We start from the raw sequence: 72,089 nt of genomic DNA, 5'->3' as shown, positions 1-72,089 counted from the left end.
CAATATCTGCACACATTAATAATAACTAGCATTTATAGAGAGTATATTATGTTCCGGTACTTGAGAAATATTATTCTATTTGATGCTCACACCAACCCTGGGAGAGAGATGCTGCTATTATCCTCAGTTTAGATTTGAGGAAACTGATGCAAACAGAACTGAAGTGATTTGCCATAGGTCTAGGTCTTGACTCTGGCCCCAGCACTCTGTCTACTGTGCTGTCTAGCCTATAAATCTATTTCTCTATATCTCTACCTGGAGCTATCTATAGATCCATATAGCTCTATAGGGGTCTCTGCCTCTTATCTTATATCTCCATAGTGATATGTGAATATCTAAAGGATATAAAGATCTCTCTAGAGATATAAATGTGAATATATAGATAGGCATAAAGATATAGATATGGACTAATAAGTAGAGCTCATATGATGATATTTCTAGTCATTTAGATATAGATCAATAGATGAATAAAGATATAGGTATCTATAGATAGAAAGATATAGATGTGGACTGATAGAACTCATAGGAAGATATCTCTAAACATTTAGATATAGATGATATATATAGATATAGATATTTAGAGATATAGATCTATAGGTAGACATAGAAATAGATGTCTAGCTACAGATCAATAGTTATAAAAATATAGATTATACCTAGCAGTCTATATCTATATTTTTCTATGTCTATATATAAACCCATATCTATATGTCTAGAGATATCTACATATGAGTTATACTATCAGTCCATAGCTAAATCTTTATGGAAATGTATAGATTCATATCTATATCTCTAGACAGAGATTTATATCTCTTAGATATCTTTATCTAAGTGGTACAGGAGATAGAGTGCTGGGCCTGGAATCAAGAAGACCCGAGTTCAAATCTGCTCTCAAACACTTATTAGCTATAGATAAAGATATAGATATCATCTCCAAAAAATAAATAGGGAGAACACTAGTAGCTAGAATGTAGGAGTGAATAGGCAACTGAAAAGGGCAGGAATCCGGAAAAGTTTCATGTAGAAAGTAGTACATTATTATGATTTTACAAATAATTATTATGGTAAATATATTATTATTATTTTATGATTTAAAAATCATAGAATATTTGAACTAGAAGACACACATTAAAGATCATTTGATACAACCTTTTTTTTAATAAAGAAGGAAACTGAGGAACAAGTAAAGGAAATGACTTGCCCAAGTCATACTGTGAAATTAGTGTTATAGAGATTTCAGGGGAACATAATATAATAGAAATAAATTCCAAAGAATTGCTAGTTTTCAGACTATAATGTTTTTATAATTAAAACAAAAACCAAATATCAAAAAGTACTTTTAAAATCAATTAGATAACACATTAACATTTGCATATAATCAGTTAAGTCTTTCTCTTATGTGGTTCATAAAGAGCCTTCTCAATAACCTTTCTATGGGTCTTTGTTGAATCTCTGGGTCATGTCTCGTCCTTGATATTAAATAACAAGAACAAAAATTAATGTTTTCTCTCATCTTCTCAGATTGATCTATTACAGATGTTGATGATAAGACTGCCTGAATCCCAGGAGAGCTTTGCCCTCCTTGCTGTTTCTGCTGCTTCCTTCCTTCTGGTTGTGGTGTTTGCTGCCTTTGTACTGAAGAAAAAGAACTAGTCTTTTCTGTGGTGGTGTCTTTTCCATAAAATGTGAAGAGTAGAGTCTGTTTGCCTCCCTCGGTGGCACAGTCCCTTGGAAGCCATGCAATCCAAGAAAAGTCTACATTCAAGAACCCTAAATGAAGAATATGTCCTAAACATTGAGCCTTGATTTTGTTTGTGATGGCATAATTTAACTGGTGGTGAGGATGAGGCAGAGTGGTGTGAGTTCTCTGTGTTGTTCAGTAGATTAGATTTGTTAGAAATATTAAGCGGTTAAACTTTTTAAAAGTTAAGCACTTGCCAGTGAAAAGAAATTCTATATAAAATTTTGATTTGAAAAACACAATTAAGAAGAGAAGATTCTACTAGATAGAATTCCTAAAGTTTGGGTCTGCATTTGGAAAATGGAAAATGAATATGAACCTCTTAAAGCAAATCATAGACTGAATAAAATAATTTTGTTTAAGCAATATTGGTATTATCTGTATTTTCTGAAACAGCATGTGAATACTGAGATATCCGTCAGTTGTTGGAAGGGAATGTTTTCAATCACCACTGTGGTCTTGTGGGAAAATATTTGTAGTCTGGTAGATGAAAAGTCTGGAGGTCTTGGTGTTAGTCTCTCTACTTTGACACTAAATGATTGAGTGACCTCAGGCACACTTTGAGAATGTTTCATCAAATTTTAAATATGGGGGTTGAACTGCTCTAGTGTTTGTCAAAACCAAGTCAAGTAAAATTGACTTTTATTGTGTCAACCATATCTAGAAATGTACATGGATATGTATAACTAATGACACAAAAGTAGGCAAAAAAGCAAAATAACCCAAAGCAAGTAAAACAAAATTGTCCCTACTCTCTGTACTCTTAAGGAGTTCACTATCTAATGGAGAAAATTTGCAAAAAACCTTGCACAAACAAGATATTTGCAAATAAGCTGAAGTTCATTCCAGAATTTAGGCACTAAGATTAAGGAGGATTGAGAGATGCTGGGATTTTAAATAGGATTTGAAGGATGCCAGGAGAAAGAAATTAGGCTTGGGAGAAAATTCTAGGCATGGGGGACAGGATAATGCTCTAGATTGGGAATAAGTAGTTTAGGTGTCAGGAATAGAAAGGTCAGTTTTACTCTCACAATGACCACCCTAGTCCCCACTGCCTAAAAGTGACCCCAATTCTTTTTAAACATTTACCATCAGAGTATGTTATACAAAGGAATATCTGCTTCAATGGTATAGTATTCCTTTTAACATCTGTAGGGTAAAATCCCTCCTTATACCACCTCAGTACTTGGAAATGGGTAGGGGATTATGCTCCCAGTTGAACCCAATTCCTATATAGCATAGTCTCACCAAATTCCAAGTTCAAAGAACCCCTTGGGCTTGCATCTTGACAAACTTCCCTTAATGGAGGTGTAACACATACCACTAACATTATTGGATTGCCACTGTCTTCTGGTGTTATTATCGTTCCTGATGGTTCTGTTTTTTTTTTTACCAATCTCAAGTAGTATGAGGCTTCAATTGAACCAGCAGTCTCTAGAGGATGTTCTTCTTCTTTAAAGAAAAATAATTTTTTTTCATTTTTTTCCAATTTCATGTAAAGATAGTTTTCAACACTCATATCTTTTTTCTACAATAGTCACATTGTAAAAGTAAACCTAAAACCTTCCTATTACCTAAAAAGAGAAACATTCAAGAAAAATATAATGACAAAAAAGTATACTTCAATCTGTAATCAGACACCATCAACTCAGTCTTTGGAATGGAAAGTATTCTTTATCATAAGTCCTTCATTGTTTTCTTGAGTCACAGAATTGCTGAGAAAAGGTAGATCTTTCACAGCTTATCATCCTGCAATATTGCTGTTACTCTCTATAAGGTACATTCCCCATTGCATCTGCTCAGGGTAAGTTTTTTACTGAGAGCATCCTGCTCATCTTTTCCCATGACAGAAAAGCATTTCATCTCAATCACATACATAATTTGTTCAGTCATTTGCCAAACCTGAGCATGCCCTTACACACGCCAGCTCCCCACCATCAGAAAAGAACTGCTTTAAATATATATATATATATATATATATATATATATATATATATATATATATATATGCATACAGAGAGGGGGAGAAAGAGAGAGAGAGAGAGAGAGGGAGAGAGAGAGAGAGAGAGAGAGAGAGAGAGAGAGAGAGAGAACAATAGTGAGCAATATTAATTTGTTTCTTCCTCTATTTCTTCTCTTCTGGAATATAGACCTAGGAATAGCAATGCTAGATCAAAGGGAAGGCATAGTGTTATTTCCCTTTGGGAATATTTACAAATTGCTCTACAGAATTGTTGAATCATTTCACAACTCCTCTAAAAGTACATCAATATATCAATACTTCCTTTCCAACATTTGTCATTTTCTCCTTCTCTTCTATTAGCCAATCCAGTAGGTATAAGGTAGTCCCACAGAATTATTCCAACCCACATTTCTCCTATCAATAGTGAGGTCGGACTTCTTTTTAATGATTTAAATAGATTGCATTGATAACATCTGAAAAACTGTTTATATCTTGGTCCTTTATCAATTGAAGAATGGTTCTTATTTTTTTATACATTTGACTAGTTATCCATCACTGAGAAATGAGGTCTTTATCAGAGGTCTTTATCAGGTCTTTATTTTGTTTCAATATTTTTTCCCACAGTTACTATTGCTAAATGTATTTCCCTCCATCCTATTCCGCCAACCCCTATTTATTCTACTCTCTTCTCTTTCTCTCTTTCTCTCTTTCTCTCTGTCTCTCTGTCTCTGTCTCTCTCTCTCTCTCTCTCTCTCTCTCTCTCTCTCTCTCTCTCTCTCTCTCTCTCTCTCTCTCCTTTTACCATGTCCTTCCTCAAAAGTATTTTGCATCTGATTATTCCCTCTCACAATCTTTTCTCCCTTCTATCACCCACCCCCATTCCATCTTCCCCCCTTCCACTACACTGCAGAAAATTTTTTTTCTCTTTTATGTGAAATAATTTGCACAATTCTACCTCTATCCTTTCCTTTCACTCAATACATTCCTCTTTTGTCTATTAACTCCATCTTTTTTAATACAGTATACTTCAATTCAACTCCCACCTGTGCCTTGTCTATATATGCTTCTTTTAACTTCCCAAATTGATGAGAAAGTTCATATGGATTATCAATATCATCTTCCCATGCAGGAATATAAGCAGTTCAACATCATTAAGTCCCTTATGATTTGCATTTTCTGTTTATCTTTTTATACTTCATTTGAGTCTTGTATGTGAAGATCAAATTTTCTGTTAAGCTCTGGTCATTTCATCAGCAAAGTCTGAAAGTGCCCTATTTCTTTGAATATCCATCTTTTCCCCTGAAAGAGTAAGTTCAGTTTTGCAGGGGAGTGAATTCTTTGTTGTAATTCAAACTTTTTTTGCCTTATCATATTCAAAGTCTTATGATCTCTTAAAGTAGAAGCTGTTAAATCTTGTGTTATCCTGACTTTAGTTCCACAACATTTGAATTGTTTCTTTATGACTGCTTGCAATATTTTCTCCTTGACTTGGGAACTCTGAAATTTAACTATAAATGTTCCTGGCAGTTTTCATTTTTGTATCTCTTTCAGGTGGATTCTTTCAATTTCTATTTTAACCACTCTGCTTATAGAATAGCAGAAAAAATTTTTTCTTAATATCTTGAAAAATGATGTCCAGGGTCTATATTTTTTTGATCATGGCTTTCAGGTAGTCCAATGACTTTTAAATTATCTCTCTTGAATCTGTTTCCAGGTCAATTTTTTTCCCAATGAGAGTTTTTACATCTTCTTCTAATTTTTCATTCTTTTGATTTGGTTTGATTGATTCTTCATTCCTCACAATCATCAGCTTCCCTTTGCTCCATTATACATTGTAAAAAATTATTTTCTTCAGTGAGCCTTTGAATCTCCATTTCCTTTTGATCAAGTCTCCCAATTCCTCATTGCCTTTTTGTAGCACTTTTCCCATTTGGCCTAGTTTGGTTTTTAAGATGTTATTTTCTTCAGTATTTATTGGTATCTCCTTCACCAAGACACTGATTTGGTTTTCATGATTTTCCCACATTGCTCTCATTTCTCTTTCCAATTTTTCCTCTACCTCCCTTACTTGATTTTCAAAGTCTTTTTTGAGCTCTTCCATGGTCTGAGACCAATTCATTTTTTTTTCTTGGAGACTTTGGATGCAAAAGCTTGGATTTCATTATCTTCTTCTGAGTGTGTATTTTGATCTTTCATATGACCAAAATAATTGTTTGTAGTCAGATGTTTTTCTTCTATTGTTTCCTCATTTCCACAGACTATGACTTGATTTTTAACACTTTGTTAAGGTAGGACTTTGCTTCCAGGTGGAGGATGTGCTGTCCCAAGCCTTTGAGAGTTTTTGTAACTGTTTTCAGAAATACTCGTTTTCAATTCTTCTATGACCTTCTATGACCTTCTATGACTGCCCTCCTGGCCTCTGCTCTGATCTATGGACAACCAAAAGCATTCCTCTCTGCCCTGGAACTATGAGGAGGGGCCCCTGTTCCTCTCTGGCAGTAAGCTCTACTGTACTTGTGCCCCTTTTCCTGGGATTGGGGCCCCAGTCTGTGACTCAGATCTGAGGATGGAAAAAATAACAGAGCCCTGTAATCTCCTTCTGACCCCCTTACTCTCTGAGGGCTGAGTTCTTGATGGCTCCAGAGGTCTGCTCCTGATCCCCTGGGGTTGGATCTGTGCTTCTGAGGCATGTTCTAGACTGTGCTCCCCTCTTACCCCTGTGCCTCAAAGATTTCCTGCTGACCTTCCAAGTTGTCCTTGGCAATCCCTAGTCTGAGGGGTCTGCTGCCATAGACCCAGGAGCCCTGTGGTCTGTTCCTGGGTGATTGGAGCTGGTTTAATCTGTTGCAGCCAGGCTGCAAGTCTTTTCCAACCTTGGTACAACACATTCTTCCCATGGATCTGCCAAGTTTCCTTGAACTGGTAAATTGATTCACTCAGTCTTCTTGTGGGTTCTTCCACTTCTGAATTTGGTTATAATCATTATTTAAAGGATTCCGAGTGACTTGGGAGAGAGCTCCAGTAAGTCTATATTTCACCATCTTGACTCTGCCTTCGCTTTTCTTTTCTGTTGCTTAGAAAAGATGCACTAATACCAATTGACTCAAAACTGTACTTTCAAATAATCAGAGCTGACAAAAAAAATCTCTCCTTGCCACTCCAATCCATTCTATTCTAAGAATTAGTGAATGTTACTATGATATCCAATGTACAACCAGGTGGCATGCTGGCTAGAGCTCTTGGCTTGGAACCAAGAAAACTCATCTTCATGAATTCAAATATGGTCTCAAATACTAATTAACTGTGTGACCCTGGCACAGTCACTTTATTCTGTTTGCCTCACTTTCCTCATCTGTGAAATGAGCTGAAGAATGAAATAGCAAACCATTCCAATATCTTTTCCAATAAAACCCCAAATGGGATGTGGGAAATCTGGGACACTAATACATTGTTGGTGGAGCTGTGAACTCATCCAAACTTTCTGGAGAGTAATTTGAGATTATGCCCAAAGGGCAACAAAATGTGCATACCCTTTGATCCATCAATACCACTACTGGGTCTATACCTTAAAGAGATGATGAAAAAGGGTAAAAACATCATTTGTACAAAAATATTCATAGCAGCCCTGTTTGTGGTGGCAAAGAATTAGAAATCAAGTAAAAATCCTTCAATTAGGGAATAGTTTAACACACTGTGGTATATATAACATGCAACCAATGTAAAGACTAACATAATGCCTTCTGTTGGGGGGGGAGCAAGAATGCAGGAAAAATTGTAAAACTTAAATTAAATAAAATCTTTCTACAAAAAATAAAAAAAGAAAGATCAATCCTAAAAAAATCTTTAAAACAATAAAAAAAAGAAAACCCCAAATGTGATTCAGAAGAGTGAGACAAACCAAGTAAACCACAGCATGCCAACATACAGTACTGAAATTTGTGGAACAAATATCTCTATTCCTTCTGGACATTTGTATTTTTTTGCAAGGCAAATGAGGTTGCGTGGCTTGCCCAAGGCCACACAGCTAGGTAATTATTAAGTGTCTGAGGTTGGATTTGAACTCAGGTACTCCTGACTCCAGGACCGGTGCCCTGTCCATTTTGTCACCTAGCTGCCCCTTGGAGACTTGTATTTTTAAAGAGATAAAGTTTAGGGGTAGATAACCACATCAGCTAAAACATGAAGAGAATTTAATTAAAATTCATTGGAAATTATTGTCTTATGACATCAACAAAAGCAGGATGAGGATGGTAAAAAGAATATTGCCTTGGAAATCAAAAATCTGAAATGTAGTATAGTATGGGCCAACATGCTACTGACGCCAAGTCATTTGTTCTCTTGGGTTCTCAGTTCTTCATCATAGTACTAGTTTTCTAAGGTTTTCTCCACCATTAGCATATTATGAATGTGTTCTGGAGATGCTAACCACAGCCATATTTAGAGCATAGAACTATTCTAGGATATAAAACCTTCCCCAAGTCCCTTTCTAAAGGAATCTATCTGGTTGCTAAGGTTTATGTAGAAATGGTGCAGAGAATTTATTAGTCATTCTATAATCATGAAAGCCTATGGAAATCTCAGGAATGCTAGGTGGTACAGACTGTCTGGCCTGAAATCAGAAAGACTCACCTTCCTGAGTTCAATTTTGGCCTCAGGAATTTACTTGCTGGGTGACCCTGGGAAAATCACTTTACTCTGTCTGCCACAATTCCCTTGTCTTTAAAATGAGCTGTTTAAGAAAATGGCAAATCATTCCAGTGTCTTTGCCAAGAAAACCCCAAATAGGACCATGGCAAACTCTTGGAAATTTAAATTCATTTACCTTTTTCTATGTTCCATTTTCACAGAAGATAAATTTAGAAGCCACCTTGTCCAGTCTTCTGAATTTACATATGAGGAAATTGAGATCCATTAATTTGGTCAAATTCACACAAGTAGCAATTGGCCGAGATGGTATTTGAATGTAGATACTCTAACCTAATACTCTTTCTACTGAATCTTATGACTTTTCATTTTTAAAATAGGGGGACTTGGATTAGATGACCTCAAAAATCTCCTCTATTTCTAATTCTATAGTCCTGTGATCTTGTAAAATAGTCCCTTTCATCACTAAACAAAAAAAAATACAATGCTTTAGAATCCATTATCTTATTTGATCTTCACAATAACTCTATTGGTCAATGAAAAATTAAAATGTATATAGAATAATTATATGTGTATACACACACACACTGTCTACATATGTATATGTGCACCTAATGGCATCCATCTATGGGAGGGGGAAGAAAAAAGAATTTATACCATAATTTTATTATATATTTAATACCAAATGCATTCATTTTTTTTGCCATGTTACATTGTGGAAGTGCTTGTTTTGTTCTGTGAATTAAGAATAAAATAAATTGGAAAAGAATTACTTAGAATTACTTAGCAGAGGAGAATGCTGGTGCTCAGAGAGTTGAGTTACTTATTCATGATCACACAGTTCAATCATGTAATCTCAGATAGATGAACTCCTTCCATTTGATTACTCCTCCTCCCAACTACCCTGGGAGAAATTTTTTTTTTAAAATAAGCCAAAGTCCTAAATGGACATAAATGAAAATTGAAGAGAGATATGAGTGAGCTTCCTTAAACAGGGTGGTAACAGGGGAGAGATTGTAACAATTTTTTTTTGTTCCCAGGGAAGAGAGGAAAAAAAAATTACCAGTGAAATTTCTGACTTCCTTGGATAGTTGTAGCTGTCATCTTTCAAACTGTTGTGAAACCATGGTGTAAAAGGTCCAACACTTCCCCACCTGTCTCCCCTTCTGTCCTATGTGGTTTTTCATTCATTCCATTTTCCTCTGGCTCTTAAACTACTTAGAATCACGGGGAGACCAATTACCAGGTCTTTGTAGTATTGATTTATCCATGATACTTGTCCTGAATTCCACCGGCTTGTGTGTCCTCATAGCAGTTTCCAACTTCACAGAACTGATATACAAGTCCTGAGACCCCATTTCTGAAAGGCTGCCAATTGCTGCTTTGAACAACCCTGACCTCACCATGCTTTCTGAGACTGGATAAGGATTCATAACCCTTCTGCAATGCCCCCCCCCCCCCGCCAAATCAATAGAAAACATTTAAAATATCCATGTGTATTCCAGCTCTTAGTAACGTAGTTTTTACTTCTTTCTCCTATCATGCCTTTTCCTTCCTACTGGAAAGGAAAACAAAAACAAAAGCAAAACTCACTTGATTCAACTATCCCTGCTAGCCTCATTCTCCTCTCTCATCTTTTTTACAGTTAGACTCCATAAGAAAGCTTCTTTTAACTAGTGTCTCCACTTCTGGGGCAACAAGGTGTTACAGTGGATAGAGTTAAATTCCTGATTTCCAATCTGGTCTCAGTTACTTATTAGCTGTATAACCCTGAACAAGTGACTTAAACCTTTTTGCTTTCATTTCCTCATCTATAAAATGAGCTGGAGAAAAAAATAGCAAATTATATCACTATCTTAGTTAAGAAAGCCCCAAAGGCAAACCTATCAGTTTGGCTAAGATGAGAAAAAGGGAAGATCAATGTTGGAGAGGTTGTGGGAGGATTGAGACATTGATGCATTGTTGGTGGAGTTGTGAATGGATCCAACCTTTCTGGAGAGCAATATGGTACTAAGCAATAAAACTGTTCATACCCTTTGACCCAGCAATTCCAATTCTAGGTCTATATCCAGAAGAAATCATAAAAAATGGGAAAGTCCCACATGTTCCAAAATATTCACAACAGCTCTTTTTATAGTGGCAACAAATTGGAAATTGAGGGGACACCCATCAATTGGGGAATGGTCTAATGTGAATACCATGGAGTACTATTGTTCTATAAGAAACAATAAATGGTCAGACTCTTGAGAAGCATGGAATGACTTATAGGATCTGATGCTAAGTGAAGGGAGCAGAACCAAGAGAACAACATACACATAAACAACAACGTTGTTAGATGAATAATCTTGATGGAAGCAGCTCCTCTCAGCAGTTCAAAGAGCTAGGACAACTATATTTGACTGGCTACAGACAATGCTATCTCCATCCAGAGGAAGTAAAACAAAATGAAACAAAACAAATAACCTCTTCGGAATCTGATGAACATTTTACAAAAATTATCTCTTATGTGTCTCCTTCCCTTATTCCTAATTTTTCATATGGAAAATGACTAATCTGTAAACCTGTTTATCAAAAAAAAAAAAGAAAACTCCAAATGAACTCATGAAGAATAGAATGTGATTGAAAATGACTGAATAACAACATCTACTTCCTTCTCTTTCAGAGTCTCTACAGTATGGTTTCTAACTTCATCATTCAACTGAAATTACTCTTAATTGCTAAATCAATTGTTTCCTCTCAATGTTCATCTTGATCTTTATGCAATTCCTCTGACAACATCAGTAACCCTCTTCAGCTGAATACTATCTCCTCTTTAGGTTTTCATGCAACACTCTCCTGGTTTTCCTACCTGTCTAACTTCTTCTCATCTGAGTTAAGACATGATACTAAATTTCTATTGTGCTGCCTCATTGTGGGTATGAAGGTGAAATAGGGCTTACAAAGACTGATGTTAATAGAAGGTAAGCTCTCGCATTTCTTAACATCTAGAATGGCTTTGAGAATGCCTCGGGGGCAGATTCCATGCAAGGATCAGTCCCATCAACCTCATAGAAACTCTACCAATATATTCAGAGAACAACAGCATCACTTTTGGAGATTATCCAGTTCAACCTGTACCTGACCAAGAAACTCCTCTCAAATCTCTCCAATAAGTATATATGTCTTTGTTTAAAGACCTCCAGTTAGGGGAAACATTTTGATGTTGACTCATTCTACTTTCTAATTTTCTACTATATATTTCCTTATATAAATCAAAATCTGATTCCCTGAAACTTTTATTCCTTTGTTCCAATTTTGTCTCTTCCTTCCTTCCTTCCTTCCTTCCTTCCTTCCTTCCTTCCTTCCTTCCTTCCTTCCTTCCTTCCTTCCTTCCTTCCTTCCTTCCTTCCTTCTTTCCTTCCTTCCTTCCTTCCTTCCTTCCTTCTTTCTTTTCCTACTTTTTTTCCCTTTTTCCTGCCTCCCCTCCTTTCCTCTTTGAGTCTTCATCCTTCCTTTCTTCCACCTGTCTCCTTTGTAGTGTAAGTTTCTCTGAGAATGTTATCCAATTGACTGAAATGACCTTGTCCTCCATCAAAATCTGGAGATTGTTTGGTTTTTATTGATTTTTTAAACATGAGTTGTATCCAGTCAAGGTTTCTTCATTCATTCTGTACTTTCTGAATGAAGCTCCCTTTTAAAAAATAGCATCTTCCTGATTTGTCCTCTCCTTTCTACCTCTATATACTTTAGCTCTGGTCTTCCAAATCCCCTGACTAGAATATAGTTCATGAAATTGAGCTGCTGATCATAATGAGAGCATCAGGTTTCTCAGATCCATCCAGGATCTGAGACTATTTGCCCACTTGTAAAATGGAGATAATGATATTTATAATACCCACCGCATACAGTTGTGAGTAAAGTACTTTGAAAATGGTAAACATCATATAAATGTGTTTTATTATTCTTATCTTTACTCTTCCCCACCCTTGAATTCCATTTATTCTTTTCCACTTTTCATAGCAGTACTGAAGTCTGAGGCCTTTCAGAAATGAATTCTCTCTGGGCCACAATTACCAAAAAAACTGGCTTTGTTCCATAGAAAGATGAAACTAAAAATGAAAGTGCACACCTATATTCCAAAAGTCAACTTTGTTCACTTAAAAATATTATCACCTACTAAGAAGGTGACAAATATTTGGTCAGTAACATTCCTCAGAAGCTAAAGCTCTAAATGGGTGATCTTGTGGTATCTTTAGGGCTTGGCAAAATTTAAAAGGAAAAAAGGCAGTGGTTCAGGAGTGTCCTGAAATAATTAAGATGTTAAGAAATTTGTAAAGGCACAAGGTCTTAAGATTCTGAAAACATGAGGAAGATTGAAAATCCTCCTTAATCTAGTTAGGGGAAAATGTATTGTGAAACAGTCTCGAGATGCATTAAGAAAAGCAAATAATTAAGGATCACTGATAAGGACTAACACTCCTCATGTAGAACTGTGATAGTAGAAAGAGTTCTTGAATTGAAGTCAAAGGACCTGATTTCTAACTCTTAGCTTCTGCCATTTATTAGCTGTGCAACTCCAAGTTGGACAAATCATTTTAGCAATCTATGTCTAAATTTTTTCCTCTGGACTCTGTGGATGGTGATTGATATTAAAACTGAATAACATTTCTCATTAGATTGCTTAATAATTGCTTAATAATAATTATTATTGTTCCACTGATTTGTATTCTGAAGAGTCTACCAAGCTGAGTCACAACCCTCGGAAGATAAAAGATACATTGCAATAGTTTTTGTTCTTTTTTGTATGGTGAGGGAGTCTTAAATGTATTAGGTGTAGGTGCTTAGCAGGATATTACTGGGAGTGTAATGAAAGTTCCCTGTTGTTTGAGAGTTAGAAAACCTGGACTCCAGCACAGTCTCTATTTGAGATGTTTAAAAAGCAATTTAGTAGTTGGGACTGTAATTTCTCTTGGTAAAATCAGAGTATGAATATATATATATATATATATATATATATATATATATATATATATAATGTATGTATATATGTATGTGTCTTATCTACTGTTAACAGGTTGTGTATGAAGTGCCAGTGAAAGACATTGAAATCATAATGCTGGCTCTTAGTGACATATTTGAATATTCAACTGATCATAGTTTTAAGGAAAGCTAATGGTGATAAAAGGCTAAGATAATAGGGAATGAACACCAGCATGGAAGACAACCTTACAAAAAGTACTGAGAACAGGAGATAGAATGTCATTTATAAAGAAATGCAAATAGGACAATTTTACTGGAGCATAGTGTGTGTGAAGGGAAGTAATGTGTGATAAACTAGACAGGTAGTCTGGAGCCAAAGGAATTTGAATAGCAAAGACAGAAAACCTTATATTTTATCTTAAAGGGATTGAGTCATTCAAACAGCTATCAAATGCCTTTTGATTGATCTTCAACTTCATGTCTTCAAAGACTTATGCTTTCTGTAAGTTCCAGTCACTCACTCTCATTGGAAGAATATTTGTTTCAAAAAGAGACTATTGTCCTGAAGTTGTTAATTGAACTTATTGACCCTTCTCTTCTTATTCATTTCTATACTCATCATATTGTCCATTATTTCAAAGAAATATATATGTATTTGTATGTGTATGCATATATATATATATATATATATATATATATATATATATACACACACACATATATAATTGTGTCATCTCCAAACCCATCTGCCCCTCTTATTCAATTCTGTATCCATTCCATTGCCCACTTATAGTGTCCCTTCTGGAAAGAAACATGTGCATTTGTGTATGTGTTTGTGTGTATGCGTTAAAAGAGGAAGTCTATGGATCATTCATTCACCTTTATAATGTGGTCTGGAGAATAGGCATGCTGCATTTTCTAGTGTTTTCCATAGTAGATAGCTATGCCAAACTCTTTTGTAGGGTTATGAATCTTACTGAGGAGGCTCTTTGATGTTTTGGGACTTGATCATTTAATAAATCAACACTAAGTGTGCAAACTATAGAAATGTTAGCAAGTCCAGATATATTTAAAATTGAAAAAGATATGCTAAAATAAAGAACGTATTAAAGGGTGATAAAGATATCTACATAGTCTGCAACAAGGTGTCCAAGTGGATGGCACTAGGGGCCTGGAGTCATGAAGATTTGAGTTCAAATAAAGTTTTAGATAATTACTATATAATCCTGGGCAAGTCACCTAAACTCTCAGTTTCCTAACTGGAAATAATAGAGCACCTTACTCCTAGGTTGTTATAAAGGTCAAAATGAGGTAATATTTATAAAGCTCTCAGCAGTGTCTGACTAATTGTTGAGGCTTAAAATATTCTTATTTTCTTCTTTCCTTCTTTTAAAATTATACTGAATGGTACAGTTAGTGTACATTCTTAATTTATTTTTTCTTTATGGCTTGAAAGAATTGTCTATTAGAACCTTGACAATCATCAATAAAATAGGAACATTTCCAAATAAAAAGGACAGAAAATAGGATTGTACATGTTAACATGGAGCTTATTTTTTTAAGTATATATATATATATATATATATATATTAAATTTGAGATGGAACTAAATGTATCACCCTAAATGTTTAGATCCCCTTCTGAACATCCTTCTCCTTTCTGTATTTTTAAATGTTCCATTGATTATCACTTTTATTTTATCACTATTACTATCTCCATTCCCCTCCCACAGTTCTTCCAAAGAAAAACCCAACCTGATAGTTGATCATGATAATGGTGTTTTCAAGGGTTTGAAAAACACTTTGCACATGTTTTTTCATTTGATCCTCACAACAGCCCTGTAAAAGTATTATACCCATCATACAGATGAAAAAAATTGAGGCTGAAGAGTGAATTGGCATGCTCAGTGTCACTCAGTTAATGTTTCTGAGGTAGGATTTGAATTTGGAACTTTCCTGATTCCAACACTATCACTAGCAAGATAAATTTGCATTGAATTTTTTCCCCTGAAAACACCTGTCTCATTCTGCACCAGTAACCCATCACCTTCCCATTAAGAGATAGAAAGCAAGATTCAGCTGTTTTCTGGAGTTCTGATTGGTTCTTGTTATCATCACAGTTCCCTGAAGACCCTATTGATCACTGTATCATCATAGTTCTTAAGTCATTTAAAATTGTTTTATTTTCAATGTTGTAATAATTTCTAACATTATTTTACTTGTTCTGACCACTTTCTCCTGGATCACATATGTGCATTCAAGTATTTCAAGATTTCTTTGAAGCCTTGTTTTTTTGGTTTTTTCTTTCTTATTTTTCTTTTTGAGACAGTCTTTTCCCCTTGCTCATGTGGGAAGTGAAGTGTCCACTATCTCGCTGGTCTCACTGGCATTAAAGCTTTGATCTTTATTTCTGACCTGGGTCAGTTCTCTCTTCCTTACACAACTTGGTCCCCTCCCACCCAGGAGGGCTTGCTATATTGGTCTTAAACTTAATACAGACACATTAGCTTTGGCTCTATCTTGCTCAGAGCTACTGAGTTCAAGATTTATCAGCCTAAGCCTCTTCAGTGACAGGGATTATAACTGAGGGTTACCACACCCAGTGTTCAATCATTTATTAATAGAATAGTCATATCCCATACACTATGCCATATTGTATTTATCCATTCTGCAAATGATTTCTCCCCACTTTGTTTCCAGTAATTTGATAGGAAGGAAGTGCTTCTGCAAAGAGTTGAATATATTTATACACTTAGCATTTCTGAATAAAAGAGTATGCAGAGTTTAGTCTTTTTTTTAGCATAGCTATGAAATGTTTTTTAGAATGGACCAATTCAGTAGTATTATAGTTTGCCTGTCTTTCCATAATCTCTCCAATAATTTACAGTTTTTCTTCTTTTCATATTTTTGTCAATAAAATGGATAGATGAAAACTTAGAGTTATTTAAATTTTCATTGCTTTTATCATTAGTGATCTGGATATTTTCCATAAGGCTGTTGATAGCTTATATTTCTTCTTATATTTCCACAGGTGCTTTCACTGCTAGAATTATATTTCTGTGTGCTTGGTTTTCCCTACTGTGATGAATCTTATCCCTATTCATCTCCCTTGTGTAAGCATCTGCCTAGAATGTCTACCATTTTCCATGAGAAAGTATTTAAGTTCCTAATCCAAAATGGTCATCAGGTTTAGTTAAAGTGAATTTGAATGTATAAGAATTTTTATGCTTGTATTTCTACTAATAATTTTCCAATGTGATTAGGGTATTTTTATTCTGCAATAATTAATATATTTATCTTCTTATTCTCAGAGGAAGATTTGTAAAAGTATGAGCAACATGGTATTATCTCTGAATTATTACCAAACCTTAAAGATCTAACTTCATAGCCATCAGGAAATATAAATGTCATAGAAGCTCATGTCTGTGTAAGAAGTTTTGCTAATACTAGATAGGTGAGAATTCTTTACAAGTCAAGAGCTATGCAAACAATTGTTATCAGCCTGGTTTCTCACTTTTCAGAAGTTTACCTCTCCTCTTTCCTGACCACAAATGGAGGAAAAGAGAAGGAAATGGCCCTTTATTTCACAATTCACGTGAAAAGATTCACTGAGACAGGTTACGGAATATAGAAGAGATATTGCTATTACTGCCTTCAGGAATACCATGGCAGCTCATTGAACTCATTTTATGAAGAGTTTATATTTTCTTTTCCCCAGTGATAAAGAAAAGATCGTATTTCAGGTTATGTCACTATATAGCTCTCAGCATGCATATTCCAATGATCACTCCTCAGACTGGGCTGGCAAGTTCTTTGTTTAGAATGGAAAGATTAGTGGGCTTCATCTGGACCCTCCTATTGAGTGCAGGTATGTTCTAGCTGTTATTTCTTTCTTTTAGTTTCTGATTTTTTTAATATGCTGGCTGAAGGTTAGAAGATCTCACCTATATAACTTTTCTTTAGGTTGCTTACAAGAAACAGATTTAGAGTTAATGTAGATAAGAACTCCCCAATAGTTAAAACTATCCAAAAAAGAAATAGGCTGACTTGGTGGGTAGTGGGACTTCTGTAATGGAGGTCCTTAAGTAATTGTTGGCGATACTATATTTTTGTCCAGGTATGGATTGGACTACATAACCTAATTTCAGCTCTGATATTCTGTGCTTGCATGATCTACTCCAACATACAACATACTTTTGTATACCTAGTGTCAAAGATAAATTGAATTTGGAAGGTCATCTATAGAAGTCAGGACAAACATTCCCCTTTTGAGCGATCTAGTGGTACTCTATTTCATACATGCTCCACATCAGTGATGTCAAACTAAAATAGAAATGGATCTCAGCAAGCCAGATAGTGACTTAGAAAAGCTAAAATTACCAAAATGTCGATTATGTTTCATATATATATATATATATATATATATATCAGTTATTTATTTTGTGAAATATTTTCCATTTAAATTTTAATCAGGTTTGGGCTGTGATCAAGTATTTTGCTGGCTCATAAAACATGTGGGCTGGGAGCATGACACCTCTACTCCATAGGTATTTAGATATTTGGAAAGGGGGTGGGAAAAGTGTGATAGGACCCGTTTTTCAATCTGATGAAAGATGGGAAACTTTATCCCATGGGTGACAAACATTTGATATCACAGGGCAGGGCAGGGGGTTTGTTGTAGTTCCTCCTACCACTTAAGGCTTGTTTATAATAAGAAATAATATTTCTAAAGCATTTTTAGGCTTACAAAATATTTCCCACATAGTACCATCCTGGGAGTTGGTAGTACAAGTGTTTTTGTCATTATTTTACAAATGAAGAAAATGAGATTTAGAAAGATTACATAAATGGTGCAAGTTCAAAAAGTTAATAAATTCCAGAGCTAGGATTCGAACACAGATCCACTAACCCCAAATGCAGAGGTCTTGTACTACATTGATTGTGCTGTCTTTCTAGTTTCTGGATAAACTTAAAAGGACCTAGAAAATGCACTATGCACATATGGATGACCAAACCCTTGAATGAATGTTGAGAAAACATCTAGGCTTGCTGTCAGGCTCCTGTTCTTGGAGAAAGTTATTAAATGTCTCAAGGGACTCAAGATTATATTCTGTATTTTGTAGATTCAGTTTGTTTCACTAGAAAAGTTGATCCAAAAGAGAAAGAGAAAAAAGAGACAAAGAAGGAGTCAGACACTCAGGGAACACAAGAGAGAACATGCAAGAGAACTCTTCTAAGAAGAAAATTATACTAAATCTATTCAAATCAACCATTGTTCACCAAATCTCTGCCACATTAAAAATGCTAGGTAGAGGATTTCTGATTCTTGTTGTAATTGTCTCAAATTATTTGTATTAAACCTTGTATTTCTTGAGTATCCCATAATCATTACTGCTGGTATCTAAAAAAAACATTTTTTTCATAGAAATCCACTTGAGAATTTTCTACAGTGTCATCTTATTTGAGGGCAGGAAGGTGGTACAGTGGAAGGGGTGCCAGCCTTGGACTCAGAACAACCTGAGTTCAAATCCAGCCTCAGACATCTAGCTGTGCAACCCAGGACAAGTCACTTAACACTGTTTGACTCAGTTCTTTATCTGTAAAATGAACTGAGAGAAGAAAATGGCAAATCACTGTAGTATCTTTGACAAGAAAGCCTCAAATGAGGTCATGAAGAGCTGGACATAACTCAAATTAAATGACTTAATAACATCTCATTTGAACCTCACAACTTATTATGAGGTCTTCAGAATATATTCTATATATAAACAGAAAATGAGGAGAAGCAACTTACTCTACAACTGTTCAAGTCTGGTTACTGAATCATAGCATTGGAGAATGGTGTCCTCTTTGTTCTAGTTATTCTCTAATCCTATTCATTCCCAGAAACCCATCACTAATTAAAACATGAAATCCCAATCAATGAAATCACTGGCATATTGAAGTTAGAGATTAAGGGAAATTGGAGAGTATTGCTGTAGGCATAAATACATTTGACATTTTTTTGGATTTGCTATTTGGAACATTTATTCTTTTTTTGACTGATAGGATAAACAATATATACTGAGTGTGATGGAGAAGGTAACAAAAACAGGACTTCTCTATTTACCTTACAGACACTAGAATAAAAAGGAACTTGATTCCTAAGCCTTAAAACAAAGAACTTAATATCAAATTGCCCTTGGTTATCATTCAGATTAATTCAATGTGCTTTGTATTTTATTATTCAGTGAACTGGCCTTTGTAAAGATGCATGAGATAACATACAAAAAAGCAGGTTGCTAAACCTAAACTATTATTATCTGTATTGATCTATGACAAAGTAAATCTAGGGCTATCAAAGTCAGTGCATTATTAATTAGAGGTCAGAATGATGTTTCTTAAAGGGAAACTAAATTTATTTCATTGTGCCTGCTTAGTTGGAGAAAGGAGTGGGTTGTGCCATGAAACTAAATGATGACAATTTTTTTAGAAAATTATATTCATATGCAAAACATTTTCACAAATTATTTCACTTTTTTCATTTATCAGTCCTGCTAAATTTATATTTTTCTCTTGTCTTCTCTACTAAAGTAAATGATAATTGACTAGGAAAGACAGAACAGAAATGTCTAACACAAAAGTAAGGAGAAAGAAATAACACTGCTCGGAATGAGTTCAAATCATCAGACCCACTCAATTCTGCTGTGGTTTAGTGACATCAAGAGTAATAAATTTTGCTCTGGGACTGCCATTTTGAGAAAGACAATGATCTGGGTGCAGTGGTAGATGTCTATAATCCTTGCAACTAAGGAGTCTGAGACTGTCAAATCTCATCCATTTTGGAGATCTGAACTACAATGGTCTAAAGTCAATTAGGTTGTCTTCACTGGAGACCCCCTAGGATCTGGGGACCAGCAGGATACCTCAAGAAGGGCATTTTGGTCAGGATTAGAACTAAGCTCATGTAATTATCAGGAGTCGGATGACTCTGTAAGTGGTCCTTTCACTTCCAACCTGGAAGATAGGGGAACAAAATGCCATTATTTACTGGTGAATATCTAGAGGAGGGCAAACTAGCATAGAGAAGGACCTCAAGATCATTTTATCTGAGGACAGGTTAAAGGAGATGGAGAAAAGATATTTTGAGGGTATTTGAAACTTGTCTTCAAATGTTTAAGGTATATCACATGAAAGGGTGTTTAAATTGGTCTCCTTAGTCCGAGAAAGAATTAGAGTACTGGGAAGAAACTGAAAAGGAACCAATTCCAGTTCAATATAAAGAAAAACGTCCTATAAGAGAGCTATCCAAAAGTGAAATGATCTGCCTCTAGAGGGAATTGATTTCCTTATCACCAAGCAAAGGTTGGATGACTACTTCTTGAGGATATCATTGAGAGAATCCTTATTTACATGGGAGTTGGATTTGATGGTCAAAGTCCTTTCTAACTCTGGGTGTTTTGTGATCTATGAAATCAATACTATAGAACAGAAATGCCCCACCAAATTATGTCAGGACAATGCAAAGAGCATGAGTTAGGATAATGCTAAGATTAATAAATAATTCTGATTCCCTAAAACCCTAGAGAGAGAAAAATGCTAACCTTTTAAAGTGGTTTTTATCATTTTCTCTGAAAATGAAAAATAGAATATAAATTTCCCTCAGATATTGTTATTCAGTAGTAGTTTAGTCATTTATGATTATTTGATACCCCATTTGGGGTTTTCTTTGCAAAGATATTGGAGTGGTTTGCCATTTCCTTCTCTGGCTCATTTAACAGATAAGAAAACTGAGGCAAATAGAATTATGCGACTTGCTTCAGGTCACACAGCTAATAGGTGTTTGATACCAGATTTGACCTTAGTTCTTCCTGACTATAGGGCCAGTGTCTTATTCAGTGACCACTTAGCTTCCCCTTTCTTTCACATCTGGACTCTTCCCAATTATAAAAGTGTGATTTCTTCCCATATAGATTTATAGACTTAATAGACTTGGATTTCTAAAACCTATAAATCATAAAATGATAGCTAATTTCCATTTGTTTCCATCAACAGGTATTATTGTGTGGACTGTCTCATTAGAGACAACAAGAAATGGTAAGCTTCAGCTCAGCTCTCTTGGGCACCATATTTTTGTTTTCATGTCTTATGCAAGCCTTTTCACAATAGAATTGTGTATAGTTGAAATTATCTTCTTAGAGAAATATGCCTTTCATGCTGGGCTAGGTGTTGAAAGCTAATATGGGGGTCCCTCTACATTAGATGACTGTGGCCTCACTTTACTTGGTGCTCAATGTTTGGTGTTCGATGATGTTTCATGAAATGGTTCCTTTCTTATCTCATATTCTACTTTTCTGGAAGATGTTATCCCTAGTTTTAGGTGTGGACTGTCCCTAGTATAGTTGAGTCTCCCAAACTCTGCTGAAAAGGGCCAAGATAAACTTTTCTCCCTTTTAACTCTTTGGAAGATTGATTTTGGTGTATCTAGGAGATCTTGCCTCATAAAGAGCTGATGAGCAAAAGCTCAGAGAGAAGTGACATTCATAATGATCTCTAAGAATGTGAAGACAAGGGGCAGCTAGGAGGCTCAGTGGATAGAACATCAGCCCTGGTGTCAGGAGTACCTGAGTTCAAATCCGGCCTCAGACATTTAATAATTACCTAGCTGTGTGGCCTTGGGCAAGCCACTTAACCCCATTGCCTTGTAAAAAAAATCTAAAAAAAAAAAGAATGTGAAGACATAGATAAGAGCAAGATATAGATAAAATTTACAATCTGAAGATTTTAGATGTGACATAAGGAAAGCCTAGCTGATGACAATTGAATACAGCTATATTTAAATAAGGTTATAGAACCCCCTTTTTGGTGGGTTGAAAATAGAAAAGGCTATCTTTTGCCCAAAAGGTTACTTCTCCCTGATGGTCTAACATTTGCCATTATCTTGAAAGAAGTATCTATAGTTCAGCCCTGGGAAGACTCTTCTCTCCTCATTTCCACCATCATAGCTTCAAACCTAAAGTTATAACTAAAATATAATCTTCTTCAGTAAATCTTTTTCAACCCCTCAATTCAAACCCCTCTCTCTCTTAATAATTTCCTATTTATTCTGTACATAAGTTGGGTTTTTTTCTTTGCATGTTTGTCTGGTTGTCTCTTCCATGAAATTATTTGCTCCTTCAGGACAGGCAATGTGTCTTACCTTTTTTTATATCCCCAGCACCCTAGACTTAGCACCTGAGACCTTAGATTTGGTTTAATTTAAATGTTATTATTGGTCATCTGGAGCATTTTTCATGGAATTGACATTCACTTCCTCATAATGTGATTCTTTTTTAACCTCATATTTGAAAAGATGCCTCAATTCTTGAAGTTATCCTGAACAATACTGGGAAACAAAATATTTCCAATGTATGTCACATATACAGTCCCAACATCTATCTTCTATCACCTCCTAATCTTTTTGCTTGGTTTTTAGCATCACATGGCTGTGGCGGTCTTCTCACAAAGTCTTCAGGGATGTTCTCCAGCCCCAAGGGACCCACACACTCAGTGCCTCTCAAGTGTATCTGGTCCATCCAAGCATCACTCTCTCATCGAGTCTCATTGGCTTTTCCTCACCTCAAGTAATTACTAGGAATTTCATTTTTGTAGCAGCTGTTCTTATACTTCCAATATTGAGAAAAGCAGAACTAGTTTATTACATTCTATTAATCACTGATATTAGAGTCAACTGTCTGCTCTCTCATTTGCAGGACCAGGAGATGGGCAAGGAATAAGTAGCTGTCTGGATGATATGAGTTGAGGGAGTCTCTCAACCTCCCCATGGCCTGCTATGGGACTGAAATCTCTAATACTTTCCAGAGACTTGTGCATTTTGATTGAAGTTAAGGTGTTGCACAATTACATTCATTTAAATAGTGCCTTAAAGTTGTGATTTCCTCACAACAATCATACAAGGTATTTTAGGAAAGTGTCATTAGTCCATTTAATAGAAGTGGAAATTGATATTTTCAAGTGACTTGTCTTTGGTCATAATGATAATAAGGTTTCCCTGTCCCAAATCCAAAACCAGTTTTCTTTTTACCATACCATACTGCCCTCATTTGGTTAAAATAATGTAAGTTCAGAAAATGGATTCAGGGAAAGAGGAGACAGTGCAAGGGATAGCTAATGAGAGGTAGCAGGAAGTAATTCAAAGCATAAGAGGATATGTGAGTTGGTGAAAAGGGAAATCAAGAATCAACTGATGGGGCACCTAGGTGGCACAGTGTATAGAGCACCGGCCCTGGAGTCAGGAGTACCTGAGTTCAAATCCAGCATCAGACACTTAATAATTACCTAGCTGTGTGGCCTTGGGCAAGCCACTTAACCCCATTTCCTTGAAAAAAACCTTAAAAAAAAGAACCAACTGATGATGGAAGGACAAGGTGAAACCAAAGTCTATTTAACAGTGTTGTTCTGTATTATGTGTTGATGTTGAATAAACAGATTTTCTGAAACAGTTCTTCTTTGCCCTATAATCCCCTCAAAATAATGTTTATGAGATATTTACATTTGCATAACAGTACTCTACAAGTCAACATTCTGAAACCTGGCTTGTTTTATTTCATTCTGTACTGTAGATTTTCACTTGCTACAGAGAACAATAACAAAGAACGGTCTGTCTTGAGAAGGGATGAATTTTCCATTTCTAGAAATATTCATTTTGAAGTTGGATATAATCAATTCCTCCTCTAGGCAAGGAATTGCTCTAGATGACCCAGAGGGCTCCTTCCATCTCTAATACTTTATGATTCTAAAGTCTCCAGTGCCTAGAAAGAAATGCCCATTACCTCATTTTGTATATCTGCACTGAGGAGAGCATACTCATATTGGTGAATCAAAAACTCTTAGAAACATTGAAGAAGAGGAGAGTGGACAGAGCACTGGCTCTGCAATCAGGAGGAAGTGAGTTCAAATCTGGCCTCAGACACTTAATAATTATCTAACTGTGTGGCCTTGGGCAAGTCCCTTAATCCCATTGCCTTGCAACAACCAAATAAATAAATTTTTAAAAAAAATATGAATAACTCACATTTTAAAAATATAATGAAGGAAGTTCTGTTTTGTTTTGGGCCAGACTTGTGATTTTTATTGGTTCATTTGCTCCTGATAAGCAAATTCCTCCCCCCCCCCCCAGCTAAAGCAGATCTGGCTCCTAGTACACCACTTCTCTTTTGTAAAAACACATCCAATTTTGATGTGGAACCGCTTACTAATGCCAAGGACTTTGGTAGAACAGAACTTCTTTTCTAGGTTATTGGTAACTAAGGCTGCTAGGGAGGCAGGAGATGTTTCCAAGCCCGGGATTGTTTCCAAGTTGTATCTGTCCTGGATGTGCTTCTAGATACGGGTGAGGAACCTTTTTTTCCTGCCAACAGTCATGTGAATAGTTATAACATAATATATGGGCTATATTTGGTCAAACAGTTAATTAATTCACTCTTAAAAAGCTGCTTAATTTATTGAATTTAGAGTCCCACCTGTGACTACCTTGGCAATGTGACACTAATAAGGTCTGTGGACTGGATGTTCCTGTTCTAGACGTTAGGTCTGTAGCTTGGATATTGTTATTTCCTGGTCATTGGACTCAGGGTGTTTGGTTATGTTTCTTACAGTCTCCTAGGAGATGGGAAAGTGTCTTTTCTAGGAAAAAGCTATTAGATAAATCTTGTCTTTTTTTTTTTACTTTCACATTCAGTTTAAGCTGTTCCACTGAATATGTTGAAGTATTTGATGGGACCCCAACTTCCCGTTCTTTGGGGAAAGTATGCAATGGATTCTACCTCACATACCAGTCATCCTCAAACATCATGACCATTGTGTTCTCTAGAAATTCAAGCCAGTCCACTACTTGGTTTGATGGCTACTACTATGCTGAGTTGGAGGGTAAGTGCTGGTGAAGTTCAGATGACTCCTGTCACCTAGGACAACATTATTGCATGAGAAGCACATTTATTTTTGTGTTGAATAATTCAAAATATCAACCAATTGATATTCTGGATTTAGTTGGGATGTTTTTGAAGGCCCAGTCTGAAAAGAAGGGGAAGGGTAAAAAGTCTACTTCTATAGGACTATCAACATTGAAAAGTAAAATATTTGGTCCAATATTAAGGTGTTTTTTACTAGCCAGATGTTTGATGTGTTATAATCTTGTTGGATTTCCCCCAGGTTCATACTCCATTTAGATGTTTGTATATACTCTTATAATTTCATTAAAAGGAAATGTCTAACCATAGAATAAGTCTTTTAGAATCCATGAATATTATGTGTATATATATATATATACATACATATATATACACCTATATGTATATGCATGTAAATATGTGTACACATATGCACACAAATATAGCAGATGCTGCAGCTAAAAATTACTACTAAATCCTAATCTGTCTTGTGGGACAGGGTGCATATATTATTAATTCAAAAAATATTTGTCAAGTACCTGTGAGCTGCTAAGCAATGTGAGGGATATAGAACCAGCCTGATCTTGAAACTATAGATGAAGATTTTATGGTGCAATTGGTGAACTAAAGTAAACATATGCAAAGGTGACTGACAATAGAACTTGGTATTGATATATAGATTCACCAACAATTAGATCCCAAATGAATTTCCTTATTTAGTAATGAATTCCCCCATCTGTTAAAGTTCTGGGTAAAGATTGGATAGCCACATGCTGGGAATGTGATAGAGAGAGTTTTGCTATTTGAAGTAGGACATAAGATGATACCATTCCTGCCTTCAGGAGGCTTACAATCTAGTAAATTTCTTCCATGTTTAAAAAGTGTATCAGATAAACTCCATATTTATTCAATGGACTTATACAGCCAAGCTTTGATATATAGTCAGGGTAGATATGATTTGGAAGGTTACAATACTTTCTTCTTACCCAATTTTCCTTGACATCTGAACCAAAATGTCTCATATCTGTGAATTGAGGCACTGAGGATAACCTGTTCATAGTAAGAATTTAATGGATGTTTGTAGATGAATTTGATTTTTTAAAATTCTGCCTTCCAGATAGAAATGACACTTTATCATAAAATTCTAACAACTATTATTTTTGTTAGTTCATTTCCATTTCATGAGAAGATATGTGTTAATAAAAAGCAATAGTTCCAAATGATTAAAGTGATTCAAAAAGTGTGATGGACCGTTTAAAATAGATTGGGTCAAATGTTCCTGGGACAGAATGATCCCAGATTTACTTTCCCACACTTTTCTCAGTTCTTTACAAACCTGCTCTAAATGTAATGAACTTCTATTATTCCAACTTGAATTGATACAAAATTAGTGAAGTTCTTCCAGATTTACCCTTGGTTTTTGAATTTCCACCTCACTCCTTTGTGTTTATCATTTTATAACACATTCTTGGACATCTCTGCTAATATGACTCTGAAAAGACAAAGAGACCTTCAAGTTTCAAATTAATGAGTTTTTTCCTAACAATGGAATTATACACAATGCAGTTGACACTTGCAGGCAATGAATCTTTACCTTATATAGATTCTCACATCATTCCACTCACCTAATTCATATAACCCTTCAATTTCAATTCAGGAGGCAAAAGACACAGTTAAACATTTTTTTTTTTGATAGTGTACAAATTTATTAAGTACTTTTTAAGCAAGAAAACAAAAACATTTTCCATCCTCTTGTACCTTTAATAAATTTAAAGACATAAGTGTACAAAATATTCATCTATACATGATGGAAAGAAGATATATAGGACTTTTTGGAGAGCTCATTTGGCCCTTTTCCTTGAGATGAAAAATTTCTTAGTGAAACAGCAACAATAGTTCAAACTTGGTGAGATGGTGGAGGAAGTGCAATTCCCTCTGGTGGAGGAAGTGCAATTCCCTCTTAGAGACTTAGTTTTAAAAAAGCAAATGAAATGTTAATAGGGAGGATAATGGCTTGAGGTAGAAGTTCTGGATTCTCAATTATATACCTTATTCAAATGGGGATGACTTTTTTCTCTTCCAAATGCCAAGTAGAGGAAAAGATTTTATTCCCTTGTCTCCATCCTGAGTTCTCACTAACCCACATCCCATTGACAGATATACAGTGTTTAATATAATTTACATAATCAACAGTTAAACTTCTTGAGGACATATATTTATATTTATTTATATTTGCATAATTGTCTGGCATGTTGGGGGTGCCAAATCAAAATCTGCAGAATTTAACTGAATCTACAGATTGGGAAGGAGGTCTTTCCAGATATTCATTGAACATCTGGGGTTTAGAAGCAGGGAGAATACAGTCTACAAATGGTACATGGAATTAGAAAGGCCCTAAGAGAAAAAAGACTTAATGATCTGAGGAAGATGGAATCAATCATGATATTCTCCTGGGAAGTAGAATAGAAGAAATGAAAGAACTTTGGAATTAGTGAATACTCATAATGGCTTCTAGCAAAGAGAGAAAAATGAAGATTAACAAACATAGAAGAGAGAAAGGAGTGGGACTCCAGAAGAAATAAAGTAGGCCACTGACAGGTATGCTGGAATTTAAAGATGAGGCATGATCTCAACAGATACTTGGTTTGTATAGTATCTGGTTACATGAAGGAAAAATAAGCATTGTCTATGTAAGTTTTTCCTCATGGCAAGCCTACCACACTCTCAGGTCTATAAATCCTGTGTAATGCTCACTGACATTTTTCATGAATAAGAATGATCTAAAGCCTAATATTGACTTTTCCTGTTGTTCTGATCTTTCAGCTCCTACATCAGTCCCAATCCCAACAAGTAAGTCATGCCTTTTTCCTTGGGTCAAAACCATGCTGTACTAAAGGAGTTGTTTGTGAATTTTTAGTGATCCCTGTGAGCAAAGAAAAGAGGGTAGCAGAAGATACAATAATAAGAGTCAGTATTATCAATATTGTTTTATTTTCTAGTTGCTTCATCTTGGGTTCAGTTCCTGCCTCCTCTTCCCCCACCCTTTTCCAAGTTTAGAGTTAACATCCAGTGCTATTAAATAGGATAAGTAGAGGGCAGTATGGTGCCAGTCTTGAGATTCAAAGAACCCTGATTCTAGGGAGGTTCAACCATTGGTTACTTGGATAGCCTTGTTATTGTTGTTTAGCAATTTTTCAGTCATGTCTGTCTCTCTGTGACCCCATTTGGTGATTTATTTATTCATCAAAGACACTGGAGTGATTTACCATTTCCTTCTCCAGCTCATTTTACAGATGATAGAATTGAGAAAAACAGGATTAAGTGATTTGCCCAAGAATGAACAGTAGAAAGATCTGACGAAAGTAACTCAGGAAAGAGAACTCAGGAAAATGAGTCTTCCTGACTCCAGGCCCAGTACACTCTTCAATGCAACACCTAGCTGTGCCTAGCTATACCTCACTCGTAGCCTTAGGCATGTTATTAATAATGACTAATAAAGAATGAATAATAAAATTATTAAGAATGACTAATAAAATAAAAATTACACTCTCCTTATCTATAAAATGGAGCTAATAAGACTTGCAGTACCTCCTTCATGGAGCTTCTGTGAAAATCAAATGAGAAAAATGGATGTAAGGTATTTTGAAAATCTCAAAATACTTTATAAATGTTGGATATTGCTATTAACTTCTCTGGAATTAAGTTTCCTTCTTTATAAAATGGGAATCATAATAACTATGAGTTTATTTGAAAAATATCTGTGATTTCATTTGTGTAGCAAGACCCCACACAGAAATTCTTTAACCAATGCAGACTGATGCTGCTCTCCAACTTAAGAGTCTTAAGGAGAGATCTATGGTTATTGGGAGGCTAAATGACTTACCTAGATTACAGTAACCATGCAGGTATTGAATTCAGGTTTTCCAAGGACAGTTCTCTATTCACTATTCCATAATGCTTCTCTGCTAAATAGATGTGAAAATGTTTTGGTAAGTTTAAGTGATGTCCATCTATTTATCCATCCATCCATCCATCCATCCATCCATCCATCCATCCATCCATCCATCCATCCACCCTTAAATGTATGTATGTATTGTATACATAGATGATGCAGTGGATAGAGCACTGGCCCTGAAGTTAGTAGGAACCAAGTTCAAATTTGATCTCAGACACTTAACCCTTTCCAGTTGTGTGACATTAAACCTTAATTGCCTCACATTCAGGACGATTTCCAGTCATTTTGATCTGTATCTGGTCACTAGATTTAGATGCTTCAGAGGAGAAAGTGAGGCTGGTGACTTAGCACAGCATCCCTCACTCACGTGCATGTCATGGTATCACCTCCCTGATGTCATTGTCTACTTTGAGAACAAAGGAAAAACAACAAATAATAATATTCATATGCATATTTTGCTGTCTGTGTTGAGTCATTCAGTTTTCTCTAATGCTTTAGGACCACATTTGGGGTTTTCTTGGCAAAGATACTGAAGTAGTTTGACACTTCCTCCTCATCCTCATTTTTTTACAGACAAGGGACTAAGAATACCAGGTTAGTGGACTTATACAACAAGTAAGTTTCTGAGGCCATATTTGAATTTAGGAAAATGAGTCCTTCTGACTCCAGGCCTGATAATCTATCCATAGGGCCAAATAGATTCCCCCCTCCATATATATATATATATGTATATATATAATATGTAAATGCATTTATGCATGTATAGATGTACATAATAAGGTAGTATTATTTTACATAGCATAGAATAGTACAGTATAGTATAGACAGTGTTGTTATACTTACTACATAGTATTGTGATGGAAACACCTTGGAGACAAGGGATCTGAATTTAAATTCTTAGCCTTACCATTTACCAGCTATGTGACCTTATATATTAATCATTTCATTTTTCCCTTTCTTTTTATATTGAGAAGGTTGGACTCATTGGTAGAAGATGCCTTTTAGCTTTAATATTCTGTGGATTTTATGATTATTTGGACTAAATCATTCAGATTAACAGTGATTAAATCCTGGCTCTTCTTTATCTTAGACTGTGTAGATGTCACCCACGAGGTCAGTGATAGAGGTAAAATAATCACCTGAAGATTCTAATAAACAATATTCTATCAGTTCATCTAAACAACAAATGCAGTCTAAGTATTGTTTTGGTCAAAATTGTGTAAGAAATAAATGAAAGAATGGGAGGTCATGGAGATCTTAGGAGCAGAATTTGAAACAAAGGCATAGATTAGAGATTCATAACTATTCTGGAACACTCCAGCTCTCATTTTATTTAATTTTTTAAAAAATGCTTTATTTACAGTAACTTTTTATGTATGAGGAAAACAAGATTCCAAGGGGGTAATTTATGTAAGATGTCACAGGCAGAGAGATGGAATCAAAATTTAAACCCAAGTGTCTTAACTCTTTCAGCTTGACTATATTACCAACTGATCCTTTCCCTGCCTTTGTAGCTGCTCTAAATTGTGGAGGTCTACTTCTCCAGCCAAAAGGGACATTTTCTAGTCCATCATATCTGAAAAACTATCCACACAAAGTACAATGTGTCTGGGAGATTGAAGTGCCAAAGACCTACCTCATAAGCCTTACCCTGAAAACATTTGGGTAAGTGAGAAGAGAACTAGATTATTGATATGAAGTAAATTCTCAATTCATCTTTAACCAGGGAAAATGTTAATTGGTTTTTTGGGTGTTAATTTCTATCATATTTGGAAAGTTGGATTTTGCATTTCATTGTCATAGATTATTCTTGTGGAAGGTCCCATTTCTTTTTAGTGTTATTATGGAAGAAATAAATTGGCCAAATGGGAAAAATCAGATTTTATTTGCTTTCTGTCATATGAAATTATAACCTTCAGCAAAACTGTGAAGCTGGTAGAAGTGTTCTTTATTTCTAATTCCCTTTGTGTCTCCATTCCCACTTTCACTGGTTAACAAAATGTTAGAGTTAGAAAGAAACCTTAGAGGTCATCTAGCACAATTCCATTTGAGAGACAACATGGGACAGTACTGGATTTTGAGTCAGAGCACCTTTTTCAAATTCTGGTGTTTGTTACATAATAGCCTGTGACCTTGGGTAGATCATTTATCCTCTCTGGATCATGGATTCCTACACTTTGAAATGAAGGAATTGGGCCAAATGACCTCAGAAGAAGTTCCTTTTAGCCCTAAATCTACAGTCACTTGTTTTATTGGACATAAGTGGTTTGCAGAAGGTCATGAAACCAGTTAGTGGAGAGCTGGGATCAGAAAGTACACTCCCAGCGTAATGGTCTCTTTTACTCTAGCCTTTCTGTCAGGATGTTGTGATAAAATACTAACAATGAGAATCATAATCATAATAATTGTGCAGCTTGTATTTACAGATCAGGTCAACAGAAACTATAGTTGATAATACAAAAAAAAACCCCACAGATAAATATATTTAATTATAGGAAGAGCCGTTACAGAAAGGAAGCTTCTCCTCTCCCTAACCCTACCAAGCTCAAAGAAATCTTTTGAATTCTACAAAAGTAAGAGTTTCTATTTATATCAGCTTTACTGATGTGTTCATGTGCATTTCAGATTAGCTACAAAACTTTGTCATTGTTTAGCTACCAGACTGTCCATTTATCAGCTTGGTAGTATGGACTGTGATGAAGACTTGGAGGAACAAGGTCAAAGAAAGTCTTCTCTCTGAGTTAACCATATCAAAAAGAGAGAGGATAATTGAGTTCCAGTGATATCCCATAATGGTTATAAGTGAGGCAATTAAGTGAAATGCTAACATACTAATGGGATTTCATATTTTTCTGACAGGACAATTTTAGTTTTCAAGCAAGGGATAACTAATGGTGCAATTTTGGACACCATTGTGGCTAGGTAGTGTGTGCCATTAATATGCTGTCTCTAAGGTACCCATCATAATTAACACATTGATAAGGATTTTCCCCTTGGATTTCACCTAGTTCTTTGATTTTTAACCTTCCTATGCATACATTAAACAAGGATATAAATATTATAGCTAATCATATCATATTCCTCCTAAAATTCTATGAAGAAGTGGATTTTTAATATGTTGATTATTTTTGCTGAACTTTTTTCCCCCTTTTCTCAAAGGGGTTGGAGAAAGATATAGTGAAAATGTGATGATAAAACTAAAATAGCAATAAAAATTTATTTTGGAAACATAAATGATCCAGGCAAAAACCCTTTCCTTTCAAAGGCTTATAGAGAATGAGACTATTGTGATTTGGTGCTAGAGTTAAAAACTACTATCTTGCTCAGGCTCACTGCATGCTATTTAACTGAAAAAAATGATGCAGCAAAACAGAGATGAATGAGAAGTTACATTCTCCCTGAGCTCAATCCTCAGTATAATACTTCTGCATTCCATCTCTCCAAGGATCTCAAAGTTCCTAGAAATTTTACTCAGTTCAAAAATCAAGATCATAATAATTCTAAGACAATAACTAAACTAATAACGGTTGAAAATTTCTGAAGAAGGTTGAATGGGACTCTCAGGAAAGGTTCCAAACTGGAGCCCTTACCTCCATAAGAATTATTATGGCCTTGATTTTTGAATACTGAATGAGATTCCTAGGACCTTCATCCTGAAGGAGGTGGAATGTAAAACTTTTGACCCTAGGAGTATTGAGCTCAGGGAAAGTATAACTTCACCATTCATCTCTGGTCTGGTGAATGTTTTTTTTCAGTTTAAATAGCATGGATTTGAGAGAATTAGAGCATGAGTTTAGGTAAGCAGTAGTTTTAATTTTAGCAGATAATCACAATGGTCTAATTCTCTACCTATGGGATAAGAGGGCTCCATTGCTTTGCCTTTTACCTTATATTGAAGTTATCTGATTATTTGTTTCAAAGCATATTTTTATTAATATTTTTTTTCACATCACTTATTTCTCACTATATTTATTTTCCATTCCTTTTAGAATACCAACTCTTATAATAAAAATAAAAAGCAGAAAAGGAAAAAAAGTTCAGCAAAATTAGTATATCAAAAAACTTACATTATATTCAGTGTTCCATATTCTTGGTATTCTATATCTACAAAGAATCAGTGGAGGTAACTTCTTTTTTAAGTCATCAGTTATAAGTATCAGTCAATTGTATCAACATGATGTAAAAGAAACTTACTGGGTTACTATATTTTCAATTAGTCATTTTATTGACATCTTGATTTAACCCAAAATAGGCCTATATAGCTGTATGAAATTTTAAAAAGATTTTTAAAAAGGTAAATAAAAAAGATAAATCAATATTTTCAAGATCTTAGCACCAAAGAACATAAATATTTATCTTGGGTAAAGATTCACAAGATGTGGACTCTTGGAAAGTCCTAAGACCTATCAGGAAAACCACTAGGTCAAACTACTTTCATGATAATAACAAGACAGAAAAATTTCCAACATTGAAAATAGACAGAAATATAACCCAGTGAACCAAAATATTTTGGCATCCTCAATAATTTTTTTAACATAAAGAAGTCCAGAGACAAAAAAAATTGATAACTATTGCTCTGTAGAGTAAAGGAAAATCTCCCACTTCTCCATTACAGTGACCATGGTTTGGGGAGTATCTGGAGTCTAGTTGAAAGTTCATTGAATTTGACATCTTCAATTCAAGTCTTCATTTTGAATATCCTGTCTTTATCACTCACTGGCTATGAGACCTTGGGAAAGTCATCCAATTTTTTCTAAGACTTAGATTGTTCATCTGTAAAATGGTTGTATAAGAATATACATCATTACTTTGAAAGGTTGCTATTGAGGAATACATGACAAATTATGTAAAAAAACTTTTAATATGAAAAATATATAAATATCAGACATTATTATGCAAAAGTGACAAATCCAAAAGAATTTAGCACCTATGATAGCACCACTACCACCAACCTGACAAGCTTTAGCCTTAAAGCAGTTCCAAACTCCATAACTCAAGTCCTTTACCAATCTCAGCTTCCCCCAGTAGCAGGGATGATAATCATGTACCATCAGGCTCAACAGCATAATTTCTCTTGAAAAAGCTGTCCACTAATATATGACTGTACCAAATGCCTGAGTGATGATACAAACTATATTTTAATTTCAACTTCGCAGGGATGAACACTCCCTTAACTGTTCTTCGAGCCATGTTGACATCTTTGATGGATCCCAGAGCTCATCTGATCTGTTGGGGCGTTTCTGTGATGCTTCCAGTGAGAGATTTTTGTCTCCTTCAAATAAGATGAAAGTACAATTTTCTAGTGACTCATTTGTTACTGATTCTGGATTCCAGGCTTCTTATTTTGCTTTTCCACAGGATAACAATGACACAGGCAAGAAAACAAAAGATGTTTATGTCTCCTCACACTACTTTTTCTCTATCCCACCAATCTCAGGTTGCCCAAGTCCCGGGGGATAAAACAACAAACCAAAACAAAACCACCTTATTTATAATTCATGTTCATATCTAGCCTTGTTATCTTTGTTTAGAGGAATGCTCACCAATCGGAGGCTCAGTCCAAATTCTTGGCATTGTATGTCTTTCTTTTTCTTAGAAGAATTTGGTGGTAGATGAGAAAGGAAAGAGAAGAGAGGAAAAAAATTAACCACTCAGAGAAGTAATAGTTGAAGTACAACTGAGTATTTGCACACTTTAAGGGTACGGAATTCTTTACAAATATTAACGCATTTGATCCTTACAATTCCCTAAGGTAGTCAGCATAAGAGTTATTATTCTGGTTTTTTAGTAATGGTTAATTATTATTGTATTTTACAGATGATTTACAGCTCAAAGCTGAAGAGATAGTAATGTGCCCAGGATGACATAGTCAACAAATAAGTAAATCATTGAAACTCAGGTTTTCTGACACAATATATAACGTTTGTAGTTTTCAGTAACCATATTCATGTAGGCAGCTCAGTATATAGATTGATGGCCTTAAGAATCATGAAGACCTGGGTTCAAACGCTAATTCTGATTCTAACTTGTGCTTTAAGTAAATCTCTGATCCTTGTGTATTTTAAAGATGATAGCAACTCTAGAATTTATCTATTGAGGTATATATTGATTTGGATATGAAACAGGATAAGGAGTTCCTACATCTGGAATTATGTATCCCATTGAAATCTCAGATTATTCATGCTTTCATGATAGAAATTCCTTTGGGGCTCTTGTGAATTCTTTCATAAACCCAGATGAGGATTATGACTCACCAGTAGAGTCTGACTAGGAGAATGTAGTCAGACTGAGCAGAGGGCTGGTACTTCACCAGAGAAAAAAAACCAATTCTTTCCTCGGAACCATGCTAGCAAAGTCATTGCAATCATCTGCTCCCAATTCGTCCTCACAAAGGATCTCTGAACTGACTATTGTTGGCTTTATAGACAAAATCCAGATTTATAAAGTATTTTGGGGGATTTAGTACCTCATACAGGACTAGAAGACTACAACCAAAATTTCTCTTCTATTGCTCAATCAAATGGAGCCACTCCTTGTCTTTGTAGAAATTTCCTTTTCTAACTTAGCACTACTAACAGATGTGGAATTAAAGTTTGTATTTCTCATTAGGGACAGAGTTTTCAGCCTATGCTGAATAAGAAAATTTGCTCATCAGATCAAATGTTTCTGATTCTAAACAATGATCTAAGCCACCCTTAACTCATTAAAGTCAACCATTCTCAGTGGGTGTCCAATAATCTCTATATTTGGTTTGATCATACCTGTTGGTGGGTTTTTTCCCTTATATATCTATGGCAGTGTATATTTATCAAATATTGGCCAAATACATAGGAGTAGAGATTTAAAAACCTATAAGGGATCTTAAGGTCAATGAGTCTAACCTCCTCATTTCTCAAATGGGGAAACACTCAAATAGAAGTTAAATGACCTGTACAGGGTCATACAGTTAGTTGAGTAACTCAACCAGGATTTGAACTGGGACCTTCCAAGACTCCAAGTCTAGTTCACTTTTCACTACTTCATGTCTACTCAAGTAGAAATTATCTATTCCTTACTCGACAGATGAAGAAATGAAGATCCACAGAGGTCACAAAGCATAAGATCAAACAAGTCATAATTAGAAGAACCAGAGTTCAGATTTTGTTCTTCTGACTCCAAATCCAGATTTCTATTCACTTGTGCTTTGTATCCTCTCTTTATAATCCCACATGGTCCCAACTAATCCTCACCAAAGATGCTTTAAGTCAGAGGGATGTTACCATCCTCATTGGACAAATGTAGACATCGAAGCTCAGAGAGGTTAAATGAATTGGCAAAGATCACATGGGAAGCAAGCAATAAATTCAAGACTCGTGTAATAATGCAATAGTTTTCTCCTCCTCTAGCACTTTCATGCACAGAAGATCAGATGTATGTGGCAGTCAGCAAGCAATATCTACAGTCACTAGGTTATGGTGCTGAGAACTTATCTTTACACAATTCATCCTGTGAGCCTGCAGTCATCACAAACTACATAATCTTCAGTATCCCATTTAATGGTTGTGGAACTGTCATACAGGTAAGAAATCATGAGCCTCCAGGGGAGGCTATGTGGTGTAGTAGATAAAGTGCCGGCCTTGGAGTCCGCAGTACCTGGGTTCAAATCTGGTCTCAGATATTTAATAATTACCTAGCTGTGTGGCCTTGGGCAAGCCACTTAACCCCATTTGCCTTGCAAAAGCATAAAACAAAAGAAATCATGAGCCTCAAGTATAATCAAGCCTCAGGACAATCAAGCCACAGAACTAGAGACCATCAGAAGTGATAGGGACTCCTTAACAGCCTATAATTATGGAGTAGTAGAAGGTTTACAAAGCTTTTCTTGGAACAATCCTGTTGGAAAAATAAGACAGGTATCATCCATTTAAACAGTTATAAGTTTTAGATCTTGAAACAACTTAAGCAACTTGTCTAAGATTTTATAATTAGAAAGTATCACAGCTAAAAATGCAATCTCAGGTCTTCTAACTCTAATTCCAATGTTCTTTCCACTAAATTCTATCTTGCCAAAGATCACAGTATTAGTAAATTAGGTAAAGGACCTAGCATTCCCTATTCCACATTCAATGTCATTTCCAATACTGTTCTTCTCTTCTCAGCTTTCCTTGATGAGAATTATTCATCCCTCTCACTTATAAGAGCCCCTGTACATTCGTATCACAGTTATAATCCCCCCTCCCATCAGTGAAGATTTCTCTACAAAATGCAACAATGTAAGCTAATTTAAACATTAGTCTCAGGAAAATCTAATTAGGGTATTGCAATACACACACACACACACACACACACACACACACACACACATATATATGATCAATCTCTCTATGTATATATATATATATATATTATATATTCAAAACTGAAAAGTCTTGCATAGTGATTAAACTTTAGGTGAAAGTAGTATAGAAAAAATGTAGATCATACTTAAAGGTAAAAATGGGATGCTTCCTCTTTTTTTTCACTATAGTTGTCCAAGGTGGGTAGAACCTTGAAATGCATTATTTCAATAGGCATGCAGAGTGACTTTCATGCCATCAACTTTTCATCCCAGGCGACCCATTTTTGACAAAGAACCAGATCAGGACCTTTGAACTCCTACCAATATACTCATAGCAATCTTTTCTTGCTTAGTTAGCTCTTCAAGGAAAGCCCAGACTGGAAAGGTAGAAGCAGAAGGAAAGAAGAGTACCTAGAAAGGAAACAGACAAAAGAAGATAAGGGATGAATGAGTTCTTTTAGTCAGAGATATTCCGGTTTAAGGCAACAGTGAGCCATCATTGCTGTGATAGTCATCAGAAATACTTGAGTTTAGGGGCAGCTAGGTGGCGCAGTGGATAAAGCACCGGCCTTGGAGTCAGGAGTACGTGGGTTCAAATCCAGTCTCAGGCTCTTGATAATTACCTATCTGTGTAGCCTTGGGCAAGCCACTTTACCCCATCCACCTTGCAAAAACCTGAAAACAAAAAAGAAATACTTGAGTGGACTGAAGGAATTTAAAGTTCAAAGTTAGGATCTTGAATTTGCCACAGTTAGTAGTTACAGATTTTAAGGAGGGCCTGATTGTATCTTGGATTATTATAACTTTGTGCTTTTAGCTCTTTTGATAGAATATAATTTCTAAAACCTTGATTTATTCTTTGATTTGATAAGGAAGAAGATAGCACCATCATCTACTCCAATGTGATTTCTACAAACCAATTCAGCAGAATCATTTCCAGACTAAAGAACTTCCGTTTACATCTCTCCTGTAGAATGAATAAGAATGTCATGGTAGAAGTCAAATACTTGACAGATGATTCCATTGATATTGACAGGAATCAATATGGCCATTATGGCCTGAAAGCCTCATTTTACAAATCCTCATTGTTTGAACATCCAGTGATTGAATCCCCACACTATGTAGAACTCAACCAGGATGTTTTCTTTCAACTCATGCTGACCCACTTTGACCCAAATCTGGTGCTTTCTGTAGATACTTGTATGGCCTCTCCCTATGCTGATGATTTTAAAACTGTGTCCTACGATTTAATTCGTCATGGGTAAGATCTCTGCTTCACAGTTAATTTTTTTCAAAAAATTGTTACTTTCCTATAGATTGTGATCAAGAGAAGTTTAATCACAGGGGATTCTATTTATCTGTTTTCTCCCTATATTAGCACCAATTTAAAAAGCAAAATGAACAAATTTAGTCAACCTGATTCTTGTAAAAATTCTCTGTTAGTAATTGGCAGTAATGATAGCAGCTCACTTTTAGATGGCATGTTCCATTTACTAAGTATTTCCCTCATAACAAAGCTGTGAAAGAGGAAGTACAAATATTTCTCCCAATTTCCAGATAAGGAAATGAGATTTTGAGAAGTGAAGTAATTTGCTAAGGTCAACTGAAAACTAAGTTACAAGTTTTCTCACGCCATCAAGACTCAGTTCACATTGCCTTTCATGAGTACTTAAGAAATCCACTTCTTGAATTTCTGACAATTAGTGATCTGAATTCAATCTTTATTAGCAAAAAAGGAAAGTAAGCACTAAGGCAACTATTGAAAACATAAAATTTTAAAATAAAATTTATTAAGATGTTCACCAGATGAATATTTGTTTAGGAGCAATGGGCATCCTTTTCAAGGGTTTTGAATAGAGAATAAATTAAAGAAACATAAATCTGATAGTAATGTGCTATGTAAATTTGAAGAAAAGGAGTCAGAATGATCAGTTTAAAAAGTAGCAGTATCCATGAGATAGAGGCCATGGAAATTAAGAGAAAGGAATGAATGGGAAAGCTTTTTTAAAAAAGAACTGCTAGAGACATGGAGATTGATTGGATCCTGAGAGAGTTAAGGAATATATTATCTTCATCTTCACTGATATTTTTTGGAGATCTTAACTGTTGTCCTTGTATACATGTTTGTATCCTGTAGAGAATATACAAACTTATACAAAAGTATAAGTCATGGTCTCTGTGCTTTAGGGAAGTATTATCTTCACATAAAAGAGATGAAGTACATAAAATAAAGCAATAATTCAGAGAATTATACACCAAATAAATTCTTAATAAATGTTAATTATGTCTTTTGAGAGATAGATCCTAAAAGAAGTTAGGAAAAGTTCCATGGAGTAGGTGGAATTTCACAAGGATTTTATAAGTAGGTATTAGATGGTATTTCAGGAAGTAGGAAAAGAATGATAGAAGACATACAAAAGGATGGGTGCATGATCTTTCCAGGTAAAACTGAATGGATTGCTTTGTACCAAATGGAGACTTTACGTAGGAGATTAATGAAATCTAGAAATAAGTGAACAGATTGTAGGCATATTGTGGAAGACCTTGAAAACAAGGTTAAAATATTTGAACTTTATTCAGTTAGAATGAGGACTCACTGAAGATTTTTTGAGACATGTAGAAAGGTATGTTATACAAAGATGACTGCAGTGTTACCCTAGAATGGATTAGGAGAGGCAGAGATCAATTTGGAAGTAGTAGCAATAGTCAATGAGTAAAATGGTGAAGGTTAAATGAAATCAGGATAGTAGTGATGGTAATGTAATAAGAGACACAAAGGCCCAGCATAACTTGCTGACAAATTGGGTGCAAGTTATGTTGGAAAGGGCAGCAGATCATTGCAAGGGTTTCAGTTTGAATAATTGAAATAATGGTGTTTCATGACCCAAAACAAAATTCTTATGAAGGGGCTAAATTTTAGTGAAAATTGAGTTTAGCTTCATACATGTTGATTTTGAAGTTATGGCAGGATTTCCAAGTTGATAAAATAGGAGATAGTTAGAAATATGTATAGAAAGGAGTTCAGAATTGAAGTCAGTTGGGAAGAGTCATGGGGATCATACACAGAGATATAATACTTGAAAGCATGATAATAGATGAACTATCAGAGGAAGAAGCAAAAAAGACTGTGTGACTTCAAGATGACTAGAAGTTTGGAATGGGGAGTTAGAAATGAGTATTTCCTATTATTTGCTTTCATCTTCCTTTATGTTTTCTCTTTATTTAAGATTTATACCTCTTGCTATAATTACAGTTTTCCTCCTGCTAAATCAAGTCACACTGTGTTCCAAACAGTTTTATATCATATTTCACCTTATTTCATACCAACAGAAGAGATATATCAGTTTAATTTTATTTTCCAGATGTGTGAAAGACTCCACATTCACTGCTTACTCTTCTCCAAACCCAAATGTTGTCAAGCTCAAGTTTAATGCCTTCATGTTTCTTAAACAGCATGATGCTGTTTATCTGAGGTGCCAAATGGTCATATGCAGAGCAGATGATGCCGCCACTCAGTGTCTACAAGGCTGCACACTCAGATTTAAGAGAGAAACATACGCTAAGTGGGACAGTTTGGATGTTGTGGTAGGACCAGTTCGTCTAAAGAGGGAAACATCTCTGGGAAAAAAGGCTGGTAAATGGAACTCATCTGTCATTGAGTAAATTATTCATGACTTAAAATCCTAGACCCTTCCTCTCTTTCTAGTCTTTTTTTACAATCATTGCTCCACAATTTATGATGATCCAGAAACACTGATTTCTTTGCCATCTCACCCATATGAACTTCCATCTTCTGAATCCCTTCACTTTTCATATATTGCCTTCAAGCCTGGAGTGTTCTATCCTTCACATTTGCCTCTTGGTTTCTTTGGTTTCCAATAAGCTTAAGCTCAAGCTTTATCTTTTACAAGGTTTTCCTTGTCCCCTCAACTGCAAGTGTCTTTATTTATCATATCTAAAATGTATTTTTCTATATAACATCCTGTTACCTTTCTGTCTTTCTATCTATCCATTCATCCATCTATCCACCATCTATCTATAAATCTATCATCTGTACATCTATCTAGCCATCCATCAATCTACCCAGCCATCCATGAATTTGTATATTTCTGTATCATCTATCTATACATCTGTCCACCCACTCATCCATCCATCACATCTCACTTCTATCTATCCATTCATCAATCTATATCCATCATCTATCCATTAATCTATCATTCATCCATCATCTATCATCCATCCATCCATCCATCCATCCGTGTATTCATTCATCTATCCAGCCAGCCAGTCATTATCTACCTATCTATTTATTTATTTATCTATCATCTATCTATCCATCCATCCATCATCTCTATCACTCTCTCTTTATATGTAAATGTGTGTGTGTGTGTGTGTGTACATATAGTTATTTACATGTCTCCCCCATTAGACTATATTGTGTTTTAGGATAAGGAGTGTTTTTGTCTTTCCTTTCGTTCATCAGCACAATGTCTGGCATAGGATATGTGCTTAATAAATATTTTTGATTCAACAGCTGCTTGTAAATTGTTTGTTTTTTCAATTGTGAAACTTCAAAGGAAGTTTCAAATTATTTAATCAGGTATTTGTCATTGATATTAAAAGATCTATCTAATTTTAAGGTAATATCTATAAGTCCCAAGATTTCTTGATGAAAAGGAAAAGGTTTTGCCTGTGTAATATCAAATAGCTGGGCACTTAGAAACAACTAGATGGCTAGCTTCTACCAAGTAGACATGGAACTCCACATAAGACTACCTTTGTCTTTATTTTTAAAATTCATCTTTAAGTATATCTAAACTTATCTAGGTAAGCAGAATGTGGATAGAGTTTTGGACCTAAGGGGACCAAGTCTTACCTAAGATATTTATTAGCTGTGTGACCCTGGACAAGTCACTTAATTCTCCTTAACTTCAATTTCATCATGTATGAAATGAGAATAATTGTCACTCTCTCTCCCCACACCCCAAGGTGACGTAATGATCTTATGAGATAAAGTACCTTTTTAAATCTTAAACCCCTGTCTAAATGTGAGCTATTGTCATTAGTAGGAAACTAGACAGTGTGGTGGGATAGAGTCTTAGTCCTGGAGTCAGGAAGACTCTACTGAGTTCAAATCTGGCCTCAGACACTTCCTAGTGTAGTACCTTCATAATTACTGTGGCAAATATAATTGAGAAAGTAAAATTCAATTTATCTAATTTTAAAAAAGTGAGTTCTGAACACTAACTCTATAGTCCGTTGAAAATCTCAAAAAATTATTATAAATTGTAACATATCAGATACATTAAGCACCATCATTCCTGATATTCCATTAGTTTTATTGATTTCATGAATCAGCAACCAAAAAAAAAAGTAAAGACTAAAAGAGCACTGATTTAAAATAAAATTTGGTTCAAAATTCTAGCTCTCTCTTAATACCCTGAACATGAATCTAAGCCTTGATTTTTAAAAAAAGTCTAGTGAGGCTAAAGCCACTTAATTTTCTTATTTCCCATCATAGGATCAACTGTTGATGACTCCCTAAAGTAATTAACTTTTCTCCCTTGATTTGCAGCCATGATCAGTGGATTGCCTCATGAAAATGGAAGAAGATATAGTTTTCTTCTTGGGACTACAGTGCTGCTGGGAATGAAAATGTGTTGCTTCTGAAAAAAAATAATTTAAAAGAATTTGGGGTCAAAAATTAAGTTACACAGTACAAAAATATCTCATGAAGTTGAAATTTGTTTCTGAACAAAGATATTTTTAGAATTTGTATGTCAAGTGGAAGAGAGAACAATTAGTCTGAAATAATCATCCTTAAGAGTGTTTTTTGTGTGACTTGAATGGTGACAATAAATTAATATATTTCACATAAGTGTGGAGTATTCACTTTGTATTGGATTTTTTGACTTTGGAAAATTGAACTCTTCTATTCCCAGGGACTTTATACTGTCTTCCCTTTTTTTTTACCCACTCTTCTGTCAGCTGCATTCCACACTAGCTTCCCTGTTTCTTGTTGAGAGCATCTAACACTGATCCCTTATTGACTTTTTCCAATCAGTATATTGTATAGTGGAACAAATGTTACACTTCAACCTGAGTTTGAATCTTCCTTTGCCTTTTTCTATAGGGAGGGGTATGTTACAAGACAAGTCATTTAATTGCCTTTTATCTTACTTTGCTCATCTGAAATGAAATGCTAGGTCTGGATGTTGCCTAAGGATCCTTTTCAAGTCTAGATCAATAATCCCATGGAACCCAGAAGAAGTGACCACCCTCTAAATGGATTAAATCTCATTCATGATTAATGAGTCAAAAAGGTGGATACCTGATTTGATTACTTAATGAATGCTTAATGTGTTTCTGCAATCTTAGAGTATTATGTTGGGAGAGAGCTTAAAAATGTTCTATTTTGATATCTATTTTTTAAGATGATAAGTCTCAAGGTTCAAGAATGTGGTGACCCAAAATCATACTTTTGGTTTGACTTTTTGCTTTCATTATCTTCAGTCTATAAATGATTGCCTCATGATGGCCTGTTAATTCAAAAAAATGATGATGGTTTTGAAAATTCTTGTGCAGGAAAATGCATTTTTATAGATAAAGTTAATATCTTTCTCTGTCAATTGATGATAAAATAATAAGAAATGAGTTCAAGATATTGTTAAAAGTTTAAATGCCAGAGTGGCTAGGTGGCACAGTGGATAGAACACTGGCCCTCCAGTCAGGAGTAACGAGTTCAAATCCAGCTTCAGACACTTAATAATTACCTAGCTGTGTGGCCTTGGGCAAGCCACTTGACCCCAATTTGCCTTGCCAAAACCTAAAATATAAAGTTTAAATGTCCATACTACTTCAAAAAGGCTAGATTTAACATTAAAGCATGGAATCATATCATTTTTCTGACACTCATTGACCTGTGACACCTTGGGTAAATTATTTCTCTACTGTAGGTTTCAATTTACTTTTCTATAAAACATGAAGGGATTGATCCCCAAAGTTCTTTTGCACTTCCTAACTTGCCAATAATTACCAGGGAAACTAGGCAAATTTTAAAAAAATTATAAAAACACAAGGATTAGAAGCTCTTGGAGTAAAAATTCCCTTTGCAGTACAGATCCCAATCTATCTATGGTGTATTAGACCAGTCACATAAAACAACCCAAGGTATAGAAAAGACAGAGATTCGGGTAGGATCAAAGAGCTCATCAGAGGCAGATGTGAATCCATGTCTTCAGAAGAACAGGCAGGAGTAAACTATTGTTTGGTTGTACCACATAAAAGCTTTGTAGTCTTGGGCAATTTATTTCCATTAATCTGGACCTAGTTTATTTATCTGTAAAATTTGGATCAGATTATTTTAAAGTCCTTTCCAGTCCAATCATATCATGAATCAAGTTATTTAAAATGCAAGGTTATGTAGGAGAGGTTGATGTCAGTGAGAGAAGGTGCCAAGGCAGTCAAGAGTTCTGATACTTTATTATCCAATCTGTCATTAATGTTCTACTTTCTTATCCAGCTGACAGATCTTAGCATGCTAGCCATAGAATGGGGGTTCTGGAACAAAAATCATTCAGTTCAATGACCCAGATTTGTAGAAGAAGATACTAAATGCTCCTTCCTCCCCCCAGAATAGGGAAGTTACTTGTATAAAAATATCTAGCTTATCAGTGGCAGAGAGAGGAGCAGAATTTGGATCTTTTGACTATTATGTCATTAAAACCATATGGTATAAAGGGGGAGAAGGGATGCTGAATTTGAAGTCAGAAGGTCTGAGTTCAGATTTGAACAATACTCCCTACTAATTTCATAGCCTCAGACAAATCACTTCCACTGTCTAAATCAAATTTTCCTCATTTTCAAGAAGAAGGGATCAGACCAATTATCTCCACTGAACTTGGTAATTCTAATTCCTACTTTTGTTAACTACAATATTTTTATTGAACAGTGTCTTTTGCCAGTTGGAGAAGTAATATAGCAACTGTTATTAGTGCCTTGGAGGAAGCAGAGGCTGCACAGAGCGTTAAGTTAGAATTTTTCATCTCAAATGGAACTGTGAACCAAAACTTGTTTTAAGGCAAGAGCTTTTGATCAGAGCTCCTGGTGAATGTGTTAAGATGTTTCTGAGGTCTTGAATAGGGAAGCCAGATTTCTCATGAGAAGTGTGTAGAAGTGAGGAAAGAAACCCTTAAAAACAAGGGTAATCTTCAAAAGGATATTGAAGACAATTTTTCCACTGACCCACTTTGTTCCAGAGGTTTATCTTCATAGAGGGATTGATATAAATTCTTGTGGACTTATAATTTTGACTTAAGAAAAGCATATCACCAGGGAAATCCATGGGTAGGAAACGTGTCCGATTTGTGTGTCCTGCTATTTTGCGCTCTAGTTTTGCCCTTATGTCGAATGGTTGCCGGTCATTTGGATTGCTTATGATGGTCTTTTGGGGTTCATCTGCCTTGAAAATTACTTCCATTTTTATTTCTGTCTTATTTGCTTTTGAGGTTTTCTCCTCCTCCTTAACTCTTTCTTGACTTGCTGACTTGGAATCTGGAGCTACAGCTGGTAGAAATGAGCCACTCTGGGAATGTTTGGAATAGAACAAGTCTTGCATTTCTCGGGCCAATTTCATCCTTTCTATATGTTTATTGATAGTTTTCTTCTCTCTAGGTGGTACTTTAAGTTCTTCTCGTGGAATAAATATTCTAGCAGTCCATGTCTTTTCCATACTTTTCTTCCCTGTGTTGAGAAGGGGATGTTCCTTTTCATATTCCATTGCTTTTTGGTAATCTAATGAGTTCTCTTTGAGCTCTTTCAGCATCTTCTCTTCCTCTCTCTGTTTCTGAACCAAAAGCCTTCTTGTAGCTATTGTATGTACACCACCTAAATGCTGTTAAAGTGAAGTATATTATTTAAAACTCCCAGTCTTTTCACCACAGAAGCAGTGGACAAAGTTACTTATAAGGAAAAGTCATCTGACAATAATGAATTAGGTAATCCTTTCTCCTCCTAAGTTCACCACTAAATGTATCCTTCAACCGCCAATAGCCCCAGATCTAAGCTCCAAAAATATGGAAGTTGATTGGATTCAGAGATCTTAAAAAATAAAATTTTAGAAATGCAGTTGGCAAATTTTGCCAGCGTATAAACATATCATGTCTTCGTTCTGCTCCCTACTGCCTATGTTGACTTTGGGGGGGGGGGGGCAGCTATGTGGTACAATGGAGAGAGTTCCTGCTTTGGAGTTTGAATCAGTCTCAGACTCTTACTGTATGACCTTGGGCAAGTCACTTAGCTTTGATTGCCTCACATCTAGGGCCATCTCCAGTAATCCTGATTCACATCTGGCCACTGAACCCAAATAGCTCTGGAGGAGAAAGTGAAGCTGATAACTTAGCACAGCTCCCTTCACACAAATCTAACTCATGCTTGTCATATCCTCCCCTCCCTGTTCTCTTGATCTGCAAAAATGAAGGACAAACATCATCATGTTGACTTTGGTTAAATAACATTACAAATCTCAGTTTTCTCACCGACAAAATAAATGGATAGAACTAGATTATTAACAAAGATCCCTTTCATTCAGAGATACTATGATTCTATTTGGGAACAATTTTTTGGTGGCGGATTCTTCACTATTGATTCCTCTTGCTTCAAGTAGGCCTCACTCTGGAGGAAATTCTATTGAACTTACCATGATTTCTTTTTCTAAAGGAGAATATCTCCCAAGGGCAATGCGTGGATCACTTGCACAGTGTTTCCTCCGTATGCTGGAAGAATAGAAATATAAGGTATATTGGAAACAAGAGAATGTTTTCGAATGTTTTCAAAAGTTTTCACGCAGTGAATTTTTTTCAAGTTTCGACCAGGAAGACTCTTTAGGCATCAATTAAAAAATGGAAAAATAGTTGATGGGACTTAATCCAGAGAAATTTTATTAAGTAAAAGAGATGAAGCATTCAAACCTTTATATTTTCTCTGGAATGAATGGAATAAAGGTGCTCATTATGGTTACCTTAATAATGAGACATAATTCAAATCATCCATGCATAATAATGGATCTCTTTCTTGGTTGAAACTTTTTTCATTAGAAAAATTTATATTAGCCATTGCTTTTAGACAATGGCTTAGTCTTCTCCTTGGAAATCTGCACTTCTCAAACCATCTATTCTATGATCTTCTGCTCTCCAACTTTCCATTCTCCAATTATCTGTTGTCCATTCCCCAGGATGGAAAGATTGTGACTTCAAGCTATGGTTTTAGGTTTATTTATAAGGTAGGTTAATGGGAACTTAGATGAAGGTCACAAAGGGAAAGACACATTCCTGCATCATCAGTGACCTAGGTTGAGGTTATTGTGAGGTTCAATGGCAGAACAACTCAGGATCTTCTGTGGGTGAAGTTAGTAACATCTGAGGTTTCCCCTCTCTCCTTCATTTCTTACCTCTCCATACCTGCAATTCTCTTGAGACACTTTTTGAGCTAAATTGAAAGGCAATATCAAGATTATAGGTGAGATTCTCAGAGATGAACAATTAATTGATAGGCGACATGATGTAAAAGGTTGAATTCTTAACTTGGAGTCAAAAGACCAATGTAGGATCTGTGATTCTGAAATTCCCTTGTTATATGATCCTGGGAAAAGGGATAAAACATTACTTACCTGAGTCTTGTAATCTGGGAATTAGGAATAAAGATACTTCACTACCTTTTTCACAATATTTTTATGAAGAAAGGCCTTTATAAACCTGAAGATATAGAAATATGTCTTTAATTGATCCTACTAACCATTCATAGGAATACCTGAATTTTTCAACCTGCAAAATATAATGTTTGGCATAAGTATTAGGTTTCTGGAACTAAAAAGTCTTGTCATTTCACAGAAGAAGGCAAGAAGCTAAACAAAGTTCCACTTAATTCCTTTGGAATTGTAACTATTATCACCTCATTTTCTGGTGAGATTAAGGCTCAGAGAGTCTAAATGAATTATTCTTGGTTTTTGGAAGTAAATAATGGAGCAGGATCTGGAACCCAAGTTTCCTAACTTCCACTGAAGGACTCTTTCCACTATCTATCATGGGCCCTAAAAGCTCCATAGACCAGGGCTGGACAAAATGTAGCCTGTGGGCTACCCACAGCCCATAGGGAGATTTTAAGTGGCTGTCTGTGGATTTACTAAATGCTTTAGTAAGAAGCCAAACTACTGCAGAGCTCTCACTAAAATGTCAAATTGAAATATATTGTCTATTGTTTCAACAAAAACTTTTAAAAGTAAGGTGGACAGCCCTGACATAAACTATGCCAAGAAGATTATAGAATTAGAGTTGAAAAGGGTGTTTTAGGGATTTTTCAGGTCCAACTTCCTTAAAGAGATGAGTAACTCAGATCCAGGGTCATACAAGTAGCAAATGATCAATCAGAATTCAAAACCAGGGTCCATTTAGTTCCAATGATTTTGAATCTTATCATTTTTTCCACTATACTTTGCATCCTACACAGAATCCAACCATAGATTCCTAGAACTCTGGGGACCAAAAAAGGGATTTATCTAGTCAAATCATATCATTTGTGACATTAACGTCTAGCAGTTTCTCAAAGAGCAATTCTATCACACTCTTTTCATTTTCCATTAAGACAGTCTGTAATTGAAAAATAATGTGGAGAGTCATTGTTTTGACAAGGCAATTTACCCAAAGTCACACAGCTAGGTAATTATTAAGTGTCTAAGGCTGTATTTGAACTCAGGTGCTCCTGTCTCTGGGGCTGGTGCTCTATCCACTCTACAACCTTGCCATAGTCCTTCTCAATAGATTGATCCTTCACCTGGAAGATGATCACCTCCCTGAGAGGCAGTGTGACTTCAGAAAGAGTCAAGTAACAGTCGATATGGTGTTTGTTGCTCAACCACTCCAGGAAAAATGCTAGGAACAGAGCAGAGGTCTGTATACAACATTTGTAGTTCTGACCAAGGTCTTTGATACCATCAGTTTGAGGATTTATGGAAAATTATGTCAAAACTTGGTTGCTGGGGGCAGCTAATTGGTGCAGTGTATAAAGCACCAGCCCCGGAGTCAGGAGTACTTGGGTTCAAATCTGATCTCAGATACTTAATAATTACCTAGCTGTGTGGCCTTGGGCAAGCCACTTAACCCCATTGTCTTGCAAAAACCTAAAAAATAAAACCCCCAAAAAAGAAAACTTGGTTGCCTGCCGAAGTTCATCAGTATTGTACATCAATCTCATGATTTCCCTGCTTCTGCATAGTGAACAATGCTCTTGAGATTTCCCAGTCACCAATGGAGTAAAACAAAGATGTGTGCTTGCTCCTATACTTTTTAGCATGCTGTTTTCAACCATATTATCAAATGCCTTCATTGAGGATGAACATGGCCTCAAGCTCAGCTACCCTACTTGATGGCAAATTCTTCAACCTGACAAGGCTAAAAGCCAACACCAAAATGGAGGGAGCATTGGGGCATGATATTCTGTTTCCAGACAATTGTGCATTTACTCAAAGCAACCCCTGAAACTGAGATACAGCAAAGAATGGATTGATTCTCTGCTATTTGTGCTAATTTTGGTTCTACAACTAACACCAAGAAAACACAGGTGCTCCAATTTGCCAGCACCACACCATCTTTATGTGGAACCATTGATTACAGCAAATGGAGAAGTTTTGAGTACTGTGGACAAGTTCACCTACCTTGCCAGTGTCCTTTCCAAGGAGGTACACATTGATAATGAGGTTGATATTCACATTGTTAGGGCTAGCTCGGTATTGGGAGGCTCCAAAAGAAAGTGTGGGAGAGAAGAGGTATTAACCTGACTATCAAACTGAAGGTCGTCTACATAGCTGTTGTGCTGATCTCATTACTATAGGCCTGTGAAACCTGGGCAGTCTACCAGTGCCATGTTGGGAAATTGAATTGCTTCCATTTAAATTGTATAAGGAAGATTCTAAAGATCAGGAGAGATCCCAGACACTGAGGTCCTTTCTCTAGTTCTCAAATATTACAACAGAGAATGCAACTACTAAGGGCTGGACACATTGTTAGAATGCCAAACATACACTTGCCAAAAAAAAAAATTATTTCATGGAGAAGTTGCATAGAACAAGCGCTCAAAAGGGGGTCAGAAGAGGCGATACTGAGACACTCTGAAAGTCTCATGGAAGAACTTCAGAATTGGTTGTACAGCATGGGAGACACTGGCACAGGACCTCAAAGGAAATGTGATATCAGTAAGCTTTGAGTCCCCACCCTAGGTGTTCACTGGACTATTGATGCCCAACCTGTGGTAGAGTAATTCCAAGTTCATATTGGTCTGATCAGCCACAGTAGGATACAGTATACTTTGTCTCAAACATAGTGATGTCACATTAGTCTTCTTCGATAACGAAGGACAGCCTATTGAAAAAAAAAAAAACAAAAACCAAACCAAAAGACAACTAAGGGGCAGCTAGGTGATACAGTGGATAGAGCACCGGCCCTGGAGTCAGGAGGACCTGAGTTCAAATTTGATCTCAGACATTTCATAATTACCTAGTTGTGTGGCCTTGGCAAGTAACTTAACCCACTGTCTTGCAAAAACTAGGAAAAAAAAGTAATCCCTGGGAGTTGAAAAAATCTTTTATCTCATCACTGCCTTTTCCTTCTAAGTATATAATTCAAGAATATATTTAAAACTTGATCTAGTTACTTAGATGGATTTCATATCAGAGAAATATGAAATATGAATTTTATCTGTCTGATCATAAGGAAGTACTAGAATATATTTTGTTGTAGCAGTCAGGTATAGGTATGAAATGTGATATCATATGAAAAAACATTGAGAACAAGGACAGTTGAACTGGAGGGAGTTAGAAAGAAAAGAAGATGCCAATCAATTTACAGAAAAAACTAACAGTTAATGCTGTCTAAAACTAGAATTATTTGCCTGAAGCTGTAGTGAATTCCTCATAATAGGATTTCTTCAAGTGCATGGGAATGTTGTTGCATGGATTCATCATCATTTATAGGTACTGGTTGGACCTGTCAGTTCTTTCTAAACTCTGAGATTCTTTGATTTTATGAATGGCAGCAGAGGAATATGTATGCTATGATGGCCCATATATTTTTAGCAAACAGCTATACACTGTTGCCTGATACTCTGAGATTACTCCTCCTTGAAGCTGACCTAAGGATTTGTTAACATATCTAAATTCATTCCTCAAAGATAAGCATATTCCTCTTCCATCATACCCTCTCCATCCCAAGGATTCTTAAGTTTCAGCTATTATTTTTCAATCCCCATGCTATAGTTCCAACCAGAATCAAATGAATTTAAAATTGAATTCAATCAAATATTCAAAGATCAGTTAATTTCATATTACAGAAAATGCTCACAAAATTAACATCTGATGACATTTCCTTTCCATTCTCTTCTTATGATATAAATATGGGTCATTTCACTTTTTTATTCTCATATTGACAAAGATAACCTCCCCCCAAAAATGATGCAACCTTTAGGCAAAGTGTTTGGGGACTACGCTCAAGATCGTATTAAACTTTGTATACCTTTTGATTCAACTGTATCTCTACTAGTTCTACCCTTGGAAGAGATCAAAGAAAAAGTAGAAGACCCATTTATTTTCTCAGGTCTTTTTTGGTAGTAGCTCTAAAATGGAAACTAAAGGAATATCTGCTTATTAGAGAATGACTAAACAATTTATGATATATGCATGTAAAGGAATATAAGATAAGAAAGAAATGGAGGGGGTGCTCCTGCAAAAACCAGGGAAATCTTTATGAACTGATTCAAAGGAAGTTAAGGATTAGGAGGATCTGTAGTGACAATAATATTATTAAGCAAAACAATTTTGAAAGATATAAAACTTTGATTGATGTGAAGATAAACCAAGGATACAGAAGACAAAAGATTAAATATACTACTACCTCTTATAGAATGGCCACAGGCTTAAAATCCTGAATGAGACATACACTTAATAACTATCAGTACAGGGAATTATTGCTAGACCAAGAATATTGATTATGTGTCCTGTTGTTTATTTTACAACTGTTTAATGGAAAGAGGCAGCAAAAGGAGAAGAAAATACTTATAAATATAAACAAATAAAATAAATTTGAATCACTGATTCATTTTTACAGTTTCTTAGGTAAAAGAATTACATTTTGTCATGTCATCAGCATTTCTATATATGAAAATCAAAGCCCAAGGGCAAGAGCTAGAAAGACAAATTTCATTTAAAGTAACTAGACAACATAAAATACTTGAGAATCTATCTCCCAAGACAAACCCAGAAACTATATGAACACAATTACAAAATATTTTCACACAAAGTTAGATCTAAACAACTGGAAAAATATCAATTACTTATGGTTAAGCTGAGTTAATATAATGAAAATAGCAATTCTATCAAAATTAAATTACTTTTTCAGAGTCATACAAATCAAATTACTAAAAACTATTTCACAGAGTTTGGAAAAACAGTTTCAAAATTCATCTGTAGCAACAAAAAGCAAAAAAAAAAGGAATATCTGGGGAATTGATGAAAAAAATGCAAAGGGAGGTAGCCTAGCTGAACTAGAGCTGAAACTATCTATACAGTAATCTACTGTTTGACAAACCCAAAGACATTAGCTTCTGGGATACGAATTCACTATTCAACAAAATCTGATGGGGAAAACTAAAAAATAGTATGGCAAAAGGTAGGCATAGAACCATATCTTACACCTTATACCAGAACAAGATCAAAATGAGAACAGGATTTATACATAAAGAATGATACCATTTACCAATTAAGAGGTCAAGAAATATCTGTAAGATCTATGGAAGAGGGATAGATTTATGACCAAAGAAGAAATAGAGTACATTTTAAATTGCAAAATGGATGATTTTGACTATATTTAAAATGTTTTACACTAATAAAACCAACACAGCCAAGATTAGAAGGAAAACAAATTTGGAAAAGAATTTTCACAGTTATGGCTTCTGATAAAAGTCTCATTTCTAAAATATGTAGAGAACTAAATCAGATTTATAGGGTTACAAGTCATTCCCTGGTTGCTAAATGGTCAAAGAATATGAACAGCCAGTTTTCAAATGAATAAATTAAAACTATACATATATATATATATATATATTATACGAAAAAATGTGGTACCAGCTCACATCTATCAAATTGGCTAAGATGACAAAAAGGGAAATTATCAAAACTGGAGAAGTTGTGGGATGATTAGGACATTAATGCTTTGTTGATAGAGTTGTGAACTGATCCAACCACCATGGAGAGCCATCTAGAACTATGCCTAAAGAGCAGTAAAACTGATCACATCCTTTGAACCAGTAATCACAACAGTAGGCCTATATCCAAAAGCAATCATAAAAATGGGAAAAGTCCCACAAGCTCAAAAATATTTTATAGCAGCTCTTTTTGTAGCAGCAAAGAACTGGATATTAAGGGGATGCCCATCAATTGGGGAATGTCTGAACAAGTTATAGTATATGAATATTACGGAGTTCTATAACAAACCATGAATGGGTGGACTTTGGAGTAGCATGGAAAGGATTACATGAACTGATGCTAAACAAATGAAGCAGAAGCAAGAGAACATTGCACACATTAATAACTATATTATGAGTTGATTCACTATGAGGTTGCAGTTCCTCTCTACAGTTCAGAGATCTAAGACAACCCTGAAAGACCTATTATGGACAATACCATTCACCTCCAGAGGAAAAATGAAACCAAAAAAAAACACAGATTCTGAATTGATACTGTGTTCAGTTTTTTTTTAAAAAAACTGCTCATATTTTTCCTTCCTATCTCATGATTTTTCTTTCCTTTCCCTTAGTCCTAATTCCTCATACCCCAAATGACTAATATGTAAACGTGTTAAACATAAATGATCAGGTACAACTTTGACCAGAACATTTGCCACTGAGGGGAAGGGACTGAGAAAGGAGGGTAGTAGAAAAATGTTATATATAAATATAGACATATATATTATATAATATATATGCAAGTGGATGAATGTTGAAAAACTTTCATAACATATGATTGGAAAAATAAAATATCAATTAAAATGATTACATTTTAGAATCTTTATTTTTGAAATAAGTCAGCAATCTGATTGGAGAGTGAAGTAAATGACTGGGTTGGTTTTAGATATAGGCCCTTTTCCACTTTCCATTTTATTGTTTGCCCTGGCTTGTCTGAAAGGAAAACCATTCCTGTATGAGGAAAGAGACTGAAAAAGTGAAAGAAAAGAAAGTTATACCTAAGAGGAAGGACCAAAGGAGTGGGAAGAAGAATTTACCTTCACCCACAGAGGCTTAGTGGAGAGTTTTAAATAAAAGGCAGTCTTGTTAACCATAGCACCATAGCACCAGCTTATCACTGTTGTACAAAGAAAGGTTGCATGACCAGTGGGGTGTATTGTAGAAGGTATTCTTAGTAAGATGTAGTTATTTCATAGATGAATTGACTGCCCCACATGGTAGTTTTTCAGGTAGTTAAAAACAGCATCAGCAAAAGTAAATATCTTAAACATATATGTGAAATGCTCCATCTAGACTTTGGAAAATGAGCATATATATAATAAAAGGGTCTACAAACATAACTCTGGTGACATATAGAGAAATAGCAACAGGCACCTGGTTTTTGTACTCTTTCAATCAGTTTGTGAGGAACTATGCAATCTGAGGTGAGGCACAGCTCCCCAATACCTCTCACTTCATGTCTTTCTGTATATTTGAGAGCAAAATATGACAATTCAGCTGTTTTTAATCTATGAAAATGATGGGAATCCTGTAGATCAATGAGCAAGTATTAATATTTATTTTATTTTAGCATTATTATTTTTTTACTTCACACAATGACTTTTCTGGCTCCCCTGACTGAAAGTCCCTGGGTCAGCATACTTCCTGAAATAAAGCATTCAGAATTGATCTAATAGTCCAAAGATTGTTTGATGCAAAATATTCAAGTAGGTTTATAAGTTATACAACTCAAAATATCCTTGGGGATCATCCAGTCCAAACCCCTTATTTTATCAATAAGAAAACTGATGCCCAGAGAGATTATATCTTTTTTGTTTGGGGGCTGGTGGGAGTTACACAGGTAGTGAACAATAAAATTGAAATTTGAACCCATGTCCCCTGACTCCAAATCTAGGGCTCTTTCCCTTCCTTATATCATATTAGCTTCTAAATAAGGTTCATAATTGCACTGCTATATGTTCACCTCTAATATGTATTGATAGCTAAATATATTGATTTCTCAGTCTACTAGGATCACTCTAATGTATGAATATTTTAACATCATTGTAAAAACAAAAAGAAAACATTCAGCAATTTGAAATTTCACTTAACTATGCCACTCTATATTAGATCCATGAGGCATACTTTTGCTGTACTGTTGTCTTCAAGTTTTCTATCTGTTATCCTAATTTAGATTCTACTCCCTGTGGTTCAAATTTCCACCAGTACTTTCTTTTAAGTTTTTTGCAAGGCAATGGGGTTAAGTGACTTGTCCAAGGCTACACCACCAGTGTTTGAGGTCAGATTTGAACTCAGGTACTCCTGACTACAGGGCCAGTGCTCTATCCACCTTGCCACCTAGCTGCCCCGAATACTTTCTTTTAATTTAAGTACACTCTGTCCTGCTTAAACTTCCTTTGAGATCTTTTCTTCCTTCTTCTTTTAATTCATGTTCCATGAATATCACACTTTTTTGAACAATATGTGTCTTCCCCTTTCTCTGTTACACAGCCAATTCCAACTATATCCAAAAGTATTCCCTGCTATTGTGGAAGGAGGTCCTCCATAGAGCTCAAATCAAATAGGAATTCCCAATAGGTGTTAAGACTGAAAAAAATCTTAAAACAAATGCTTCTCTTGTGGGTAATGTGCTAATTGTATCCCAAACTTTTAGGAGATTTCTAAAGGCTCTAATGAATTCAACCAAATAGTCAATACAGGAAGAGAAAGAATAACAGCTAATGAATGAAAACTTATTTCCCAAACTGATATGCCGATGGATGGACAACCCATAAAGCAAAGAAGCACAGAGAGGACAAGCAATTTGGACAAAGTCACACAGTAGGTGACTCAATAACTGACTCATAATCAGAAATCACGTACCCTAATTCCAGTTTCTAAGCTCTTATCCTTCATCACACTGTTGTTCATCCTTTGTATTTAAAGAATAATTGAGGAGAAATCAGGACGAAGAAACAAGTATTGCTCAAGAATTAAATTCTTAAGACAACAAAAAGACAAGGGAACAATGCCAGTGAGGAGGTAAAATGGGAGATATCTGGATAAACCAATATGGATTCATAGGAAGTGCATCAATATTTAGCACAGAATTTCTAGAAAAGTGTCTGATGTAATCTCATTGGATCCTGAAATTTGAAAGTATCTTAGAGATTATGATAGCCAAATCCCTTGTCAAGGAATAATATAAACATACAATAATATTATACATTAGAGAATATATGACAATATATAATATACAACATTTATATAACAATATTACAAATAAACTTTGGTAAAAATAGACTAATATATACTATAACATAATATAATATATAATATAATGTAAAATAAATTAGATGGATAATCAGTTACTCCAACAAAGTTTATTTATAACATAGAAATCACTTGTGAGATGCTTGCTCATGAAAGAAGGATACTTGTCCCGGTCTCCCCAATACCATTATAGGTCTCAGCTTCAGATTGGTATGTGTAAATGAAGCAACTTAAGCTGATAAATTTTAATCATTGGCTCTCTCCCTTTTAAGCTTAATTTGTATTATCAACATTTTGCCATCACATTCTTAAGTCTAAATAATCAAAACAACAAACCAAGTCCTGATTTGAAGTATTTGCTGATTTCCAAGGTGGACAGTTCAAAACGTGCTAGACCTGGACTTAGGAAGACTGAGGTCAAATCTAGCCTCCCAAACTTGCTAGTTTGGCTATGACTCTGGGAATGACACTTAATTTTTCTCTGACTGAGTTAATGGGCATAAACATAACACCTATCTCTCAGGGTTGTTGTGAGGAATAAATGAGATAATATTTGTGAAGTGTTCTTCATTCCCTAATGAACTTTCCATTCTCATATCCTCCCAAGGAAAAATAATGATGAACTTCTTACTGTTGGCCTCAATTTCAAAAAACATTCTTATATTCATCACAATGGGATAAAGTAAGAAACAAGAGAATATTAAACTATTGAAAAATAGAAAAAAATTAAAATCTCCAAATATATTTTGTGATTTTCAAATATGGGAATATATCCCAATATCTGAACAGCGTTCATTGACATGAACAGAGGTTATGACACAAGGATGATGTTATGGTTCCTATGATGTAATTTAACATACTCCATTTCATTCTAAGAGAATTCTGATGAAAGATACAAGAGGGGTACTAACTGGTTCTCCTCTGGCCTCCCTCCTCCTTTTCTCTTGTGATAGTATATTAAACTTCCAGGTAGAGCCAAGATGGCAGTGTGAAGTTAGCAACCACCCAGAGCTTTTCCTTACACAATGTTAAATGAAACCTCTACACAGACATTAAAGCTCAGATCCAAACAAAAAAAGAGCAAAAAAAGTTCTCAACTATAGTCATCATGAACTATCTGTCGTGAAGGTCTGTCTCTTCAGGGGAAAAGAAGAAATAGAGCCCAGGTAGGCAAGAGAGTGGGAAAACCAGGGGAAGGCTTCTAGCCACAGCACAGTTCACATCCTGGCAGTTAGATTTGCAGTGCAGGTTCCAGTTCAGCTAGATCAGCAGGGAGAGTCCCAATTCCAGACAAAATTTGAGTCCTGGAAACCCTGATGCAATAGACAGGGCTGAGTAGCAAACAAACCAGTGGGTAGGAAAAAACCTAGACATAAAGGAGGAAACAGACCTCTTCAAAGATAATGTTTGATCTTCATAGCAACAGAGCCAGAGACCAGGCCCTAGCCCCAGCACAAAAATCATGGAATTATATTCCCTATACTGCAGGAGCAAAGTTCAACTATCAAAATGAACCAAAACACCTAAAAAAAAGAACTCACTAAAGGAAACTACTGTTCAGATCAAAATGATAAAAATGCCATCTCAGAAAAAAGAAAGTCATGATAAATTGTCAAATGGAAAGTTTTAGAGAAGTTTATGCTCATGGAATAGCTTAAAAATATGTTAAAAACCAAAGAAGAGAGGAAGAACAAAAATAGAAAAAATAAGAGCCATGTAGAAGAATTATGTAAAATTGACTAAAGAATCAATTCCACTAAAAGTAAAAATGACAAACTGGAAAAGAATGTTACTCATCAAAAAATAAAATTAACCAAATGGAAAAGGAATACAACTCATCAAAAAAAACAAAATTAACCAATTGGAAAAAAAGGAAAATAACTCACTTAAAAGTAAAATTAACCAAGTGGAATATGGTTAATTAGGTTAATTTTACTTTTAAGTAAGTTATTTTCCTTTTTTCAAAAAATTAAACTGAAAAGGAAAAAACCCTAAAAGTTAGAATTGAACAAATAGAAACTAATGATTCCATGAGACACCAAGATTTCAGAAAACAAAATCAAAAGACTGAAAAACTGAAGAAAATTTAAAGTACCTTTTAGTAAAAACAAACAACCTGGAAAACAGATCCAGTAGTTCTAATTTATATCTAATTTACAGTTCTAATTTGATCTAGCCAAAAGCCTACATCAAAAAATGAGCCTGAAAAATATCTTTCAGAAAATTATCATGTAAAACTTCCAAATATACTAGATCAAGAAGACAAAATAGTCCTCAAAAAAAGAAAATAAAGAAACACCTACAGAAAGTGTTGAGTTTCCCTGTCTATCAGGCCATTCATTCAGCTCAGGAGAGAAAAGAAACATGCATACACTTGGGTAGGGGTGTTAGCAGGACAGCTAGCAGAGCCATTTATTCAAAGTATCAAACAGTTCTTATAGCAGAAAACCACAAAATTAGCATACAGGATAAAAACAACTCTAACTTGGGCAGGATGTGGCTCAGGTCCAGAAGTTTGAGAACAAGGCTATCAACAAGTGAGGTCATGAATGACACAGTTGTGTTATAAAATCAGAGTTCCATGGAAAGCCTTCAACTCAAGGGTCACAAGAGCTTGGATTTTTTAGTCATAACTGACCTTCTAAGCCAAACCTGCTCAAGGGGCCACCCCTTTCTGTTTACATAACAAGCTCACAATTGCCCAACCTGATGTTCAACCTGGGTTATCCAATACTGAATTCTATTGATAGTATGTATAGTAGCTTTGGTTACAAAAAATATTTTGATTAAACTTGGGAAACAGCAAAGTAGAAACATCAAGAGAATCAATATAAGACACAATTGTATAATACTTTGAGTCCAATGCCTGAAGAGGGCGGAATGTTGAAACAATTTAATTATCTTATTGGCTATCTTTTCAGGAATCAAGACTTGCTGGGAGGCTTCCTGGATGTCTTTAGCCAACTTATTCAAATTATCAATACCAAAAGATAGTTTTTAAAATGAGAGAAAAACAACAAATAATCAATATCATAATTACAACTAGCTGAAAAAAGAAATAACACATGTAACCATTTACCAATTACAAGTGGAGAAGACAACCATTCAGACAATTTCTTGTTCAAATCTATATGTTCTTCCCTAACATAAACTGTTTCATTACAAAAGTTTGTAATGCATTAACCAAATGATATAGATTTTCATAATCTTCTTCTGAGCATTAATCTCTAGTAACATTTTCTGACAATTCTTGAGTATATTTTGCTTCTATCTTTTCCTTTTATCATAACTTCTTTACATACACATTCTCAAATAATGCAATTGTAACAGTTAATATTATTTCCCCCTTTTCTCAGTAATGATCACAAATTCCTCTATATGGGGTGTGATACTATTTAAGCTAGAAAAATTATACCTAACTTCTCAGCATCTCTTCTTTAATATTTCCAAAAGTAACTTTGTTATATCCCAAATAATTTTCAACTTCCCCTATCAAAACAACTTCAGTCATATTTTTCTCTCCATAGTATAGTTTGGAATATAAGTCAAATATTCAGATTCTTTTGCAGTCCCCAAATTGTTCATTATTAATATAAGCATCACAAGTTGTTCATTAAGTCCATTTTGTGTTTTCCTTTTGTGTGGTCTGTCCTTTCTTCTCCTCTTATGCTTTCTTTCTCAATTTCTTCAGTGTAAGTTATTAACTTTCTGTATTACTTGATCATCTCATCTGCACGGTCTGATATTTCTTCCTGACATCCAGACAGTTTCTACATCTGTGGACAAAACAAAGGCATGCCCTTGACCCCAGGTTAGTAATTGATCAAGTCTTTTCCAATGTCCATCTTTTGTATCCTCCCACATTATTCTAAAGTATTTTAGGAGTATTTATTATGTTATCTATGGTAATTTCGTAACCAAAGTGTTTTTCAGTCACAGTTTTATTTTTATCATCCAAAGTCAAATAATTAATGAATACAAAGCATTATTTAGGCATGCCCAGTATCTGCTCCCCCTACATTTCCCCTTTTCTGTTTATGTGGGAACATTTTTAAGGACCTATTCTTCCTCTCAATTATAGGCTTGACCCATAGGATTATTAGGAATACCTGTAATATGTTTTATATTGTAATATAGACAGAATTGTTTAAATGCCATATAGTATATCCAGGGCCATTATCTGTTTTTTATGGATTTTGGTGTCCCTGCAAAACAATGGAATAAATGATCAATCACACCTTGAGTAGCCTCTGAACTTTGTGCTGTTGCCATTGTATATGAACTAAATGTATTTACAGTAACATGAATAAATTTCATTTTTCCAAAAGGTATATAATGAGTCACATCCATCTACCATAACTCATTAGGGTTTATGGTAGAATATTAGAATCCTTAAAATAATTTGGAGAGGTAGGTAAATACCCCTTTATGGACAGGATTTTACTACATTGCTAACTTGCTCTCTTGTGATTATAAATTCTTTCCTTAGTAAAGAAGTATTCTGATGAAATTTTTTGAGACAGTTTAGTTTACTCTTCTAATAAGCTTATAAGGAGTGGAAGGGTTAATTGATACATCTTATGATTACCTTCACATATATATGTGTATATCTATATCTATATCTATATCGATAGAAGATAGAGATAGAGATAGAGATAGAGATAGAGATAGAGATAGAGATAGAGATAGAGATAGAGATAGAGATAGATATATATGTATTTCCAGGCAATCCAGGGTGGGAATTTATATGTTCAATAAAAAAGAATTGTATCCCTAATAATTTCTAGTTATTCTTTAAGGAATTGATATAATATTACATTAATAAAGGCTGTTTCTATGCATCTGATGACATGATAATCATATTTACTATTTGTAAAAAATATTAAGCAGTTGTGGCTATTCTCTTAATACTAGTAATATAGCATATAATTTCTTTTCTATTATTGCATATATGCTTGGACCTATAGGTTTAGAATAAAGTCCATCACATTGCTTAAAAATTTCAGGGAACCCAGAGGGTCATAACTTCTAATATTTTCCCTCATTATCTCTACAAAGCAATCAATTATTAATTCAAGGCTTAGGTGTAATTACAGTAAAATAGCTAATATAAACAAAACTAGATCACATAATTTCTTCAACATCTTCCCCATCAGTAAGGTATCTAACTATGGGTAACATATTTTTCAATTTCCCAATCATATGTGAAACATAAGATTGCCAGGCTAACATCTCATTTTCTTAATGCAAAAATAAAAAATAATATTGATTTTTTTGTTATAATGTTTTTTGGCTCCTCCAGAGTCATAAGAGGAAAAAGAACTAATGGGAATGCTAAAATATATAGGGTCAGAAAGGCCTTGATAGAGGTTGGGACTCTACCAAAACCTTCTTAAAGTTAACCTTAGACCTGAATATCTTTTACACACAAATTTCTTTCCCATCGCTGTATTATAAGATTATTTTCTTTTTATTCCAAATATAATCCTATTTTCAAAAAGAAAATAAGATTCTCTATGAATTTAGTTTTAAGTATATATATATATATATATATATATATATATATATATATATATATATATATAAATGTCAAAAAAACCAAGGTAATTTTTTTAACAAAGCCAGTGTTACAAGATGTATATATAATTTCTAATACATATATATATATATATATATATATAGAGAGAGAGAGAGAGAGAGATAAATTTATAAATATGAGATAAAAAAAACACAGCTTTCCACAAACTCCCTAGACCCAAAAAGACCTTTAGAGATATGACCTCTTGGCAAGGTATTCTCTAATTTTCTTATAAGAAATTTTTACAAATATTATGGATGACACTTTAATTCATTCATATTTTGTTATTGTTAACACAATTTTAAATTTTCAAAAAAATATTTGATTCTGTTCTTATATAGTTTTCTAATTATATATAACACATTTTCAATTTAAAGTGTATTTCCTTTACTCCCTAAACTTTGCAATTAAAAAAATTCTTAAGACCAGATGTTTCTAAAAATTTTAGTTAAAATTTTTTTTAGTTTTTTTTGAAGGGCAATGTGGTAAAGTGACTTGTCCAAGGCCATGCAGCTAGACAATCATTATCTCAAGCTAGATTTGAACTTCAGCTACTCCTGACTCCAGGGCCGGTGCTCTATACACTGTGCCACCTAGCTGCCCCTAAAAATTTTTTATAATTACAAGATTTTCTTTATAGTGCTTTTAATAATCTTATAAATTCCAAAACTCATTTTCAAAATTACCTTAAATTATATTCCTTTTTAAAATATAAAAGTTTGAAAATTCTTATCTGTATCAGTACTATTCTAATTTCTCAATACTCTAATTTATAAGAGCTTTCTATCCTCACTGACAAAATGATGTTCTAGGAATTGGAGATTCTCCATATTTTGAGATATCAAGATAGTATGTACTAATTCTTTATCTTGTTCTTAATTCTTCTGTCACCCAAAGTTTTTTGAATACATGAACTATACCCCGTTTTTTTAGCAATTATAAAACCTGATAAAGAGCTTAGGTTTTTAGTCATAACTGACCTTCTAACCCAAATTTGCTCAAGTGGCCATCAATAAGAAAGAGAACACAGAAAAACAATTTACATGCAAAGGATAAACAATCAGAATTACATAGGATTTATCAAATTCAACATTTAAGAATCAGAGGACCGAGAATATGACATTTCAAAGGACAAAGGAGTTTGGATTACAACCGCAAATTAACTATCCTGCAATATAGTTGAAAAGATTGTACTTATAGGATATGAGACAAGAAATGATGTTTTATTATGAGGGTTGCAATTCCTGTAGAGATAGATGAAGGGAGAATACTTAGAGACTCTATACATAATTTATTAGACACTTTAGTTAAGGACTGTTATAGAACAATAGGGACAGAGGGTAGGAGTGTACTTAAAAAGGTGTGGCCATAAATTGATCAGGATGGATAAAGTTGGAGTGCTAAAGGATAGAAGGAGAAAGTGTACCCAATATTTTGGTTGGGAGGGTTCTAAGGCTATGGTTGGAGCACTACAGAGATGGAGGGAGAGAGTATACTTAGAGGAACTGGTCATAAAAAGGTCAAGAAATGACTTTGCTTTGTTGATGCTTTGGTTACAATTGGAGGGAGTGTGCTTGGTGATTGGAGCTATAAATAGTTCATAAAATGATTACACTTTGCATGGTATTTTGGCTCATGAGGATTGTGAGTGCATGGGAGGTACTTGAAAAGAGAGGGAGGTATAAATCAATTTTAATTTGATGTGATTTATTAAGAAGTATATTTCTAATGGGACAAAAGAGGGGAGTATACTTAGTGGCTATAAGGCAATGCTGCTTATCAATCAATCAATCAATCAATCCAAACTTTGAGAATGGTACTTCTATCAGGACAGATAAAATGAATATATTTAGACAAAGGGATTATAGGGACCAGTCAGAGTTAAAACAATAAAGAAATTTTAAAAGGACTATACTAGGAGAAGGCTATCCATTAATGGATAAATAATACAAGGTGTAGAAGCACAAAGACATATTATGATAGAGGGGGAAAATAGAGGGTGTGAAAACTGAATAAATCTACTCTCAATAGATTCTCAATTGGATTTAAAAATCTATCCTAGCCTACAGTGAAGGGGGGGAGGAAAAAGGGAAAGAAAAGATTGCAGGAAAGGAAAAGCTAAAGTTAAAAGTAAAGTTCAAGTTAAAATTAAAAAAAGTTAAAGGGGAAAGAGAGCAAAACACTGGTAAGAAAGAATAAGAGAAAATGAAAAAAAATATCAATAGGGAAAGATAGTATGGAGGAAAATGAATTAGAACTGGAAATTAACTGGAAATGTGAATGGGATGAATTCTCCCATAAAATAGAAGCAGATGGTAGAATGGATTAAAAAGCAGAATTCTACAATATGTTGTTTGTAAGAAACACATTTGAAGCAGAGGGATATGTGCCTGATTGTGGTATATTATCCTAGTAATAATGTGTAATTTCTTTACTAAAATTTTATTTCAGATTTTTACATCAATATTCTATGGGAAGATTGGTCTATAATTTTCTTCATCTGTTTTGGCTCTTCCTGGTTTAGATTTCTGCACTGTATTGGTATCATGTAAAGATTTGTCTTTCTATTTTTAAAAATAGTTTACACAGAATTGGAATTAATTTTTCTTTAAATATTTGGCAGAAATCACTTATAAATCCATCTGGACCTGAATCATTTTTCTTGAGAGTTTATTGATGGTTTCTTCAATTTCTTTTTCTAAAATGGGATTATCTAAGTACTTTCTTTCTTCTTTGATTAAACTGGGTAGTTTACATGTTCTCATGCAGTTGGGCAAAATTATCCCTTTAATTTTCTCCTCATTGGTGGTGAGTTCACCTTTTTCATTTTTTGATGCTGATAATTTGTTATTTTTTCTTTTCAAAAAAAATTTGATTATCCAAAGATTTATCTATTTTATTGTTTTTTGTTTCAAAAAACCAACTCAGTTTTATTTATCAGATCAATGGTTTTCTTTTTTATAATTTTGTTAATCTCTCCTTTGATTCTTAGAATTTCTAATTTGGCATTTATTGAGTATATAATTTCCCCTGAAACTTCTTTGACAGTATCCCATAAATACTGATATGGTGTCCCATTGTGGTCATTTTCTTGGATGAAATGATTTGTTGTTTGATTCACTCATTTTTTAAAATTAGTTTATTTAGTTTCCAATTAATTTTTGGTTTATCTTTCCATGGCCCATTATTATATGTACATTTTATTGCATCTTGATCTGAAAAGCATGTGTTTATTATTTCTGCCTTTCTGCATTTGATTTTAAGGTTTTTATGCCCCAGTACATGGTCAATTTTGGTGTATGTGCATGTATTGCTGAGAAAAACGATATATTCTTTTCTTCAATTTTCACCAGAGTCTTTCCATATCTAAGTTTTCTAGGATTTTATGTAGCTTGATTTCCTTCTTGTTTATTTTGTGCTAGATTCATCTAATTCTGAAAGAAGGAGGTTGAGGTTCCCCATTATTATACTTTTGCTGCCTAGGTCTTCTTATAATTCATTCAGCTTCTCTTCTAAGAATTTGGATGCTATAGCATTTGGTTCATATATGTTTAATAATGATAGCACTTCATTTCCTGTGGTACCTTTTAAGAAGATGCAGTTTCCCTCCTTATTCCTTTTAATGAGATCTATTTTTACTTTTATGTTTTCTAAGATAAGCATTGTTGCTCCTTGACTTTTTACTTCCACTAAAGTGTAATAAATTTTGTTCCAGTCTTTTACATTTATCCTGTGCATATTCCCCTGCTTTAAATGTATTTTTTGTAAACAACATATTATAGGACTCTGGTTTTTAATCCATTCTGATATCTGTTTCTGCTTTATGAGAGAATTCATTCCATTAATATTCAAAGTTCAGATTACTAAATCTACATTTCCCTTCATGGTATCTTTCCTCATTTATACATTTCTCTTTCCTTTCGTTTTATTCATCCTCACCAATGCTTTGTTCCTTTCCCATTTAACTTTTACTTTAAATTTTAACGTCAATTTTCCTTTTTCCTCTTAATTTTGCCTTCCCTTTATTAGCTCTTCTCTCCTTTTCTTTCCATTCTCATTCCCCTTGCCCCCATCTTCTTCCCTGTAGGGTAGGATAGATTTTTAAACCAATTCAGAATGTATGTTAATCCCTCTGTGGACCAAATCTATTGAGAGTAGGATTTACTCAGTGTCACATCCTCCCTTCTTTCTTTTTACTATAGTAGGCCTTTGTACCTCTTTACCTGATGATATTTATCCACTAATACCTAGCCTTCTCCTACTATCGTTCTTTATATGCTTTATTATTTTAATTGCCAAATCTACAACTGCTTTGTCAAAATATATTTTCCCTTTATTGATAGAATAAATTCTATTCTCAAAGGTTAATTGATTGGTTATTTGACTGATTAACAGCATTGCAGCATAGACTCTAAGTACTCCCCCCTTCTGTCCCATTAAAATATACTTCTAAAGAGTTATAAATCACATCAAATTATAACTGATTTATATCATCCCCTCTTTTCAAGTATCCTCCATGCACACACAATTTTCATAAGCCAAAGCATCATGCAAAGCCAAATCATTTCATGATCTGTTTATACTTCCACCCCTCTCCCAAGCATACTCCTTTCAATTATACCCAAAGCATCAAGCAAACAAAATTACTTCACGATTTTTCATGACTAGTCCCTCTAAGTACAATCTCTCAATCCATCTTCATAGTACTCCAACCATAGCCCTATAACTGCCCCCCAAAATTAATGAAATATTCCCTCCTGATCTATTTATGTCCAACCCTTTTGTACACTCCCACCCTCTGTCCTATTGTACTACAACCCTCTTTAACTAAAGTATCTAGTAAAGTAATGTCACTTCATGATTTAATTATGCATAGAGTCTCTAAGTACTCTCCCTCTCTCTGTTTCTATAAGAAATACCACCCTCTTAATCAATATTGCTTCATAACTCATTTAAAACAATATCTTCTAAGTATAATTCCTTCAAATATTTTCAGCCCTTTAACTATTCTGAGAAATACAATTCTCAAAAGTTACAAATGTTAGCTTCCCTTGTAAGGATGTATACAGTTTAATGTTCTTGACTTTAGCAATTATTTTCCTCCATTTTATTTCCTCCTATTTTATGTTCCCAACACTTAGCAAAGTATCTATCACATAGTAAGTGCTTATGGAATGCTTATTGATTGAGCAATTGGTGGGCTGTAAAGTCACAGTTAACAGAATTAGACTTTGAATTTCTATGACTTGTTCTTTTGGAAATGTTCTTGGTACTATTCGAAAACTACATCTCCAAGTCTTTACAATATCCTATTGGCCTAGGTATATTTAAATATTCCATGAGATGATCAACCTTTATATATTTACCATTTAACTTTTTATACATCTCCTGAGTCTTGTATTCAAAGATCAAACTTTCTATTAAGTTCTGGTCTTTTCATCAGAAAAGTTTAGAAGTCCTCTAGTTCATTGAAAATCTATTTTTCCCCCGATAGAATATCTTGAAACTTGCAGACTAGTTAATTCTTGGCTGTTATCCAAGGTCCTTTGCCTTCTGGATTATTATATTCCAGACCCTCCAGTCCTTTAATGATGAAGCTGATAAGTCCTATGTAAGCCTGATTGTGCTTCCTTTGTATTTAAATTGCTTCTTTTTGCCTGTTTGCAGAATTTTGGAATTTGCCTGTGATGTTCCTTGGAGTTTTTATTCTGGTATATCTTTCTGGAAGTGTTCTGTGTATTCTTTCAAGGATTATTTTGATATCTTGATTTAGTATATTAGAACAATTTTCCAATATAATTTCCTGAAAGATATTTTCCAGACTTTTTTTTATTTAGGGATTTCAAGTAAGCCAATAATTTGTAAATTCACCCTTCTAGATCTATTTTCTGGGTAGTTTGTTTTGTTTTTCCTAAAATACAGTTCACATTTTCTTCAATTTTTCAGCCTTTTGATTTTGTTTGATGAAATCTTCATGTCTCATAGAGTCATTAGTTTCTATTTGTTCATTCTGATTTTTAGGGTTTTATTTTCTTTATTTAACTTTTATGTTTCATTTTCCAGTTGCTTAATTTTACTTCTAGTTGGGTTATTTTCCTTTTCCAATTGGCTAATTCTATTTTTTGAAGAGTTGCACTCCTTTTCCAGTTGGTCAATTTTATTTTTTTATTAGTTGTAATGAGGATATACTGTCAAAGAAAGTCTCAACCACTCCATTGTCTTTGCTAAGAAAATTCCAGTGGTTCATAGGGTCATGAAGAATCAGACATAACTGAACAATGGAATAATAAGGATGTTGAAGGATTTGTCAAAACATATATAATGAGTATTTGTAATGGTTGGAATTCCCTATATGTAAATCTGAGGAATGATGACTATTTGATATGCTTACAAATAATTCTCAAAACAGAGTAAAAAATGATAATGGTACATAATAGTGCTTCCCACAGGACTTCTACAAGCTGCCTGCTGCTTGTGCAATGGCCTATTGCTACTGGTTATGTTTTTTCCTATTCCATTAGCTGAGGACTAAGATCCCTTTCCTTCAGACCCTGATTGCTGGTACTTGCACTGCTTCTTATTTCTCTGAATAATTCTTTTGGGAGGTTAGGCTACCTCCTTTGTTCCTGTGGCCCCAGGCTTCTGATTACTTTATTATATAGTCTGGGGCTGGGGAAACAAGATTACTCTTGTTTCTCTTTGGCATGCTTGGTGATTATTTTATCCATTAAAAATTTTTTATATCTTGGTCATCACCCCTATGCTGCTGTTAGGGTGTACCATGTTCTGGTTCTTCTCATCTGACTCAGCAGAGGGTTAGTCCTCTCTATGACCTTTTGTGTTACCATCTTAATTTCAAGTCTCCAAACTCATGATGGCTATTTTATTCATTTTTTGTTTTATATTTTATGATTTAATCTGTAATTCATTGACATAGTAAACTGCTGCTGAGAAGAGTATAACTACCAAGACAGATTAATATCTGCTTTGAAATTTAGTCTTAGACAATTTTCTAGAGATACTGCTAGATAAAGCAATTTTTCCAAAGTCACATATCCAGTATGTACCAATAGCAAGATTTGAACCCTGGACTTCTGGTTCCCAGGATAATTCTTGATACTTTACTCCATATTCCCTCTCATCTATAATTTTAAGTATTCCCTGGTGATCTCCCATTCAAGTACAATCTAGGCTTAATCCTGTTCAATATTAAATGTTATCAAGTTTGTGACCATAGATATTGATCATTATAGACCATAGATATAGGTCATTAATATCAAACTTAAAACTTCTCCATTAAAATCACACTCTGTTTTCTCCTCATAGAAGTAACTTTGGGATCTGGGAGGTCTTATGATTAGACCTAAGGTTCTAGCAAGAAAATTGAAACTGGAAAGATTCTAACAGGGATAGAGTGATATGTCCATTAATCTGAAAGCTCATCACCAGCATGAATACAGGATGACTTCTATTTTTTTTCTGAAAATAGTAGTTCCTTGAATGTCCTTCAATTGGGGAATGGCTTAACAAACTGTGGCATATGTCTATCTTGGAATACTATTATTCTATTAGAAACCAGGAGGGAAGGGAATTCAGGGAAGCCTGGAAGGATTTGCATGAACTGATGCTGAGTGAGATGAGCAGAACCAGAACACTGCACACCCTAACAGCAACATAGGGGTGATGATCAACCTTGATGGACTTGCTCATTCTATCAGTATAAAAATCAGGGACAATTTTGGGTTATCTGTGATGGATAATACCATCTGTATCCAGAGAAAGAATTGTGAAGTATGAACAAAGACCAAAGACTATTGCCTTCAATTTAGGAAAAACCCTTTATTTTATTATGTAATTTTGCTATTTTTTATATTTTATTTTTCTTTCTTAAGGACATGATTTCTTTCTCATCACATTCAACTTAGAACAATGTATACCATGGAAACAATGTAACAGACTGCCTTCTGTGGGAGATGGGGGAAGGGAAGAAAGAATGGGGGGGAGGGAAGCAAGAATAGGGGAAAAAATTGTAAAATTCAAAATAAATACAATTTTTCTTTAAAACATAGTGGTTCTTTATTAATTTATAGATAAGCTACAATCTATTAGTGAATAAAAATTGCCAGGAACCTTAGAGATCTTGTAATTCAATTCCTTCATTTTTACTAATGATGGAACTAAAAGAGAGAGCCTATGACTTGCTCAAGATTACACAGCCTATTTGTGGCAGAAAGACAGGAAGTTAGGTCTTTTCCTTCCAGTGTAATGCCCTTTCAACTCTGTCCCCATTTATAGGACATGCAGGGAATTCTAAATTTTTCATTTCACTTCATTATAATGACTTTTTTAATGTTCAATGTAAAAAATGAAATGCATTTTTTACAAAAAGAAAATACCCAAGCGCTACAATTTTTGATAATTTGGTTTCCTTTCAATGGTTTCAAATATAGAGTAACTTAATTATTCTCTTATGGATTCAACTGTTTTATAAATAAAGTTATTCATGTGACCGTACATGAAGAAAATCACAAAAATAAGACTGTATCAAGTTTTATATGCTTTTTCCAACTACAAATTTGTCCCCAAATTAAGCCCCCAAATAAATATATACCTTAACATAGCCTGAATTCTCTGACAGGATCAAGGAGTATGTAAACATTAGTGACTTTGGAGGTTTAACTAGTTTCCAGAATGACCACATATCATTTTGGAAAACAAACCAAAGGAAACACTTTCTTATTATGATATAAAATAATGATTTAGCCACCACAAAATGATCATATATTAATTGATGTAATGCTTGGAAGCAACTTTAAAAATTATCTAATTCAATTCCTCTCATTTTTAATAAAGGAAACAGATCTGGAGAGGCTGTGATGTATCCAAAATAGCACAGAAAACTTTATGACAAGCAATAGAGTTGACTTGTGCAGTGGAAAGAAGGGGTAGACTTAGAATTGGTCAATCTCAGTGCACATCTTAGATCTGTCCCTTAAAAATTACCTGACAATTCATTGAATTTTCCTCAGGTCTTCATTTCTGAAATGAAGTAATTGGACTACTTGACCTCTAAGTTCCCTTCTAGCTTTAAGTCTATATTCCTACTTATCTAGCTCCTCTAACAACAAAACTAGTGCTCTGGACATTAAACCATGGAATCTCAAGTTAGATACAACCAATCTGGTGCAGTTTGGTAATTTATATTATCATGTAGTTATAGAATCTGTTAATATACTTTGTATTTCAAAGTAGAATAATGCTTGTTAGAAGGCAGGAGTGACTTTTTTATGTTCCCAACACTTAGCAAAGTATGTATCACATAGTAAGTGCTTATGGAATGCTTATTGATTGAGCAATTGGTGGGCTGTAAAGTCACAGTTAACAGAATTAGACTTTGAATTTCTATGACTTGTTCTTTTGGAAATGTTCTTGGTACTATTCGAAAACTACATCTCCAAGTCTTTACAATA

General features: G+C 34.7%; 3 protein-coding genes across 3 annotated transcripts in view; 2 read left to right on the top strand and 1 right to left on the bottom strand.

Annotated features, from left to right (window-relative positions):
- The window catches only part of LOC141521177 (scavenger receptor cysteine-rich domain-containing protein DMBT1-like), a 135,704-nt gene extending 133,597 nt beyond the window's left edge, over window positions 1–2,107 (top strand). Inside the window, 1 exon segment of the mRNA XM_074233436.1 lies at window positions 1,522–2,107. The gene's annotated coding sequence lies outside the window, so the exon portion shown is untranslated.
- A 14,967-nt stretch (window positions 2,108–17,074) lies between these two features.
- Window positions 17,075–41,168, top strand: LOC141522692 (scavenger receptor cysteine-rich domain-containing protein DMBT1-like). Its single transcript, XM_074236199.1, has 10 exons — window positions 17,075–17,174; window positions 22,761–22,908; window positions 25,026–25,213; window positions 28,057–28,083; window positions 30,279–30,314; window positions 30,703–30,853; window positions 34,345–34,562; window positions 36,574–36,746; window positions 38,378–38,766; window positions 40,868–41,168. The coding sequence occupies exons 1-10, from the start codon at window positions 17,075–17,077 to the stop codon at window positions 41,166–41,168; spliced, it is 1,731 nt and encodes a 576-aa protein (XP_074092300.1).
- Window positions 41,169–44,768: 3,600 nt separating this feature from the next.
- Window positions 44,769–48,131, bottom strand: C4H10orf120 (chromosome 4 C10orf120 homolog). The gene is made up of 3 exons (XM_074233445.1): window positions 47,524–48,131; window positions 47,203–47,278; window positions 44,769–46,398 (listed from the first exon to the last, which is right to left on the bottom strand). The coding sequence occupies exons 1-3, from the start codon at window positions 47,616–47,618 to the stop codon at window positions 45,697–45,699; spliced, it is 873 nt and encodes a 290-aa protein (XP_074089546.1). The 5' UTR covers window positions 47,619–48,131; the 3' UTR covers window positions 44,769–45,696.
- Window positions 48,132–72,089: the final 23,958 nt, after the last annotated feature.

Source organism: Macrotis lagotis, chromosome 4 (assembly GCF_037893015.1).
Source record: "Macrotis lagotis isolate mMagLag1 chromosome 4, bilby.v1.9.chrom.fasta, whole genome shotgun sequence".
NCBI lineage: Eukaryota > Metazoa > Chordata > Mammalia > Peramelemorphia > Peramelidae > Macrotis > Macrotis lagotis.
The sequence above is the reverse complement of the archived record's forward strand: the minus strand, read 5'-3'. Positions and strand labels throughout refer to the sequence as shown.

Bases quoted from the DNA above. Each gene is read 5' to 3' on its own strand.
- LOC141522692 (XM_074236199.1), top strand. From the start codon at position 17,075: ATGCATATTCCAATGATCACTCCTCAGACTGGGCTGGCAAGTTCTTTG. The intron at 30,315-30,702 runs GTAAAATAATCA...CTGCCTTTGTAG, and splicing joins CCACGAGGTCAGTGATAGAG to CTGCTCTAAATTGTGGAGGT. The intron at 36,747-38,377 runs GTAAGAAATCAT...TGATTTGATAAG, and splicing joins GTTGTGGAACTGTCATACAG to GAAGAAGATAGCACCATCAT.
- C4H10orf120 (XM_074233445.1), bottom strand. From the start codon at position 47,618: ATGGCTAATATAAATTTTTCTAATGAAAAAAGTTTCAACCAAGAAAGA. The intron at 47,279-47,523 runs GTAACCATAATG...CTATTCTTCCAG, and splicing joins AATTATGTCTCATTATTAAG to CATACGGAGGAAACACTGTG. The intron at 46,399-47,202 runs GTAAGTTCAATA...TCACTTTAACAG, and splicing joins CTTTAGAAAAAGAAATCATG to CATTTAGGTGGTGTACATAC.